General features: G+C 43.1%; 4 protein-coding genes across 4 annotated transcripts; 1 reads left to right on the forward strand and 3 right to left on the reverse strand.

The window, feature by feature from the left end:
- Positions 1–22,138: 22,138 nt before the first annotated feature.
- Positions 22,139–26,522, reverse strand: ankrd49 (ankyrin repeat domain 49). The gene is made up of 3 exons (XM_084045923.1): positions 26,457–26,522; positions 25,011–25,240; positions 22,139–24,422 (listed from the first exon to the last, which is right to left on the reverse strand). The coding sequence occupies exons 2-3, from the start codon at positions 25,224–25,226 to the stop codon at positions 23,946–23,948; spliced, it is 693 nt and encodes a 230-aa protein (XP_083902049.1). The 5' UTR covers positions 25,227–25,240; positions 26,457–26,522; the 3' UTR covers positions 22,139–23,945.
- A 3,330-nt stretch (positions 26,523–29,852) lies between these two features.
- Positions 29,853–31,672, reverse strand: LOC311054573 (free fatty acid receptor 4-like; the record flags this gene model as incomplete). Its single annotated transcript, XM_084070581.1, has 3 exons — positions 29,853–30,197; positions 30,794–30,925; positions 31,133–31,672. The coding sequence occupies 3 exons, from the start codon at positions 31,670–31,672 to the stop codon at positions 29,853–29,855; spliced, it is 1,017 nt and encodes a 338-aa protein (XP_083926707.1).
- A 16,426-nt stretch (positions 31,673–48,098) lies between these two features.
- On the forward strand, positions 48,099–62,964 carry LOC311054584 (G-protein coupled receptor 83-like; the record flags this gene model as incomplete). The annotated part of the gene is made up of 4 exons (XM_084070591.1): positions 48,099–48,479; positions 49,345–49,470; positions 60,610–60,743; positions 62,250–62,964. The coding sequence occupies 4 exons, from the start codon at positions 48,099–48,101 to the stop codon at positions 62,962–62,964; spliced, it is 1,356 nt and encodes a 451-aa protein (XP_083926717.1).
- Positions 62,965–68,956: 5,992 nt separating this feature from the next.
- Positions 68,957–71,089, reverse strand: LOC311054595 (tetratricopeptide repeat protein 12-like; the record flags this gene model as incomplete). The annotated part of the gene is made up of 1 exon (XM_084070602.1): positions 68,957–71,089. The coding sequence occupies one exon, from the start codon at positions 71,087–71,089 to the stop codon at positions 68,957–68,959; it is 2,133 nt and encodes a 710-aa protein (XP_083926728.1).
- Between the last annotated feature and the right edge of the window lie 1,000 nt (positions 71,090–72,089).

Here is a 72,089-nt window from a genome sequence, read left to right on the forward strand (position 1 = left end):
GAGGGTGAACTCCCGGCCCCATAGGTAGTACCTCAGGTGGTGTATGGCCCACTTTACCGCCAGGCACTCCTTTTCCACAGTCGAGTAGTTCTTCTCGTGTTTCAGCAGCTTCCGGCTGATGAATGTTATGGGATGTTCTTCTCCCTCAATGACCTGTGCCAAGACCGCCCCTATGCCAGTGCCTGATGCATCCGTGAGTAGAACAAAGGGTTTAGTGAAGTCGGGGGCCACCAAGACCGGCTCCTCACACAGAGCCCGTCTCAGTGTCTGGAAGACAGCCTCCGTCTCTTCCGTCCATTTAACATGGTGGGGCAGGCAGTTTTGGGTTAAGTCATAGAGGGGTGCTGCCACAGTAGCAAAATTTGCAATGAATTTCTGATAGTAGGACACTAGTCCGAGAAAAGATTTTACCTGTTTTTTTGTAACTGGCCGTGGCCAATTCCGGATTCTCTCAACTTTCTGCATCTGTGGCTTTACACACCCCCTCCCAATGGTGTAGCCAAGGTAGTCGGTCTCATTCAGCCCTAGGCGACATTTCCTGGCGTTTGCCGTCAGCCCCGCCTGCCGTAGCGCCCCCAGAACGGCCTCCAGATGCTGCAGGTGGTCGGTCCAGGTGGAGCTGTGGATCACAATATCATCCAGGTAGGCCGCCGCATACCGTTGGTGGGGCCGGAGGATACGGTCCATCAGACGTTGAAAGGTGGCGGGGGCGCCATGGACGCCGAAGGGGAGGACAGTGTACTGGAAAAGCCCATCAGGGGTTGCGAAGGCGGTCTTTGGCTTGGCTCTCTCCGTCAAGGGGACCTGCCAGTACCCTTTTGTCAGATCTAGTGTGCTGACAAAGCGAGCGGGCCCCAGTCGTTCGATGAGTTCGTCGACGCGTGGCATCGGATAGGCATCGAAAAGAGAGACGTCATTGACCTTCCTAAAATCATTACAGAAGCGTAATGTCCCATCCGGCTTCGGGACAATTACAATAGGGCTGGACCAGGGGCTGTACGACTCCTCAATCACTCCCAGCTCCAACATCTTTTTCACCTCTTCTCGTATTGCCTCTCGTCTGGCCTCAGGTATCCGATATGGACGCTGTCGGACCACTGTCCCCCGGGGGCTTTGTATGTCATGCTTGATGACGGTCGTTCGTCCCGGCAGTTCCGAGAACACATCTTGGCTTCGGCTTATGAGTTCTCTCAGGTCCTGCTGCTGAGGGGGCGAGAGGTCAGTGCCTGTGACAGGAGGAGGTGGGGTCTGAGGGGACACAGTAGTTAACAAGGCCGGGCTGGGTGGAACTTCTGCAGCATGCCACTTTTTTAGAATATTAATATGGTATATTTGATGGCCCTTTCGCCGGCCCGGCTGGCTTACCCGGTAGTTCACTGGCCCCACCTTTCCGACCACCTCATAAGGGCCCTGCCACTTGGCAAGGAATTTACATTCGTGACTCGGCACGAGCACCAGAACCTTCTCGCCCACCTGGAACTCACGAAGGCGGGCACCTCTGTTGTAGGTTCGGCATTGGGCCGCTTGAGCCTTCTCCATATGCTCCCGGACCACCGGCCAGACGTTCTTCATCCTGGTCTGCATCTGGTCCACGTGCTCAATAATGCTTCGGTGGGGAGACGGTTGGCTTGCCCAGGCTTCCTTAGCTAGGTCCAGAAGACCCCTGGGGTTTCGACCATACAACAGTTCAAAGGGTGAAAACCCTGTGGAGGCCTGGGGTACCTCTCGGATCGCAAAGAGAACATACGGCAATAACTGGTCCCAGTTCTTTCCGTCTACGTCTGTCAGCTTTGTGAGCATCTGCTTTAACGTCTTGTTGAACCGCTCCACTAATCCGTCCGTCTGGGGATGGTAGACGGAGGTACGCACCTGTCTCACTTTTAACCACTTACACAGGGCGGCCATGATTCGTGACATGAAGCAGCTTCCCTGGTCTGTTAAAACTTCCTCTGCTATCCCAACCCGGCTAAACAGTAGGAACATCTCTCTGGCCACGTTATTGGCCGTGGCAGTGCGAAGGGGGATGGCCTCAGGGTATCGTGTGGCGTAATCCAATATGACTAGAATGAACCTGTGGCCCCGGGCAGACTTCGGGAGGGGTCCGACGATGTCCATAGCCAGTCGGGTGAATGGGGTCCCAATGTTGGGCAGTGGTATGAGTGGATTACGCTGGTTCGGTCGTGGTGCGGACTTCTGGCATTCCGCACAGCCCCTGCAGCAATCCTCCACCGCTCTTTTCACACCTGGCCAATAGAAACGGCCCAGGATGCGGTCATACGTCTTTTGGACTCCCAGGTGGGCCCCCAGCTGGTGAGTGTGGGCTAGGTAGAGGACTCGAGAGACATAAGAGTTTGGTACCAACAGCTGTTCAATTATGTCCCCCCCCTTAGCTTTCACTCCCCGATATAAAAGGCCATTTTTCACAACAAAATAAGGAGAGGCAAGTTCACTCACCCCCTCGCCGAGTCGGCCATCCACTGCCGACACATTCTGTCTCGCGGTCTCCAAGTTGGGGTCGCCCCATTGGGCGCTGGCGAAGCCCCCGGCATGGGTTGGGCCCGCCGTCTCCAGGCGGGGAAACTCAGAGAAGGGTTCAGTCTCTGTGTTCTCGGAGGGGTCCCCTGCCTCGTTCGCTGCGGCCGTCACCCCTTCCTCCTCGCTGGCAGCACCATCTCCCTCTGAACTTTCAGTACGTGGAGCCTCCGAATCCGGCTGGAACACGGGGCAGGCAGGTATGGCTGTGACTCGGGACGCCCGTCTGGCCCGTCGTCTCTGGGGCCTTGGAGTCTCCCGACGCACTCCAGCCGACCAATACCGGTCAAAGAGGATACAATCGGAGCCGATGAGGAGTGGCACTGGTAGGTTTGGCACAACACCAGCCGGCACGGTGGCATCTCCTCGGGGCGTCTGGATGCGAACCTGAGTGACCGGATACTGCCGCATGTCCCCGTGCACACACGTCACCGGGACGGTGGTGGTCCCAGCCGGGCCCGCCAGGTCCGCCCGGACCAGCGTGACCGCACTGCCCGAATCCAACAGTGCAAGGGCGTCGGTGCCATCCACCTTCACCGGGAGCAAGGCGTGTCGGTGGCCCACCGGAGTGTAGGAGGAGGAGGTGTGTAGGCTGCGTCGCGGTGTATCGGAGCTCGCTGCTGAGGCCATGGTGACATCTCGCTCGGGGCAGGCCCACGATATATGGTCCTCCTGACCACACACATAGCACTTCCTCGGCGATGACCGGGCCGGTCGGTCGGTCGGTGGCGTAGGTCTAAAGGGGGGCGGTGGCTGTGCAGGCGGCGTCCCCCGCCTACGTTCTCGGCTGGTCCTCTCCTCAGCGGCCCCCCGAGGGGCCTCCACTTTCATCGTCTTCATCATTTCCAGGCTGACCTGGTAGTTCTCCAGCAGGGCAACTAGGTCTTCTACGGACCCAGGGCTGACTTGGGCAGCATATTTTCGTGCATCGGGCGGCAACGCTCTTATACATCTGTCAATAATCAACCTCTCTATCCACGGAGGCTCCCCCGGATGCGTGAGCCAACTCTGGGCGTGCCGCACCAGGGCGGCTACCTGGGCCCGTGGGGCCTGAGCGGGGTCGTAGGTCCAGCTATGGTAGCGTTGGGCCCGGGCCGGCAGACTATACCCGTGTCGGGCAAGGATGGCCGCTTTCAGCTTGGGGTAGTCCCTTGCGTCGGCCACTGGTAGGTCACGGGAAACGCGCTGGGTGTCCCCGGTCAGGAACGGGGCAATTATCCCGGCCCAGTCGGCCGCTGGCCATCGCTCTCGTGCAGCTGTGCGTTCAAAGACCTCTAAGTAGGCCTCGACATCGTCCTCAGGGGATAACTTGGTGAGTACATCACCAGGGGCTTGTGGGTTTCTATTGTCTCTGTCAATTTTCTTTAACAATTCCTGCACCGCATTTTGTAGTTCAGTCTGACTTTTTAGCAGAGCAGTGAGGGCTTGTGCGTGTTCCATGCTTTCTGGGGTTGGCGGCGATCAGTCTTTACCCGTATTCTCCACCATAATGTAAAGACTGAACGAACCAAGACAGAGGCAGAGGGTTTTGAGTGCACAAATAATAGGTTTATTGGGGGGGATTCCTTACAACAGCAGGGTGGGGGGGGAATTAATCAAACAATTCCAACAAAACTTCTTCCCGGATCGGGGTATCGTTCCATTTAGGTATGAGCGTCCTATGTTGCCTACAAACAAACAAACAAACATCAAATTAGTTTCATGTCTTAACTACACAACTAATATTGAGGCAGTGGAGTATGTCGCTTACCGCCCGAGCAGAGTCCTTCCACCAAGGAGAGCCAGCCAGAACTGAGGGAGTGTGAGCACCTTTATAGCTAGAGCTTGATCAGACCCAAATCAGTGCAGCTGTCTCCAGCCTGTTAGTTGGAGGGCAGGTGTCATCACATCAAACTGATTAAGAACAGACCTAGGTACATACCTCCCCTCAATGAGCTGGCCTAGGGGCCGGACCTGGCCTTGGTGCTGAACTCCTCCCTCAGAGCTCTGGCTAACCTGGTGGAAGCGCTTACCTGGCGTTCTAGACAGCGACACTCCACAATATATGTGTATGAGGTCATCCTATGATGAATGATAACTAATGTTTATCATTCATGATAAATAAAGTGTACTAACTATGTGTAACAGCAGCTGCTGTGGACCTCAGCATTTAATTATTTAAGCTATACTAAAAGAATGCAAGCATGCATCTTAAAACGAGGTCATACTACAATTAATGAGATACATACTATGTGTGTGTTCAACATCCATGTTGATCCTGTACTTCAGGAGTGTACTAAGCAGAATGTGTACTATAGGGTTGAGATTACTTGGTTGCCCCTAGCAACGGAACGCCCCTGTAATCACCACTGATTAATAACATATGTGTGTAACAGCAGCGTGCTGTAACTTCCTATCCGCTCAGATAAGAGGGATGCAAGCATGCATCCGTAAAAGGTCAACTATCTTCATCAGAATTAACCCATGCCATTGCCAACCACTTTTGAATGCAGACTCCATTTAACCGTCTCCTCATACAGTACATGCCACTCATTGCTTTTTGAGCAACTTCAAGTTTAAGCCTAGAGCTAGACCAATGTAGCTGCACCAATGCAATGCGGAAATGAGTGAGAGGTATACAGCTGCGCAGCAGTCCACATCTTTTGTAGAGGAGACAGAGCCGGGCCGTGAACCATGACCTTGGCTTTCCCTTGTCGGTCAGGAAGAACATTAGTCTTGCCTCGCCAGAGGACGTCTTTGCAGATACTGGATCATGGAGAACAGAGACAAAACATGGTTTTAGTTAGGGTTAGGGTTAGAAATTATGACGTTTGCACCTTCCCCCCCCCTGTCTGATTTACAGTGTTTAAGAGTTTAAGATGTTAAGTTCATCCTACAAAAGTGTGAAACTATGTGTAGCAGCAGCATGCTGCAGACCTCAGAAATTAATTTATTAAACTAAACTAAATTAATGAGTAAAATGTAATAACTATATGCAGCAGTAAGCATACTGCGGACCTTACCCATCACGCACAGATAAAGAAATGCAAAACAAACAGAATCATACTACCTAAATCAGTGCAGTGGAACCCTTAAGTTCATCCTACAAAAGTGTGAAACTATGTGTAGCAGCAGCATGCTGCAGACCTCAGAAATTAATTAATCAAGCTAAACTAAATTAAAGAGTGTAAAATGTAATAACTATATGCAGCAGTAAGCATACTGCGGACCTTACCCATCACGCACAGATAAAGAAATGCAATACAAAACAGAATCATACTACCCAAATCAGTGCAGTGGAACCCAGCCAACACTTTCAGCAGCATACTTATGCCTGATGTCAATCTCAGATACGTAGATAGCGATCCACAAAAGCTTCAAGTTCCACAAGCATGCAGAACACCACCTAGATGAACTTTTGGAAAGACACACACAAGAGCAAGCATGCAAGCCTTCTCGTCTGGACGCTGTGGAGATCTGCAAGCAAACAGCTGGATTATCTCATTCACTCATGGTGAACGTAGTAGCGTTCATGGCTGCAGACCGGCAACCTGCTGCTCCATTGTGAATGCTGGAACCAATAAGGGCAGACCGCAAGCATCTTTAAGACTTTGTTTGCGATAAGCAATTATTTTAAATTGCAATTATCATAAGTTTTTTCTTCTTTCTGCAACCATCCAAAGAACTTAACGCAGCAGCACCTGTATGAGTCAGAGACAAGTAAACCCCCTTTATCCTTGCAATGAATAATGACTATTATATGATTTCCGCCTTTCACCTGCTGTGTTTTTTGTCCAACTCGAGATGTGGCCAGACGGTGCGTAACTTCCTTTAGTACTTAAACAGACAAAGTATGCATCTGAAATATTTGAGTGAGAAATAAGCAATGCACTAGATAACGTGCCTCAGTCAGCAGGGCTCCCTCTGTCTGCCCACTGCTGACACGATGTTACTATGTAGCAGTAACCTTTTTCCTGTAGCATGATGAACATTAGTATCCTCATCATAGTAGTAGTAGTAGCAGCTCAACTGCAGTAGAATGAGTAGCACGATAAAATAGTAGCAGCATTTAGCCAAAGCATGATTTATAGCTGTAATGTTAGCAGCAAGTATAAGTAGCTTTTTAGTAGTAGAATCAGTATCTCACACTTTTAGAACTAACATCAACCCAACCTGAACCTTCCCGGCATCCGTGATGGAAAGAAGGTCATGCCATCAAAAGCCTTGGATCGCCATAATAGCAGTCGCTCATAAACAAACAGAAGCAGTGTGAATTCAAGCAATGAATATCCCTTTACAATGACATGGTTAGCTAAAAGTGAAGTAACATGCAAATTAATTCAATGCACTATGAATCCGCTCCCTGCATCTAAGTCATAAGCTGATAGAATTGAAGCAGCAGAGAATCAGATTAACCTTTGCTTGCCCTCTAAATGGCACCCCCTGGAGGGCAACCCACTACAATTGAAGCAATCGCCCCATTTCACAAGACTTTAAATCCACCATGAAGTAATTATCTATTTAAGTATCTGCAAACTAATCCACCCACATAATAGTTACCTGAACTTGAGCGATAAATTAAGTGAATAGAACAGGAATGCAGAAATAACAGCTTCACTGAGTGGATTATATTAACTTGAATATCCCATGATAGTTGTGTACCTTATTTAACATGACAGTTACACTGCCATAATGCCTGCACATGACCAGTTAATTAAGAAAACACCCTTGCCTTCACCTTATTCTCACACGGTAGCATTGAACTGAATTGACCATGATATGACTGTGTCAGTTGCATAGACTACAATACCCAAGATGCATGCTGTATTGTATGAGACTTCCTGATTACTCCCAAGGAGTAGTCACGTGACACCACCACGGCATGTTGCCAGATTGTAAGAGAAACAAGCGCCAAGTCTATAAAAACAAGTCACAAAACAAGTGTTTAGAATATTAAACATTTTTTGTACCATGATTACATATGAATCTGGGGTTCCTCACATGAACCCTGTTTAGTAATCATATTTGCTAGTGACTTAACAGAACACAATCCCAAAGTCGCTTATAATAAGCAGACATGGCAACACTGATTTGATACACATGCTGTGATTTCCTTTCCTGGCTTGAATACATGTCTGAATTTGACTTCTTGTCTTATATTATGCCCCGTTGCACACAGATTGTCTACAACAGCTTTGATAAGTATAAACATATTATAAAAGCATTTGTGCTAGCAGAGCACTACAACTGTTGGAAGCTCAGCTTGAAGCTTCAGAGCCAACTAGATGGTACTGCACCATGTATTGTGGGTATTCCCAGAGTCAAGAGTGCCTCAGCAGAACAGCATTAGAACTTAGAAGCAGTACTTATTTTGGAAAGAAAAAAAAACTTTCGGCCCAAAAATGTAGCTCCATATATTCCTATACCTGAAGCCATAAAAATGCTAAAATAGCCATGTTTCATTACCTGATGAAAGCTCTTTAAAACCACTGGAATGTCTTCTGCTGGGAATAAAAGGAAGTAGCCTACATGGGGAGCAAGGCTGCTGTGTTAACTTTGCAGCGCTGTACAAACAAATCAAAGCTTTTACATGGCAGCAAGCATGCAGTTAGCTTTAAGCTACAAACAATTCGAGCTTTCCACATGCTATGTTACCTTTAAGCTATAAACAATTCAAGCTTTCCACATGTTATGTTAGCTTTAAGCTACAAACAATTCAAGCTTCCACATGGGAAGGAAGCATGCTATGTTAACTGTGCAGTTCTGTATAACAAAGATTCTACATGCAGCAGCATGCTATGTTAGCTTTAAGCTACAAATAATTGAAGCTTTCCACATGGGAAGCATTGATTGATTGATGTACTTTATTTAGTAAGACATGAGAACAACAGTACATGGAAGTACAAATTCACAATACAAGGTCTACTAAACTGGAAGACTCATAAAAGCACTGAGCTTGTTTCAAATGAGTTCCCCATGCACACAAATCATGATACATATAAGAGACAGACAGATATACACAACTACTATAGAATGTCATACAATCAGTTTACAGGTTACTGGTATGAAGAGTGAGAAAAATGTACAAAAGGAGAAGGAGAGAGGGGGGGGGGGGTAGGGGGGGTAGGTTAGGTTAGGACTTAGACAGGGGCCATTTTCCAATTGCAGCCTCCTGAAGGTGTATCTTTAGGGCTGTTTTGAAAGAGAGTAGGGTTTTACACTCCTTTACTCCTTTTGGTAGGGCGTTCCACATTTTTGATGAATAGCATGAGAACGAGTTACTTCCCTTTGTTGAGCCAAAAAAGGGTTGGACAAGGTTTGTGGAGCTTCCTCTGGTATTGTGATCATGGACATAGCAAGCATGCTATGTTAACTGTGCATTGCTGTATAACAACACAGCTTCTAAACACATGGCAGCACGCATGCTATGTTAGCTGTAAGCTACAAACAATTGAAGCTTTCCACATGGGAAGCAAGCATGCCATGTTAACTGTGCAGTGCTGTATACCAAACCAAGCTTCTAAATGCAGCAGCATGCTATGTTAGCTTTAAGCTACAAACAACTGAAGCTTTCCACATGGGAAGCAAGCATGCCATGTTAACTGTGCAGTGCTGTATAACAAACAAACTTCTAAAAGCAGCAGCATGCTATGTTAGCTTTAAGCTACAAACAATTCAACTTACCACATGGTGAAGAGAGTAGCCTACAAACAAATCAAGCTTCTATTGTCTGGGCAGCAAGCATGCTGTATTAGCTTTGTGCTACAAACAATTCCTAATTTCTACATGGCAGCAAGCATGCTATTAGCTTAAGCTATGAGCACATTAGTGTTTGGCAGCAATAATAGAAGAAGCATTGGCTGCTGTAGCTGTGGTAAAAGTCAGCATCATAAGCAGACTCATCTCATATAGCACCAAAATATCATAGAGCAGCGCACAAAGCAGTAGATGAGCAGTAGATGAGCAGCAGATGAGCAGCAGATGAAGCTCGCAGCAGCTAGCAAAATGCATTGGTTCAGCAACCAAGAAAGACCTAGAGAATATGAAGCCGTATTTATAGGAACCTCTTTGCTCAAGCGTGAGCTGTGATTGGATAATGAGTGTGTGATGTAATGACCAGCTGGGCTGTGAATGGGGAATAGAAAGCTGATGTTCACATCAGCTTACTGACTGCTGGTTACAGCTTTGGCGTGCACGACTTCCGTGTCCTGCATGAACTAACGCTATGCTTCATTTGCGGGTCCGGAGCGTGATAGACGCAAAAATTATGGCAACTTTGTGAAACCATGTGTCTGTGGGTGTACAAAAGCCCTTACTGCACACCTGAATCCAATTATGATTGGCACACCTGAATGCAATCAAGGCTGAGTCAGAAACCAGCAGAGCTTCATTTAGTATATGAGCCAGAGCCCCAAAATTTAGCAATGATTATCGAAAGAGTGGGCAAAACCAAACCTATGTTAAATTGTTCATAGGGTCAATACGAGTAAATAAATATATGATAACCTTTCCACAGGAGTAGCTTTTTCATGGTTATCACACATTTTGTTAATTTCCCCATACGTACATGAGAGGTGAAAAAATGACAAAATTGAAAAAATTGTTATCATAATGAAACTTCCTGAGTTGATTACTTACATGAAGACAATGATTTATCGTATTACAAGTCTTCTGAAATTGTGTATTTAAATATGCAAATTAGGCATTAGGAAAATATTCCCAAATTTGCATAACTTTCCAGAATCAACATTGGAACATTGGACAAAGCCAGAGTCAACATACTTATTTCATTTTGTTAAGATGTTGGAGTCAAAGGTTTTTAACGAGGGAATATTCAATATCTGGCTCAATTTTGGGGCTCTGGCTCATGGACTGAATGCCTAATTTGCATATTTAAATATACAATTTCAGAAAACTTGTAATACGATAAATCATTGTCTTCATGTAAGTAATCAACTCAGGAAGTTTCATTATGATAACTCTTTTTTCAATTTTGTCATTTTTTCACCTGTCATGTACGTATGGGGAAAATAACAAAATGTGTGATAACCATGAAAAAGCTACTCCTGTGGAGAGGTTATCATATATTTATTTACTCGTATTGACCCTATGAACAATTTAATATAGGTATGGTTTTGCCCACTCTTTTGATAATGAAATCTTGTCTGGCTCATGGACTAATTAGTGAGCAGACCTTCCCCGAGCAACACACAACAGGACCAGAGCTCTGCCCTTTTATATGTTTTTTGTTTGTGTGCGTGCATGACGCAGGTGAGGAACTATATGTTTGTTGATTATGTTTATTTTTGTAATGTGCCAAAGTTTGTTTCCTTTACAATTAACACTGCGTCATGATGTTTGGTTAAATTAGTCTGTTATACTGTATCAGTGAGTTGAAGTGCAGCTTAAATACATAATGTGCCTGTTTACTCATGCTTGTGATGTATGAATCTATGTTAACTGTAGGATATATTGTGTAAGATGCGATTTGGTGTCTATTTCATTTGTGTTCAGCTAATGAGGTACAGTAACTATGCCAGGTGTTGCCGATATAGTAATGGACCCTTCGCTAAGCCCCACCCACTCCACTCTGGCAAGCTTTGCTTCTCACCCATTGACTTGCATGTTAAATGAAGGCTTTTCCCCTTATAAATAATTGATCATTTCAGTTGCAATAGCTTCAAAATCTCTTCTAAATCTAGTCAACAAGGCCTGCAGTAGGTTATGCACTGGCAAAATGTGCATGACATTATTTCAATAAACTAAACACAGGAACCTTCACCAGGTTCCTTATCAATTTGTCCGGTTGTCTTTTAGGAGTTTGACCTTGGAACTTTCCTGTTGTCTTACTCTTTTACATTTTGCACAGTGCCTTTTTGCTACCCCTTTAAAACTGTCTTGCTCATTTTCAGAGTTGTCCTTGAACATTTTATTTAATATTTATATAAAATATATTTTTTTGGAATATTCATTCAATTTTTTTGGTAGATATTTGTACAAAAATATTTTAACTTATTATTAATTATTATTATTATGACTCAAAAAGTTTAAAAAAAATATTATTATACATCATGTACTTGCTACAATTTCTTATAGGGGAAGACCACTCATTTTCGACATTGAACTGTCTTTAATACACCTTAGAGCTGTTGTGTGGAAATAAGAAAAAAAAAAACCTTCTGTGTTGCCTAGAAAAGGATAATTGATTGAGGTCATGTTGATCAGTGACATATGCAGGGTGTACTTTTGGCTCCGCCCCCTCAGCCAAAAGTACACCCTGTGTATGTCACTGATCACATGACCTCAATCAATTATCCAGTTCTAGGCAACATAGAGGGGGGGGGGCTTTTTTCTTATTTCCACACAACAGCTCTAAGGTGTATTAAAGACATAGTTCAATGTTGAAAATGAGTGTGGTCTTCCCCTTACGTATTCTGTACATTTAGAAGCATTGCCTCGATGTATCTCGATGTACCTCGACCACGTAAGGCAGTGATATTCAACTGGCGGCCCGCGGGCCAAATCCGGCCCCAGCGGAGCTTTCTTGTGGCCCCTGGAACATGTTCTTTTTACATGTTCCAATGTTAAATTAAATGTACATATTTTTTATTATATGGTTGGTTGTACAGGATGACCATTTTGAATGTTTTTTTTTAACTGTTAACTGAAGCTTGTTAATGGTTAATCAACCATTAACAGATAAGAAGAAAATGCAGGCTACTATTTAGAATGGAGGAATATTAGTAACTCACTCAGGGTCCCAAATTAACACCTACCAGTACTGCATTTGCAGTCAAGACGCAAGGAACCCAAATGCGGATAAATGTAATCTTTGGTGTGTAAGTCAACCATAAGAAAATCACTTGGGTCAAATTGTTAAAGTAGCTCACTTCATATGTACATAAGCATCTGGTGTTAAAAAAAAAGTATTAAGTATCAAAGGTATCGGGGTGCCTGCTGGCCTACCGGTCCAGGCACATACCACATAAGCTGGTAATCCAGTCTTACAGTGAGTCGCGGGTTCGATCCCGATCCCGACGGCGTTAGCTGTGTGTCACCCCCCCCCCCCCATCTCTCTCCCTTTCTCTCTTTCCTGTCTGCCACAAAAATATCTTTAAAAGTATAAAGACCTTTTCATAGTACAAAGAAACAAAACAGCCGGAAATGTTGTCTGCTTCCATACTTCTAACTACTTTCAGAATAATTTAGCTTTCAAGTAGTTCGGCAATTATTATGGCTATTTCTTTGTGGATTTTGTCCATCTTCCATCATAAGACCTTGTGCTCTTATCACCCGAGTGCTCAAAACAAACAAAATGAAAATCCTTTCATTCATACGAACATGTAAATGTGAACAGGGCCGAAATTGTATCACATTTGACTTGCAATTTGTTTGTACTATTGCACTCTTCTCCTTTAATAAATAATCCAGAATAAAACTCACAACAATAAAATATAAATGCACAATAAAGTGCTGGGTGCGTAATTACTGTGAGTCCTATCTGAACTAATTGTTTGTCGACTACGCCACTTTTGTTATAGAGGGAAGTCCCCTTTGAATACACTTTAACTTCTTCTTCAGGCTTTCACAGGTTCGAGGTTAACTGGTAAGTTTCAATACTTTTGGTTTTGAGAATACAACACTGGCATGAGAATATCCCTTTAAGAAACTGGACACGAATACAGTGTATCAAAAAAGGTAAGTCATATTTATTGGGTCCCTAATACATTGGCTTCTGTGCCTTAAAAACAATCAAATAAACACTATACTAATAAAACCTATATAAACATACAAAACACAATTAATCTACACAACAACTATAAAATAAATTATAAAGTTGTGCAAATTACGCGGGGCTTAATCACAAGGGTTCCTTAGCATGGGGGGTTTCTGTGCAACAAATACTTTTCAAGTAAAGTGCTGTGCCAATAAAGTGCTTCAAGATACTCAACACGGTTTGTTCAGGGGTAATGCTGCATGTCCATATATGGGGGTAAGATGGGAAAGGGTTTGAGGCCAGTCGTCTTCGTCTTCTCTCTTCTTTCTCTCCGCCTGCAATTATAGAGATCTAGACCAGTTCACTGTGCATTTACACGATACATTTGCGTTGTCTCAGGCAGTGGTTATACAGGGATTCAACGTTGCTTGTTCGAATACTCACTCGCCAGCCAGGTTTTTACACCTGGCGCTGAGTTGGTTGCGTATGCAACGTTATCGCCACTTTCCAGTCTCAGCGCTCCTTATATGGTCTGGTCTCACTCGTCTCTCATATGGTCTGGTCTCACTCGCCTCTTCCTCCCCTTCGGTTCGATCGCTTTCTCCTCTTGGTTTCTCCTTTGAATGTAGGCACACCTCGGCTTCCAAACTCCTAGGTGGCTGGTATGTCTACTTCATCTATGCACTCCTCTACTCCGTGTCTCGGCACAACCTTCCCCTCTGCTGTCCTTCTCCTCACTGACGCCTCTGTCACTTGGGTGCTCTGTTCTCTCTTTCAAACGGTCCCGCCTCCGCTTTTGTACCTGCCAAACCACACCTCCCTCTTCTTTCATTTGTCCGTGGTGACAGTCTGTCTGGGGACATTGGCCATGACCGTGGCCTTGGGCGTGACCGCGTGACTGCCGCTCTGCCACTCAATGTCTCTCAATACATGTGACCAGGGGATCATGGGGAAAACAATTATAAACAATACAGTGCGTAATAATAATTGGTACAAAAATAATAAGATGGTGGGGTTAAATGAGGCAATTATACACATTAAGCACCAATAAAAACAAATTACAAAAGTTTTAAGAACCCCTCATTTCACCCTTGTCACATTCCCCCCTACTTTTTCGTTGGCAGTCCCTGGCAACTGGTTCTAAACGTCATGCCCGTACCTCTCAGGTGGCTGTCCTTGGTTCGCTCTTCCAGAGCGCCGCGGACCTTCAGGTTCCCTAGGACCGGGGAAAAACCCTACATAAGGCGGCCATATTGGTCCCACCGGTTCGGCTACTGGGGCAGGTTCGGGGCTCTCCATCGGTGACCTGGGGGCTATACACACTTTTAATGCATTCCTATGGATCGTTCTATCTCGCCCTCCTTTTTCAGGTCGGATCCTGTATACTAGGCCCGCATCCCCCACCCTCTCCAATACCACAAAAGGTTCTGGGTCCCACCATGGGCCCAGTTTACCTTGTCCCTGTCGGTTCCGGTTTCGTACCCACACCCTCTCTCCAGGTAACAATGGTGGCATACCGGCTCGGCGGTCATAGACCTGTTTACGCTGTCCTGCTATATGCACCATTTTTTTCTCGGCTGTCCTATACGCTGTGGCCATTCGTTTCTGGTGATCTTGCACCCAATCTCCCACTCCCATTCGATTTTGTGACAACGGTACTCCTAATGCTACATCTACCGGACGCCTCAGGTGGCGACCAACCATTAAGTACGCAGGCGCATAACCTGTCGCACCATGTTCAGTATTGTTATAAGCGTGTACTAACTCAGGTAAGTGTTCATTCCATCTGCCTTGGCGATCAGTATCTAGAGAGCGCAACATGTTTAACAGTGTTTGATTAAACCTCTCCACCCCCCCATTACCAGCTGGGTGGTAAGGGGTGGTGCGACTCTTAGTAATACCGTATGTATGACACAATTGCTGCATTAATTCGGATTCAAAATTCGGGCCTCGGTCCGAATGGAAACGAGCCGGGCAACCGAATGGCTGAATAATATGTGTCCAAAGCGCACGGACAGTCGTGGGCGCAGTTTGGTCACGCGTTGGAATAGCCCAACTGTACCTGGTGAATAAATCGGTTGCTACAAGAATATTCTGCCATGCGTCATTCGGCCTACCTAATGTGAGAAAATCAATAGCCACTACCTCCATAGGATACGATACTTCGAATGGCTGTAAGGGGGCCCTGGGCTCTATCCTGTCTTTCAGTAGGCTGCAGGCAACACAACCTCGCTGGAACTGTCGCACCGCCCCCTCCATGCCCGGCCAGTAGAACCGGCGCCGAAGCTGCGCCAAAGTCCGGTCCACTCCGGCGTGTGCCGAGGCCTCATGGAGTCCTTTCCACACCTCCTCTCGTCGCGCCCCTGGACAAACAAGCTGTAAGTAACATTCTTGTGTATGCTGATCAATCACTTGCCTATACAACACATTGTCTCTGATGCGCAACCGGTCCCACTGTCGTAACATTTGCCTGGCTTCCCGTGACCAACTCCTCTTCTCCATAAGGGTAGGCAGTTTCCTCCGCTCTACGCAACTCTTCACCATCTGGATGTCCGGATCTCGATCCTGTGTTCCCCGCCACTCAGCTCCAGCCCACCCGTCCTCTCTCTCCACCGGTGCCAACTCCACTACGGCCACTCCTACAGGTTGAACAGGGAACCTAGACAGGGCATCTGCGTTCGCATTGCTTTTTCCAGGTCGGTACTTTATATCATAGGTGAATGATGCTAGCTGGGCTGCCCAGCGCTGTTCCACCGCGCCTAGTCGAGCTGTTTGAAGATGCGCAACAGGATTGTTATCTGTATAAATCGTAAAATGAGCGCCAGTTAAGTAATCTTTAAATTTTTCGGTCACTGCCCATTTAAGTGCCAAGAGTTCTAATTTAAAGGAGCTATAATTTGCATCATTTTGTTCGGTAGGGTGTAGACTTCGGCTGGCGTAGGCGATTACTCGCTCCTGGCCATCTTGGACCTGTGCCAGAACGGCGCCGAGCCCGCGGCCACTCGCATCAGTATACACTACAAACGGTCGGTCATAATCTGCATAAGCCAGTATTGGAGCCTGCGTAAGGGCAGTTTTAAGAGCATCAAACGAGTTTTGGCATTCAGGGGACCACTCTATTTTACACTGATGGGACTTCACATCATTCGGGACTCCGATCAACAAACTATTTAACGGCCTAGCTATGGCAGCAAATGAGGACACGAAGCGGCGATAATAACCAGCCAGACCTAGAAAAGCGCGGACCTCGCGGACAGTCGAGGGTGGGTTCCAGTCTCTTACCGCAGCCAACTTTTCAGGGTCCGGGCGCACTCCCTCTTTGTCTACAACGTGGCCCAAGAACTTTACCTCCGGTTGGAGAAGCTTGCATTTATCGAGGCGCAGTTTCAATCCGTGTCTCCACAGCCGCTCGAAAACCTGGTCAAGGTGCTGCATGTGAGAGGAAAAGTCAGGTGAATATACAATAATGTCATCGAGGTACACTAATAATGACTCTGTCACCTGGCCACTCAAGCATCGCTGCATTAATCTTTGGAAGGTCGCGGGGGCGTTACATAAACCGAACGGCATACGTTGGAACTCGAACAGTCCTAAAGGGGTGGTAAACGCTGTCTTTTCTCGATCCCGAGGGTCCATACCCACCTGCCAATAACCGCTGGCCAGGTCGAGTGTGGAGAACCACTGAGCCTTGGTCAGGCTTGTTAAAGTCTCTTCAATCCGAGGTAAAGGGAAGGCATCTTTGTGCGTCACGGCATTCAGTTTACGGTAGTCGACACAGAAACGCCAGCTGCCATCTTTCTTCTTCACCAGGACAATGGGCGCTGCCCAGGGACTGCAACTCTCTTTTATCACTCCCTTGTCCAGCATGTCACTCAATAAGGTCTTCATTTCTCTATACATGGAGGGCGGCAGCGGTCGGTGCCTCTCGCGGATGGGTGCCGCGTCTCCAGTTGGTATTTGGTGTTGCACCACGTCCGTCTGCCCAAAATCTTCATTATGGACTGCAAACACCTTCTTCCATTTACACATCATCGCATGCAGCTCTTCTCTCTGCTGGTCAGGTAGGTCATCTCGCCGGGTCAACGCCTCCATCTCCTCAGGTAAGGTCTTCACGGGTCCCTCGTCTTCGATGCTCACCAGGGACACTTCCACGGCTCCGTCGGTTCCTAGGGACAGGTTCAGGTCTCGTCGTCCACGGACGTCGGCCTCCTCCACTGGATATAGCTTCCCTAACTTTTGATGTCTGCCCACGGTCACGCTATACGCGTGGGGGTTGCAGATGCGCACGGGGACTCGGCCATTACGCACGGTGACCAACGCTCGGGCCACTCCCAGATCAGTTCCTTCCGGCATGGCCTCCATCAGGGCCTCGTATTCGGCTCCATTTGGACCTTTCCAGGCACGGCCCCATACTACCAACTCACTGCGGGCGGGGACTCGGATTCTCCGTCGGCCGACAGGCCACACATAGCCCAATGCTCCGTCTTCGTGGGTCACTGCCTCCACTCTCCTACAGGCGGCGAATGCTTTTTTCCATGGTGTCCTCTCCTGTTGGCATGGAAACACAGACCTCCCAGAGAGTTTAAATAATGCATGCCACACTGCGTGGACTACGTTCATCCCAATGATCAGCGGCTCAATACAATGTTCATCTTTTACAATTACGATTCCTCTTCCCGGTATTTTCAGTCCTTCTAATTCTAAATCGAATATGGCATAGCCAGAATAGGGTAGATCAAGGCCGTTTGCTGCCCGTAGGCTAAACACCAGAGGCCCATTTTCCATTTTATCTTGCGAGAACTTTTCGTTAAACAAACTCTGCTGCATCAATGTGACTTGAGACCCCGTATCTAATAAACCCCTCATTTGGACTCCCCCCATTGTTATCCCAATTGTCGGACATTCCCCCACAAACACTTCATTGGCCCTTAACTTTTTTTGTGAACGTTGCACCTCTGCCCCCCGGACCTCGGCAACAGGGCGTACTAGTTTAACTGACTTCGGTCGGATCTACAGAATCTCGCTATATGACCCGCCTGTCTACACTGGCTACATATCGGCCTACCTCCTTCATCCCATTCGTAGCGCTGAGAGGCCGTATACCGTCGCTCAGGTGGCGGTGGAGTGCGCGCTCGTGCGTCATTGGTGCCAGTGCGGAGGAGCGGTCTGATTTCTTTCATGAGTTCCTGCGTGAATCCTTGCATTTGAGTTTTTACGTCGTCCATGATTTCCTGTTTTAATTTTTCTCTCCAAGCAGGGTCCTGAGAAGGGTAGGGGACAGAAATAGGATTAACAGCGTGGCACGTTATTTCAGTAGTTCCATGTTCAGCAGCTAACAGGTAGGCTTCTTCGCGTAAAGCAGCAAAATCTTCATCTGGGTGTCGTCGAGCATATATTTTTAAGGCTTGGCCCAGGGGGCCCTCAGCTAAACCCATAACAAACTGATCACGAAGAATGGCTTCGGAGGGAGCGGTGCTTGGGTCGTGCTGCCGCAGCCCACAAAACAGCTCTCTAAGTCTCAGGGTGTAAGTTTGTACATTCTCTCCTGCGCGCTGTGCGCACCGATAGAATAGTGAGCGCATTTCTGCGACAGAGACAGTTTCTTTATATAAAGCATCTAAGTATTTAAAAACTTTTGCCACTGTGTCGCGTTCGCCCTCCTCAACCACACTAATCTGCCGTTTAGCTTCGTTGGTTAGCGTTTTAATTATAATAGCAACTTTCCTGATTTCTGGTAGTTCCTGGGTACTTAATAATCCTCTAATCTGGTCTTTCCATTCCCTATATTTACTCTCGCCTTCTGTTCCACCAAAGGTGGGTAACCATGGGGCACCGGGATACACCGCCATCATCATCATTCTGGATCCGTAAAGCAAAAAACAAAAAGCAACAAAAACAACAAAACAGTACAGTTTCTCTTAAGGGTATTCTCATGTGTTTGTTCTCAACCAGTCCTGCCGCCAACGCCAAATATGTGAACAGGGCCGAAATTGTATCACATTTGACTTGCAATTTGTTTGTACTATTGCACTCTTCTCCTTTAATAAATAATCCAGAATAAAACTCACAACAATAAAATATAAATGCACAATAAAGTGCTGGGTGCGTAATTACTGTGAGTCCTATCTGAACTAATTGTTTGTCGACTACGCCACTTTTGTTATAGAGGGAAGTCCCCTTTGAATACACTTTAACTTCTTCTTCAGGCTTTCACAGGTTCGAGGTTAACTGGTAAGTTTCAATACTTTTGGTTTTGAGAATACAACACTGGCATGAGAATATCCCTTTAAGAAACTGGACACGAATACAGTGTATCAAAAAAGGTAAGTCATATTTATTGGGTCCCTAATACATTGGCTTCTGTGCCTTAAAAACAATCAAATAAACACTATACTAATAAAACCTATATAAACATACAAAACACAATTAATCTACACAACAACTATAAAATAAATTATAAAGTTGTGCAAATTACGCGGGGCTTAATCACAAGGGTTCCTTAGCATGGGGGGTTTCTGTGCAACAAATACTTTTCAAGTAAAGTGCTGTGCCAATAAAGTGCTTCAAGATACTCAACACGGTTTGTTCAGGGGTAATGCTGCATGTCCATATATGGGGGTAAGATGGGAAAGGGTTTGAGGCCAGTCGTCTTCGTCTTCTCTCTTCTTTCTCTCCGCCTGCAATTATAGAGATCTAGACCAGTTCACTGTGCATTTACACGATACATTTGCGTTGTCTCAGGCAGTGGTTATACAGGGATTCAACGTTGCTTGTTCGAATACTCACTCGCCAGCCAGGTTTTTACACCTGGCGCTGAGTTGGTTGCGTATGCAACGTTATCGCCACTTTCCAGTCTCAGCGCTCCTTATATGGTCTGGTCTCACTCGTCTCTCATATGGTCTGGTCTCACTCGCCTCTTCCTCCCCTTCGGTTCGATCGCTTTCTCCTCTTGGTTTCTCCTTTGAATGTAGGCACACCTCGGCTTCCAAACTCCTAGGTGGCTGGTATGTCTACTTCATCTATGCACTCCTCTACTCCGTGTCTCGGCACAACCTTCCCCTCTGCTGTCCTTCTCCTCACTGACGCCTCTGTCACTTGGGTGCTCTGTTCTCTCTTTCAAACGGTCCCGCCTCCGCTTTTGTACCTGCCAAACCACACCTCCCTCTTCTTTCATTTGTCCGTGGTGACAGTCTGTCTGGGGACATTGGCCATGACCGTGGCCTTGGGCGTGACCGCGTGACTGCCGCTCTGCCACTCAATGTCTCTCAATACATGTGACCAGGGGATCATGGGGAAAACAATTATAAACAATACAGTGCGTAATAATAATTGGTACAAAAATAATAAGATGGTGGGGTTAAATGAGGCAATTATACACATTAAGCACCAATAAAAACAAATTACAAAAGTTTTAAGAACCCCTCATTTCACCCTTGTCACATAAACACTTCACCTGGTCCCCAATACTCTTTTAACAAAGATGCTTCCATCCCAGGGACAAGTGCACAGAACATACTGAAATATCTATCTATCTATCCTATTTTCTTAAAGGTAGGGTAAGTGATTTGCGTTGGTTAAAATAATTGTTAAATAGCTCTATATTCTGATAGTACTCATTGCTATAGAGTGTTTGTTCAGTATTAAGAGTCTCCTTGTCTCTCTCTTTATTAAACAGAAAATGCATTTTCGTTTCAGTTTCAGTTTCATTTTCAATTTTATCCAACCAGGACAGAGAACTCAATCAGGATACAGATTAAACAAGTGAAATTGGAAGTGATGACACTAAGAAATGAGCATGCAAAATTGGAACTGGAACGCTATACAAATTAAGCTTAAAAATGGGTACTTTCTCCTGATTGGCTGAGATTTTGACACCTACCGAAACATTTATTTTCTGTTTATTAAAGAGCTGTAGAGACGGGGAGACTCCTGTTACTGAAGAAACACTCTATAGCAATGATTACTATCAGAATATAGTATTTTAACCTTTTAACAAAATACTTTTTGTTTTAACCAAAAAATATCACTTACCCTACCTTTAATATCAAAATCTAAGCCAGTGCACTATAAAGGACTGACACAGAAATGTTCCTATCAAACATCAGAATGCAGTATGAAGCAGGCCCTAATAAGTTACCATAATGGACATAGTGTCCATTATTGTGTCCTATCGCACCTATAGCACACAACAAGCGGTTAAACGGTTTTGTTGTCACGGTCTTGTGGCCCCTGACTTCAAGTAGTTTTATGATTGTGGCCCCCTGCCTAATCTAGTTGAATAGCCCTGACGTAAGGTCTTCTTGGGAATGGCCCTAAATGCCCATTTAGGGCTTTTCCTGTTTCAATCATGATTGCAAACACACCCCCAATGGAGATCACCTGTCCTCCCCTATAAATGTTTTCCATGCTGTACCATTCCCAAGAAGACCTTACGTGGTCGAAACGTTGGTTTCCAAATAAATCCTGCTACGAGCGTGCGGCCTCTTTCTTTTCATATTTACTTACCTGTAAAATGCAACTTGTTGTTCAGCATTTTAGATAATACTACTATAAAATGTACCTGGCCTCTTCTAGCTGGATAGGATTTATACTTTGTCTTACTTAAAGAGATGGCTTCGAGTAGTTAAGGATGGCGAGGTCTTGCCATTTCACCATAAAATCATCTTACACAAAAAAAGTAGTCTGACTCCTACACAAACACATGAGAGTTCAACAAGCTGAAATGTCAAAAATGTTGCATGTCTGCTCTGAAAGGAGAAAATTGAGGATAATTTCTCAAAAGGTCACAAATAAGAAACCTGCTTCAGCAAACCACTTAAATATTCATGTTACTGTGGCAACAATGAACAATTCAAGATTCAATATACAGTATGACACACTATCACACCAGATATAATTACATTTCTGACTTTTTATTGCTTCAATACATAAAAGCACACATTTAATAATGAACTTAGTAACTATTGACTGTACCTTCCATTTTCTAGATTCTGACAAATAAAGTCTGTTCTTTTTTGCCTTTCTAACAGCGGGGCTCTAAAGATGGTCACAAAATAATAATGGCATTCATTTAAGTCTATAATGGTGGGTCGGTTCACTAGTTTGGTCCCAAACATATCAACTGATTGGATTGTCATGGAATTTGCTGTGACACGTCACGATGAATCAAACATTGTATAGATTCATTTTTTAAGAAGCATTTAAGTAGTTGCAGCTCAACTACATTTTGTATTGTTTAGAAGACAGTGATTGTACAACATCTCTGAAAGGAAGTCCCTTTTAGCTGCTGAATTGACTCATTTTTCAGTCATCTTGATCATAGATATAGAAACCTAGATACCTCATTGGCCTCTGCAGTTCATTGGAGCGACCTGTATCGAATACAAGGCTCTTCCGCAGGGGAAGCTGCCACTCAAAAGTAACTACTGCCCAATCACAGCGCGTCTTTTCCAGGACTTGTAAGAATCTAGTTGTCCCGCCCCCCAACTGCCTCTGATTGGCCTACCGAACGCCCCCTTCTGTGATGCACGTGGAAGTTTCCCGCTAGCCCTGCGGAAGCACGCCCGAGATACAGACGCTTCAGAGCCGGAGGAGGCGTCTACCTTTATATGTCTATGATCTTGATGACCAAATTAGACTTAATTCAATTTTCAGTAAGGTCACATTACAGGTTTCAAGAGCATGTTTGTGTCTTCAAAAAAAGATTTTCAAAGTGACTGCAATGTACATAAATCATACCCCTAACCTAATTGATTCCTACCTATACATTTTCCAGAACATTTTAGTTATTTTGTCATTTTCCATGACTTAAACTTCGGAAGAAAAATACCCAGTGTTTCAGGACTTGGGAACCCTGGTGACCTAATTGTTCAATATGGGGTCAACCTCTTGACAGAGCACAGCTTCAACAACAAATCAGGCAAATTCCTTATTCATAGATAAAAGGCTTTATGAGTGATTCATTTCTGTCACTATTGATTTTAAGAGTCACATGAGGAGGTCATGTCTGTAGCAAGAATGTGTTAGTGAACACCATTCAAAATAATAGGGCGACAGAAAAGAACATGGCGGGTAGAGCCATATGAAATCCGTGTTAACGGAATCGCGGACGGAATCGCGGAAATGACCAATAAAAATGGAATTGGAATAAAACACGGAATATTGCAGAATTTGGAAAATTAAAAAAAATCGCGGTAAAATATTTTTTTTTACCGCAAATTTTTACAAATCCACGGGACACCACCATTTTGCATGGCCACATCCTACTTTATAAACAGTAAAATCCACGTAGAAATAGTCTTAGAAAGACGATAGAAACAATAATACATGGGCGACGCCATTTTGCGCATGCTCAGACCGAATTAGACCGAATTATTTTGGGAACATTTTTGCGTATAACACAACAAGGGCCATGTATGGACTGTTATATCTTGAACATTTATTCATTTCCACTTACCAGACACTTTTTTTATGGTAAAAATTAGCATAAAAAGCAAAATACAGAATTCAGAAATATTAAAATGGAAAAAACTGAATTTGGGAAAAAATAAAACGGAATTGGGAAAAAAATAAAACGGATTTCATATGGCTCTAATGGCGGGCACGTCCATCGAGTTTAATAGAGAAGTGGTGGCATTTTATATTCGGTTCCTCGAGCCCGATCTTTCCAATATAAGTGACTTCTGAGTGTGTGTGTGTAACATTTTTGTTTTTTAAGTCAGCACGTGGGTAGCACACAGCAATAGTCTTCCACCATCTCAAACAGGAAGTGATGAGGGCCACTTCGGCGGGCCACCTCGCTGGCTGTTTCCCCACTGCTGCTACAAAGTCCGGCCTTCAGGTGCCGCTGAGAAAGGAGAAGCTCTAATGTGCTTGCGGAGTCTGTAGGCGGAGAGCTGGTGTGGGAGGCAGCCAGGTGGAGTGCCGTAAGCCCCCCGTTTGTCTGGGCATTGAGCTCGGCACCATGTCGCAGTAGAAGGGCTGCCATGGAGACACGGCCCCAGCGACAGGCGCTATGGAGAGGCGTCCAGCCATCGACCGTGCGGGAGTTAACGACCGAACCAGCAGCAAGCAATGCTGAGGCTGCAGCGACATGCCCGTTGTATGCTGCACGGTGCAGAGGTGTGTATCGGTCCTCGTCATGGCAACATGTCAGAGAGGGTTCAGCAGACAACAACCTGTGGATTGTTGACACCTGAAAGACAGGATCGGAGGATAAAGTTTAACAGTGAAAAGTTGGTGGCTATTGATCAAAACAAGAATGCAAAAGAATGCGCTCAATGATATTGACCATTTAGCAAATCATTTTGAGGGTGGTGAAGAATGCACTAAATCAATTTAATTACTTTGAGGTCGGTGAGTGCAGTCCACCTCTGCATTCTACATGGTACATTGCTAACATTACAAGACCAAAAGGAAAAGTTTGCACAATAGCTTGCTGCTCCGCCAAATTTACTGTGCAAAATACAGACATGTTTTGACCACAAGTTTGGTCTTCACTGGAAGCCAAACTTGTAGTATTGTTATTTTTGTATTCCATCTAATTGTATATTGTCTTAACTATTCTGCCAGTGACATGTTACAACTCCTGAATGACAACCATGTTGGATTTGACCTGGATGGTTAATACTGTTGCGAAGCATGTGTTTATTTGTTTGTTACAATGATTAATGTACAGCCTGTTGTCGACTTTGTTTTTGTCTAGTCAAGAACAAAAATCTGATTTCCAAACCAGCCTGGTTGAAGCCAGTTTGGAACAAGCAATTCAAGCTCCAACACTTACACGGTTGTACTCTGCTGCCCACAACATGAGCTCCTCTGGTCTCTCTTTGAGCAAGTCTTCCTTTTGTAGATACCATTCCTCACTGTGCTCTCCCTCCTCTTCATCATCATCCTCGTCAACCTCCTCCGCATTCCATGAGCTACTTGCTCCACGGGGGATTAGATGTCCATGTGTGTTTAGAAGCTCAAGTTGATTAAAATCTTCTGGGAACTCCATCAAGCTTTAAGTATCTACCATAGGTCAGAGCAAGAGAGAGAGAGAGAGAGAGAGAGAGAGAGAGAGAGAGAGAGAGAGAGAGAGAGAGAGAGAGAGAGAGAGAGAGAGAGAGAGAGAGAGAGAGGAGAACAATATAATAATGGCCATCATATAAGGCTGATTTATTGAAGAGAGCAATCCCTGCATAATTTCAGGCTGTTCTGAGTTTAAGGTTGTTTAACTTTTCGGTTTCAATGAATGGGCTGTCAATGGTTGGTAATGCAATTCGAGATGCCAGATAGCATTATAGCACCTAAGTGGCTATGTCACTAACTATGGTGTCTGTCAAAAAGATGAAGTAAAAAACTAAACAAAAAAAAGGACTACAGTGGAAAATGACACTCAATAACTTAATGTGCAAACGTGTTTCCTTGGGTTGAGTCCAAAAGGTTATTTTTAATTATTGCATTTATTTCATTTTTTTTTTAAACATTCAGTTCTCAGTTGTTTCATTGGCAACAGAATAGGTGGGCACCTAGCCCTAGAATGTCTGTGATCTTACATACATTTCATGTATTCCAAATACACAGCTTCCAATACTAAACCCGAACCCTAACCCTAACCGCACGTGGATGCCACATAGTCGGAGAAAAGGTCTGTCGGATTAACGCATGCCTCCCATAGATCGGTCATATCCGCGTGGGCACCAAGCCAAGGAAGAGTGGGCTTCTCTGTGTTAAATTGGCTATTTCCCCCCAAAATGTAAAAAAAAAAATTAGAACATATTTCTACAATTGCTACAAAACCTATCCAGTCTTTTGGGGCATCAACAATAAGTTGAAGGATAAAAGTTGGATGATGAAGTACCGTGCATGTTCACATCTTGGTTCCCAGATGTTCCTAGTGCCCACCTATCCTGTATATCCGTCTCATTTAAGTGGTACCCGCCATTACGCCATAGCCCCTAGAATGGCTGACAATGGCTGATTTTCCACACACTATTGTGAAGAATATCAGCCATTTGAGGTCTATGTCTAACCTAGTCTATGTCTACAGTTTTTACAGCTTCAGTTCAGATGAACAATTTATTCGAACGTGACACCATTCCCTAGCTATTCACAGCTAACGTAACAAACACATGTTTGCGCATCTGCAACGTGCTGCAAATGTCGCAGGGAACAACATTAGAGTTATGTTTCACAGTACAATAAGTGATGTTAATATTTATTTATGAATCAGAAGGTTACCTACCAGCAGCTTTGTTTGATAAATCTAACCACAGCTAGCCTCAGTGGTCTAGAGTCATAAGCAGCGCCGTCACACTGACTGGTAAGTTCCCTTAAAGACGTGACTTGGGATATGTAGTTTTTATCCAGCACACCCCTGTATATTACACAGTCGTAAGAACTACATGTACCATCTCTCTTTCTTCACTAATACATTGAACGCAAGAATGGCGCACGCACGCACGCACGCACAGAGACACACACACACACACACACACACACACACACACACACACACACACACACACACACACACACACACACACACACACACACACACACACACACACACACACACACAGGCAATAAGTTATATCTAAACATATTGAGGATGCTTTCTGAAAAAATGAGTAGGCTATGTATCTATGACAAACGACAAAGGGCCATAAAAATATGACTTCTTAAAAAAAGAAAAGACAAAAAAATGTCCTGTGGCTCAACTTGCCCCAGGTTAGGGGTTGATTCAAGTAGTTAGGTTAGGTAAGTTGACCCCTCTAATATTTACAATTGTGTAGCTATAATGTAGCCTACTCATTTAATCAAGCAAAGGTAACTTTAAACAATATAAAGCCAATCAAATATAAATAATTGATATTCAGAACGTTTTCCAAGTGGTCTCTTAGGGTATTAATCAAAATTAAAGGTCAGTCAGCATAATTTGAGTAGCAAAAACATAGCAGTTGCGGCCACTTCCGGGTTCCACTGCAAAATACTCCATGCATTTTTCCCATTGACTTTTCCAAAAATATTTATATCAATTCATTTAAGCCTAGAATCAAGCTATCCAGGCTACCAGTGAATCATGACCATTAAACGTTTTTTTTCTGTGATTTATTTTATTTTATATTTAATTATATGATATACTATATTTAATAAATACCCTTTGTTTTGCCGTTTTCAAAAAAGTTTTTTCACAGAATCAACGTTTTATGGTCATGATTCACTGGGAGCCTGGATAGCTTGATTCTAGGCTTAAATTAATTGATATAAATATTTTCTACCAAACAGATTTACTTAGTGACCTGCGCATCACTAAGTATTTGGGTACCACCTTTACAATCCTGTGGACCAAACACATTTTAATAATTATGTGACACTCTCTTCTCCACTCTGAGCCACTTGAGGCTAATGAAATGAGTAGAGAGAAGATGTGTTCTTGGATGGAGTTTAAGGATCAACCTAACTAATTGGGATGTTAGTGTACTCGGATGTGCAGTGCAGGCATAATCAACAATGATTGAACAAGTACCCCAGCCAATATTTCAAGAACACTTCTATATCTATAAAAGTGGACATTCTGGCTAGGCAGAATGATTGACCTTTGAGATAACTTTTAGTGCCATACTCTCTCCACATAGTTTGTTGTCCAATACACAGCCTAAGTAAGTGACTTCTTCCTTGGCTGTAACTTCAAAGTCACCTACCACTACTCTGAACCCATGGGGACTTCTTTAGTTTTGCATTAGACCCAAAGAGTATCGACTGTTTTGCCAAAATGAAGAGACAACTTATTGTCCGATATTAAAGCAGAGTTCTGCAATCAGTACGTTTTCTACCTCTGATCTATCATCATGAGGACCTAGGACAGCTGAATCATCAGCAATAAGAAACAGGTTACAATCACAAGCCAACTTCATGTCATATACTATTATAATTGCCGTAATGATAAGTATACAAATATAAATAGAAAGGGTAGAACTATTAACATTTTCTCTTGAGCCTTACAACCTCGACCTCCAGAAAGAAGAATACGAGCAAGAAAGATACTTCTATCTTGCATCACCGGGGCTATCTACTCAAGATAAGACTCAAGCGTGACGACGCTCGCCCTCTATAAACCAATCCTACTGCTATAATATAAATTAAGATAATAACATCTTCACTACAATAACAGTATTTACATTTCTGAAAAGTCACAGATGGCGACGATATGCAACACAGCAGGGAATACTATTATATTTATTTTATTTTGTTTCATTTGATTCTACAGAACCACAGTTGTACAGTACAGTCATCTTTATCTTCACTGTTTTAACCAGGGTAATGATGGAATGTTATTCTATAAATCAGGTATCAGGAAACCTAGAATATTTAAATCTTCATGGGCATGCATTGGACTCAGTGGTGGAAAAAGTATTCTTTACTTAAAAAGTATTTAAGTAATCCTATCGATCACTTCCTCTTTTTTTGACCCGATGACCGCTATATCAATATTATATCAGTGCTGTGTAAATTCACGTCTTTTGTTTGGAAAATGTTCCCCCAGTATTGGGATGCTAGGGTTAAAGTGTAAAAAAAATTGTTTCTAATCGAATCCTATGACACAGTTCCTATCAGCAAATCCCAAGGTGTTAGTCCTGTGTGACCTCCAGGTTTGTGGATCTCACCACTCACCAGACACCAACATCCAGGAGGACGAGTTTAACTGGTCAAACAGTTGCAGGGTACCAACGTGATGGAGAAAGGGCTGCACAGATTACGGAGTCCTCCAGACAGAGCACAGGTCTTCAACAAGGGGTCAGAGGTTAATAGAGGTATGGTTAGTCCAGTAGTAGAGGAGTGAATAGTCCAGTAGACACATACACAGTCCAGTTTTAAACATACACCACACAGACTGGTACACTTTGAATATCAAGACTGCACACACAACTGTATGTACACAATGTACATAAATGCACATAAACATGGAGATACATGTAAATAGATGTTATATACACATTAATTGATTGATTGAATACTTTAGTTATTAGTCAGAAATGTTAACAGCACGAGGTACAGTCAGACATTTAGACAAAAAGGATAACACGAAAATGTCTTCGGGACTTGTTTCCATTGTGGTCCTATGTAGTCAATTCATCAACATAGCATAAAATACACAATAACACATGTCATCAACAAATACAAAACACGATGTACAAAGGAGAAAAGGTTAAAAAATATGGTGGTGAAGGTAACCTCCTTTCTATGGGGAAATTGCGTTTACCTCCCCTTGTGGTCTCCTGATAGATGGATTTTCAGGCCTGTTTTGAAGCCCACTGGCTTCTTCCAAATGTTTTAAGGGATGGTGTCATGGCATTCCACATTTTGGTGGCAGAGCAGTAGAATGAGAATTCTTTCTCCCATGTTTATTCTATAGATGGGTGGTAAGATCGTTGTTGCTCCCTCTAGTATGGTGGCTGTGTATCACTCACTTTGGAGAAGTACTGTAGTTACTCAGGTATGAGGGTTTTGAGGTCATTGCCCATTTCACTATCTTAAAAACCAATGCGCGGATAGATGAAACAAATGGTTAATTGGAGGATGGCTGATAATATATATCGGTACCTGACTGTCTTTTTCTTTTGTGCATGGCTTTAGGCACTTACATCACTGGTGCTACTACAGAGCCACAACAGAGCCTGCGCCAGGCATTCTTGAACTGGAAGACCGAGTAGAGGATGGGGTTGAGGGCTGAGTTGGTCATGGTGAATGTCACCACCCAGAAGAACAGGGTGGAGGAGACATACAGCTGCCCTAGGAAGTTCCTTGCCAGGATGAGGAAGGTGATGATGAAAATGGGACTCCACATGATTAGGAAAGAGAGCATGAGGACCATTAGTGTACGCAAGAGCTTTATGTCCTGGCGGGAGACGGAGTACTCACGAGACTCTCCCAGAGAGGATGGGTTGACTCTGGACCAGAGCCGCCGCCTGGAACATTTAGTAATCTGCAATATCGGACAAAAGAGATGGTGTCAATCATTAGCTTAAGACTCAAATTAAATGTTAGCAGTTTCAATGCTATCTTGTTCTTTAGGTGATAACAAAAATGCATCACACAACAGAGGCAGTCGACATAGTGACATTATTTGATGAAAACAAAAGACACAATGACATATCTAGTCAACTGACTTGCCCAATGTAGCCTCACACAAAGGTCTTTTATGACTCACTATGTCTTAAACATTTCTAAAGGGTTGCTTAAAATAGACATGGTGTTTTTGTACTGGTACAGTAAATCGATTCCCATTATCTTGAATGCTTTAATGTTCAAGTCCAGTGCGCTGAGACTTTCAATGTAATATTGGCAGATGATAGTGCAAAGCCTTGCGTACATACAGCTACCATTTCCAGCTTCCGTAATCAATAGTGTAAACACTAATGTTCTGCAGCTTTTCTGTTCCCACAACTAAAATGCATTGTCATTGTCCAAGGGTACTCAGACATAATGTGTCAGGTGCACCTAAGAGTTACATTAACGATCCACACAAGATGTATACTAGGCAAGTGACTCAGAAATGTACAAGTGACACCGTAATCCTACCTGCAGAATTTTGCTGTAACTGACCACAATGATGAGGCCTGGAAGCAGGAAGCACAGGGCAGTAAAGGATACATTCCACACAATCTCTGTTGTCATGTCTGGCCACTTGAGAGTACAAATGTGGAAATCTCCCTGTTTAAAAGTCATGAAACGCAGATAAGAGAAAGGCAATTTGGTGGGAACATCCGTCCGTCCGTCCGTCCGTCCATCCATACATACACACACACACGCACGCACGCACGCACACGCGCGCACACGCACACACATACATACACATACATACATACATACATACATACATACATACATACATACATACATACATACATATATACATACCTGTTTTGGGAATTCCTCCTCCATTACAGTGAAGAACAAGCTAAGGGGTATGGATGCAAGGGCAGAAAAGGCCCAGATGAAAGTGAGGACAGCAGACACCATCCAAGTGTTGAGGGTGGGGACCGTTTGCAGCCGAAGAATAGCTTGGAGCCTTTCCATGCTAATGGAGGCCAGGGTAGAGATCGTGACACAGGCACTAACACAAATGACATACAGCACGATGTGACAAGCTGTGTATCCCAGGCTCCAGGACACAGTCCAACGCACTGCGATAATCAGCGGGATCATGCTGACAAAAAGCAGGTCGGCCACGAACAGGTTGAGGGTGAGTACTGTCTTATTAGCCATGAGTCGGCGTTCTCGGATGACCAGGACCACAGCTCCCATGTTAGCTGCCACAGAGACCAGTAGGACAGCCGAGATAGCTAGGGTCTCCATAACAGTCTTGCCGATGGGATCTGAGGGTTGTATCTCTGAGAAGAAGGAGAAGTAAGAGAAGTTTCTGGAGTGTAGAAAATGGCTGTGAGGAGAAACATCCATAGCCTGAGGGTCTTCTGTTCCAAGCTATGGAGTGAATTGACTCCTGAGTACTGCCAACTCAGAGGATGCCTCATGGGAAGAAAGTGCTGAGGGAATCATGATGATTTAAAGGCATGGATGAAAGGGGTGGCAATGAGTGTCGCCAGCCTTTGTGATACTGTTTGCTCCAGCTGCTGCGTCACAGGATGAAAGCTTATGTGGAAGCAAACAGCCTTTACACCTTTATAGCAAGCTAAATAGCCATAATGAATAGACCGATTTTTCCTTTCTCTGTTCTTTGCTACTGACATCAAGTCACATTTTCATGTGCCTTCTGGTGTGAAGTACATTACGTTTTCCAAAATGTTTTATCTTTAATGCCACATTTATGACGGCGCGGTCATTAAAACATTTTTTTTTTAAGGTTGATGACCCTGCTTTCGAGGCCCAATACTGGTATGCATCTATATTAAGGCTGATCTATATTATGGTCTCTCGTTTCTGCTATGGAGAATGTGCAACTTCAAACCATAATATATGGCTTCAGTGTTTCAACACTAGATTGCACTGCAATCTGGGATACATGCTTACTTACTTGAACACTGCTCCTGTTGGCTTATGAGTACTGTTCAACCAACAATATTCATTAAGAACCCCAAAAAGAATTGATGCATTGAAACTGCATTGAAACAATTGATACACCACACACAAAATATCAAACCCGCTACAGTATGTTCTTCGATCTCTTCTCTCCAGATCTCGACACCTGTTCTTGACTTCTACTGTCGCCTGTTGCATAATTCGGTGACCATTGCTCTGATCAGCCCAATATAGGACTGAAGGCAAAATCTAGTGGTTCAAATTTCCAGTACAATTTCCCAGTGTTTTTTATTGAAATGTGGATATGTCTATTGAAGAGTGGGAAGTAATGTAATGAGATTTATTTTTAGTTACAGCTCATAAATGCTGACATTTGAAAAATGTTTTGAATTTGACATTTGAATGGGTAGCCTACTGTACTTGTAAGCGTCCTTGGGTTTTCGAAAGGCACTATATAATATATAATTATTGTAGTATTACTGAATGTTGAGAAATACGAGTCAGAGCTAAAACAAGAATAGAAGGCATTTAGCTGAGGCTGGCTGGTACAACAGAGTTCTAGGCAACAGCAGAGAAAGCTGCACTCCTTCAGTAACAGTTACTCCAAAGAGAGGATGCCAGGTTAATTTATGGTCCAACTGTCTCAAGAGTTTTATCAGTGAAAAGGGTAGAGGCCGCAGCATGACTGGCCTCAAAATTCACTGAAATTAATAGGGAAGAGGAAATTTCAGTCCAGAGAGGGAATTTGAGAAAACTGGAGAAACAGAGGGGACTTGGAAGGCAAGGCAAGGCAGTTTTATTTGATTAGCACATTTGAACACCAAGGCAATTCAATGTGCCTTACACAGAACATCAAGTAAAGTAAACACAATGATGAAATGCCATTAGGAATCTGCATAAAACGAAGTAAAAATGAACAGCAGACCTGCAGTTTTCTGGGAGTTTGTTCCAGATTATGTAGTGCATAAAAACTGCTTGCCCATGTTTATTTTTGAGGGGTCTAGATGGTTCATGATGTACAAGATCAGATTTTTTGGGGGGCCGTAAACCATTTAAAGCTTTATAGACCAACAGTAGTATTTTGAAATCAATTATTTGATGGGAGTCATAAAAGCTGAATATGAATCTATTGTTGAAGAGGAATTAAAGTTGAATACATAAAGAAAGGACATGGAGGCAGTGACTTATCCAGCTCTTAAGTCAGCCTGTAATTAAGTAACACTCCATGTGATCAAACCTCCCAGAGCCCTCCACTCCTTCCTTGCACTGGGAACAAACAAGTGCCCACAATGCATGAAGCCACATTGGTTCAAGCATTAAGTGTCCCTGCTGACTAATACCAGGACCAGAGCTGTTCATATTGACTGGAAATCCTTTTAAAGGTTAAGTGTTTGTTTAGTAACAGGGATCTCATGCAGTGAAGTGTTCGAGTTTGGAAGCGTTTGTTGGAAATCCCTCAACGGTCCTGCGTACCACCTGTTTCTAAATGGTACTAATAATGTAGGAGGCAGCAGGACGTTGCTTGCGTTATTGAAAACGAGCGCTTCCAAACTCTGACACATAGAAAAATAAGTGGAGCTTAAATATAGAATTCTACAAGGATGCATACACATTGGTATGATGTTATTATTTATGACTGACATTCCTCAGTAACTGAAAATGTAAGGTCTCTTCGATCTGAAATGAATGAAATGTGCTCAAGGAGTCTCTGACCGCCTATGTGAAAATGTGTTCCATAAAGCGAATGACAATGCAAGGCCTATTCTGGTCTAGACCAAGGCCGATGCTTTAGTCAGAATACAGACGCCTGATACACATTCTCCATGTGTTTATTAAACCTTGGAACATCCTGCTGTCTGTGCCGGCCGCGTGCTTACAGACGAATAAGTGCCGTCAACACTTTCAAAGTAGTATTGCAGGGATGAAGATATCCCTAGCCAAGGGTTTTTTGGGGGTCCCGCATGCCTTTTTGGGAGGATTTTGGGAGGCCCTTTACAGTTATGTTATTGTAATTTCAGACCAGAAATGTAGTACATTGCATGTCTCACATTAATGGAGGCAAGATGTGTCATATGTCTCCTCTATCTCCTCTGCCTGCTGCATCTGCCACCGCCATTATTGCCAGCATTGCCTGGCAGTGGCAATACTACTTTTTTTCCAGACCAAATGGCATTTACATTTATTTTTGAACAAGTGTCATTGGCTGGTCATTGTTATATGTCATATTTGGAATCATTTTTCAATACTCTTAATATAGCATTTCAAGCAGACAGTGATGAAGCAATCTAGCTACTAGTCTGTATTCTATTGACCAACAATATATGTATGTGTTTACTCAAATACATACACACAATGTACAATACTGTATGTATCTTGAATTCCCTAACATGCCTTAACCACTAGGCCATCGATGCCCCCGCCCACATTTCTGCCTGCTCGCCTCCTCCATCCTAAAGGTGTCACGTATTGGACACTGTATTTCTCTCTTATATGCTTATGCATGGAGTTGTTTGACATGCATTCTCCCATGCACAACAAACAGCATTATTGTGTCAATAAAGATCAAACCATTATTATATATATTATATATCACAGCTTTTGGATCCCATCTCCCAGACAGTGTCCCATAGCCCAAGGAGACGCTCCGTTGCAGTATTATCCAACAACAAAACAGATAGACAGATACACTTCCAGTGAGTTGACATGAAACTGGCTGAAGTGAGCACTTCATGTACACTCACTAATCCTCTCGGCTTGGGAAGCCTCCTCTACTCCATTGGTTGTCAAAGTGTGGTCCAGGAACCCCCAGGGGTCCTTGGGGGCATGGGGTTCCCCAGCAAAAGTAGTTAATGTATCACAATCATTTCAACCACTATCCGTTTATATGTTGGATATTAAATAATAGCAAATCTACAAGCTCACAGCGTGTCACTTTGTGCCACGCTGCAAGCTTGTACATCTGCTATGAAAATCTTATAAATCTTCTCTTCTGGGGGTCCCTGACACAAAACCTTTACAGATGGGGGTCGGCAGCCAAATACATATTAATTTGAGGGTCCTTGACATGAAAAGGTTTGAGAACCACTGCTCACTCTCAGCTCCTCCAAAAGCAAAATAAAATTTTGAGGATTTCAAGCCAAGTAGATGAGAGTCTAATCAACAGGGACAGGTGAAGGTAACCAATCACATCATGTCTAAGGAAAGGGGGCATTTACAAACTTGGAGGCACGTTTAAAAGTACACACATTTGTAAATTTAAATGTGAATTAACCCCAGATTAAAGACGATGGTGGCACACCACTGTAACCATAGTCCAATAATAACTACAGTGATGTCATCAAAACACAATTTCAGCTACAGCCCTTGTAATCAGGGCCGGCCACTGGCATAAGCAGTCTACATGCAGGCCTGCCAACATCTGACAGTGAGACACACACACACACACACACACACACACACACACACACACACACACACACACACACACACACACACACACACACACACACACACACACACACACACACACACACATAGGCTACCCTCTACAATAACTTTTAGCAAGAATCTTTGTTTTCAATGAACATCAGGCTTTATTATAGCTGGCACACAGAAAAGTAGCCAAAGTAGCCTATAAGATAAATGGGTCAGTTTGTACATCAACGTTTTTCCCCACATGACAATATCATATTCAGACGAACTCACCGAACTAGTTCTTACTTCTAACTACTACAAATTCATGAATTACTATTACCTTCAAACTAATGGCACAGCTATGGGTAGCACCATGGCCATGGGCTTGTTTGAAATGTGCTCAACACTGAGGCCAACCCCTTCTATTACAATATACTCTCCTACCAACGTTATGTTGATGATATATTTATCATTTGGAATGACACGGTTGAATCCTTAATCTTTTTCACCACTATCTAAATTCTTGTAATGATCATCTAAATGTCACACTTGAATTCAATGATTCCTGTATCAGTTTGTTGGATGTTTTGGTACTTAAAGAAGGGGTTACTCTGCAGACGGATTTATTCTGTAAACCCACAGATAGGAACACTTTACTTCGTGGTGACAGCTTCCACCCCAGACATCTTATTAAGAGTTTTCCAATCAGTCAGTTCCATCGGGCCAGAGGGGTGTGTAGCTCTGATGAGCATTATCAAGTACAAGCAGATGACCTTACCAATAGGTTTTTGACGCAGGGGTATAAACCAGAGTCGATTGACACCTCTTCTCAATGTTTTGAGTCTGTTCCCACATGCTCTACCACCTTTGTGGTTTATCTCATCAAATGCCCGTATGGACTAGCTTACATAGGTCAGGCTAGTAGAGTCTACTGGGGGATAGAAAAGGTAGACAGACCTCCCTGTGGTGGTGATCACAACTGCTTACTCCTTCAACGTGAAGCCTTTTATATATACACACTCAATACTATGGCTCCTTGTCGGCTCAACGAAGAATTTTCTTCTTTATTTTTTTTTCATTGTGTATGTTTGTCATTTTGCATTATGTCATTTATTTGTCCTTTTTGTCCTCTTTATTATCATTATTATTATTATTTTCTGCTGCATTTATATTCCTTTCACTGTAATTGGTAATGTATTGCATGTGAGCTAAACTGATGGTCTTATAACCACCCTACCCTGTATTTCACTTTTCATTGACAGTTGGCATTCCAGCCATATTTTTCCCCCCAGATCTATAAGCTCTCAGCATGGCACCATCCTTCTCAGCCTGAGCCTGTAGATCTGGTGGGTGTGACGGTGGTTAATCACTACTACAGCTGCCACTGATTATGACGTTCTTTGTTTGTTGTATAACACGCCTACTTCATATAATGTATCAGACCTGATGAAGACCCTCAGTGGTCAGAACTTTGAACTAATACATTTTCTACTGGGAGCTATAGTGTGCAAACTTCCCTTCATTTCCTCCAATATCATATAACAAGTTATGAAGAAGGTATGGATCTTTTTTGTGGTAAATATGAACCCAAGAGAGGGTGTGTTCAGAACAGGTAGCCATCATAGTCGTAGTGTTACACCAAAATACATATTTAAACATAATTCACCATGACAACATAAAGTCCCACAACATAATCCCCCAATGCATTCCCATAATTAAATAACAACATAAACAACTCAACTCCTGCCACCCAAGTGCATCATAGGAAATCAACATAGAGAGCTTCAGTGATACTGCAACACTGATAACAAAGCTGTTAAAACTAATAAGACAAGAATAGAAAATTCAGTCAGATTGATTATGCTTGTAGGCTTATACTGTAAAATCATTTGAAGCCTATACTGTATTTGTTTCAAACAGTAGTAAAACTATTTTATTATGATCCAGTAGCACAAGTTACCTAATTTAAATTCCATTCATGTCATACTGTATGCTGCTGAACTGAATCCAAACCATTGTTTAATTGCAAGAAGTGTTGCAGCAACATTTCAAGATCAATAGCATCCTCTGAAGTATTATTATTGGGGCATACCTCCTGGCAGAGGCACCGTCTGTTTTTACATTAATTTAGCGCCTGCTCCTGCTTGTTCCTACCTTTTCGCGTTCACATTATGGATCAGAATTAAGTTTATAAATAAGAATGAACAGAATGAACAGGATTAATGTGCAGAAGCCTCATATCCCACCCGGTTAATGCTAATTTGAGAAACTGGGTGGTGCTCACTGTAACCAATATGATGCAGTGCTTAAGACCTTGGGAGCTACAGTAAATGATAAACCTACAAAATGTGAGTGCTGTTTCTCTAATTCTAAGTCTTAACTTGCCAAGAAGCCAGCCATCACACAGCTCCCTATGCTGCTGTGTCCCCAATTAAGTATAGTCATGGTTTGAGCCAGCCCAGACAGGCCATCGAGTTTGTCAGAAGACAGAATCATATTCACATGATCAAAATAATAATAAAAAGGCTTTTTAATTTTGATTAACTAAGGTAGTCATTCTGACTTGGTGTCATTTTAGCAATTTGAGTGCAGAATGGGTGTTGATTATATTTTGTAAACCACCAGACATCGCTGCACACATTTTTTGTCAGCCGTTGTTGTGAATTTGGTAGATTCTCAATATGGTATGTTTTCCTCTAATTAAGGGTGACCCAAATTAAGGCTGATTAAGGGTGTATATATATATATATACACACACATATATACTCACATATACATATATACTCTGTCTATTGTGTCTAATCAAAGGCTCAGAGCACCTGCTGCGCTGCTTGATTTTGTGCCGGATCCAACTTGGCAGCCATTTAAATAAATGCACAATGTCAATTACAGCTAAACATTGCTCTCAAGAATGTTTTTGAAAATATTTTAAGCGAGAAATAGACAATGCAGTAACCGAAACTTTCTATTTTCTATCTCTATATTTATTCTACTTGATCAACACTTCCTGTTGTTTTCTGAGGCGACCGTTTTGCCTACTAGACACGTCTCTCGCCTCTATGGCTACTATACACACCTGCCGTCGGTTCAAATCACAGAGTAATATATAGGACAACATTTAAGTAAAGTTCTTGAGTAAATGTACTTAGTTACTTTACACCTCTGCATACGAGCTGCGTAGCGTCCGTTCTGGCCTAGCAGTGTTGCCAGATTCTGCGAGAGAAATAAGCAACATGTCTAAGCCAATGGGGAGCCACTATAACCTGACACCATCAAATGCAAGAAGCTTGCGACACAACTTTGTTTCACAGGCTACTTCCATCTGAGACTCCGTAAGCAGAATCGATGACAGACGGTTTTTCTTTTTTTCAAGCTACTAGGCAGGTGATTGGATGATCCCGCCCCTAGCCTCCGCTGATTGGTTCGAATTCGCAGCGACCGGGCAACCTAACTCCCTGAGAGATTCCAGATCAGGGTGTGTATTGAATTGATGACTCAATACCGCCCTCATCTGGCCAGTCAGGTTAGAGCCACTAGCAGTGTTGCCAGATTCTGCGAGACAAATCAGGAACCAGGTCTATGAAAACAAGCCGCGCATACACGGCGCATACAAGGCAAACACACACACACACACACACACACACACACACACACACACACACCGACAGCAAGCTGGTATACATGACTGTGTGTCATGTCTTGTTTTTTATGTTTTTTACTTGGACGACATAGTGTAGCATGCAATTTTTTGTTGATTTTTACATTGGACGACATAGTGGAGCATGGCATTTGTTATGTTTTTTACATTGGACGACATAGTGTAGCAACGCATTCTTTTAATGTTTTTTACATGCGACGGGGACGGCCGCAGGGCCGCTGGTGCAGGCTATGCGGTTGCTTAGGGCCACAACCACTAGGGGGGCTGGGGGGCACCCCACCCTCACACACATGCACGCATGCATGCACTGTATTATCAAAAACACCTCTGGGGCCTGTCATAGTCACAGAAATTGTTATTGTTGAAAACCTGTGAACATTCCCACCTCGTAAGATCACACTTCTTGAGAAAGCTTGAGAAGGCCTTTCTTCCTGTGACAAGTCTGCTCTCACACCTTCTTGGCCCTAGACAGGTGCGGAACTAGCCCAACCAGGTTTGAGAAGATGACTCATAGGGAAGTGAATTTAATTGGAACTATGTGATGATGTGGTCAAGAAGAGGAGCAGCCATGTTTCATCTGCTGTACTGCTGATCAGAGAGTGTGATCCTATGTTCTACCCGAATGTTCACAAGATTCTCAATTAGCCTGAACCCTTACTGTGACTGGTGGGACAGACTGTGACCGGTATATCAAATGACAGGTGAGAATTATCAGCCTGGTCAAATTATTCAAACTTGCAGTGGTGGACAGTTACAGTACACTTGAGTACTGTAGCCTACTTAAGTACATTTTTGGAGTATCAACAGCTGATACTATGCTTAAAAAAACAATACTCAAGTAAAGTACAAATATGTTCAAAAGAAAATGCACAGTATTGAAGTAAATGTACATTGCTACTGTCCACCACTGGGCTTCATGGTATATTTACAGCACATTTATGGACAATGAATCGAATAGCCACTGATAATTTGTGGATAATAATTTCAAGAAAACAGCCAGGTTCAGATGAGAGAGTAAGGTCAAAATGATGTTACCCGAGTGCATTTCCCACAACAACCCAATATTAAATAAATTAGTATAATGTTATCAACAAATTCGCATGAATTAGGCATTAGGGCAGGGGTATTCAACTAGATTAGGCAGGGGGCCACAACTGTAAAATAATTTGGAGTCGGGGGCCACACAGCGCAAATGCACGCGCGCGCAGCGCGCGTGCATGTGCGCACACAATTTGCGTGCGTGCGCAAAGCGCACGCGCGCAATTTTTTTCGGGTCTAATTCGGGTCTAATTCGTCTAATTCGGGTCTAATTTGGTTCTAATTCGGTTCTATTTGACCAATATAAATCAACCTTTTTTCGGGTCTAATTCGGTTCTATTTAAGGTTCTAAGTTAAGTTCCAATGAAAGATGGCCTTTCAAGAACTAATGAAGGATAAATAATTTGTACTGTTTTAACTTTGATAACATAAATCAAAGTTAAAATAAATAATAATTATGAAAAAAAAAAAAAAAAAAAAAAAAAAATATTTTTTTTTATTTTTTTTTTTGGAATATGGCCAGGGGCCACAAGGAAGCTCCTCGCGGGCCGCACGTGGCCCGCGGGCCGCCAGTTGAATATCTATGCATTAGGGGCTAAGCACCCCTAAAGGTCTGGCCCTAAAAACGGCTCTGATATTTACATGAACAAAAATGCGAGCTTTAACTATTCTTTTTTGCCATCCTTTTTATTCTATGCCTGTGTGTTTGTGCGTGTGCGTGTGTGCGCGTGCGCGTGCACGTGTGATTTGGTGGTTGTGCTGGGAGTGTTTTGAGGCCACTCAATCTTGCTTAGGGCCACCGCAATCCTAGGTCCGGCGCTGTGGGACTATACATTCTTTTGACATACATTGGACGACATAGTGTAGCATGGCATTTGTTAATGATTTTTACATTGGACGATATAGTGTAGCATATGGCATTCTTTTGAACGTTTTTTTTACATTGGACGACATAGTGTTGCATGGCATTTTTTAATGTTTTTTACACTGAACGACATAGTGCATCATCCATCATGTAATGTTTTTAGTGTTTTTTACATTGGATGACATAGTATAGCATGGCATGTTTTGAAATGTTTTTACATTGAATGACATAGTGTAGCATGCTTATTATTATTATTATTTCTTTTTTTTTTTACAGTGGATGACATAGTGTAGCATGGCATTTTTTAAATGTTTTTTACATTGGACAACATAGTGTAGCATGGCATTTATTTAAAGGACATTCTCAACTTGTACAAAAGGGTCTTCAACAATGCAGTATACCTCTGAAACAGTTATATAAGATAATGACATGCATTGAGCTTAATCCCACTCAGGTCCAGTGCAAGGAGGATGAAATTACTGACCTTTGTGAAATACAATGAATTGATTTAATAGCCGGCTCAGTCTGATAGCACATCACTGAACTGGATGAAATCCTATCTGGAAGGGAGAGAGCAGGTGGTGGAGATGAACGGAACGCTGCCCCCCCCCCCCCCTCCCAGTGAGCTGTGGTGTTCCACAAGGAAGCATACTAGGGCCTTTACTGTTCTTAATGTATGTAAATGACATGACATCAGCTTGTGACTGCAATTTGTTCTTGTTCGCAGATGACTCGGCTCTGCTGGTCTCGGACAAGGACAAATTGCAGGTTGAAAAAGCCCTTAGCCCTGAACTCGGTAAAAGCTGCACCTGGCTCGCTGATAACAAACAATTATTACACCTGGATAAAACTGAATTCCACTTTTGGGTCCAAAATCAACCTCTGCAAGGCCGACAGCTTCACAGTAAAAGTGGGTGACAATGTGATCATAACAAAAGAGGAAATTACATACCTGGCTTGCAGTTTAGAGGAAAATCTTTCCAGAGAAGAAATTGCTACAAAAGTAATCAAAAAAGTCAACCAAAGAACAAGATTTTTGTACAGGATCTTCTCTCTGGTCAGTAAGAATACATTGAGGTCTCTAACAGAAGCACTCATCCAAAGTCACTTCGACTATGCATGCACCTCATACCATAGTACCACAAAGGCCTTAACAAGGCTCCAGACATCCCAAAATAAACTGGTCAGGCTGCTTGGCCTTACATCTACAACTTAAAAAATGTCAATGACGTCCACAATCACAACACCAGACGGAGCTCCTCAAATCACGTTGAAGCCAGATTTGGCTCTAACAAGGGATTCAATTTGTTCTACTGCTATGCCACAAAAAAGGGAATGCCCTACCAACAGTTATAAAAACATGTGAATCCTTACTCTCTCAAAGCCTACCCCCCATGATTTAACCATGTAATAGCCTCTGCCTCAAACCTGTTTGCATAAAAAAACAAATAATGAACAGATACAATTTCCTATATACACACTTGCACTCTCTCTCTCTCTCTCACACACACACACACACACACACACACACACACACACACACACACACACACACACACACACACACACACACACACACACACACACACACACACACACACACACGCACACACACCAGAAGAAACAAAGGAGTTCTGTGTAGTGATGGAAACAAGGTCAAATGCAAGCCGAGTAATGTTGCCACTGTGCACACAGTATGTGTCAGTCGTGTCGTGTGGTAGGCCCACTGTCGTCACGACACGAGGAAGCTGTGGGGGGAAATAATCATTATGAGCTTTTGATGGTCCAGAGGGACAGTTGCACAACAAAACAAAAAAAATACAACACACACAGATAATACGTAGAACCCCCAGAGAACACAAAGAACATCACCTGGCAGTTTATTTAAAGCTGCAATGGCGGAGTGGACAAAACTCTAAAAGCAAACTTTTTCCCATCCCAAAGTTCTGAATCTCTGTCCAGATGGAATGATTGTAAAGTGTCGAGAGAAACAAGCAACCAAGTCTATGAAAACAAGCCCCAAAGAAGCGACTGTCATGATTTATGACTTCATCTGCTTGACCCAGCACACACATGTGCATCTATGTAAGCATGCTTTATCAGAGAGACTGACGTCATGTGCACAATGATACAAGATGTTCCTATCCTTTATGTTCTTGTCCTTAATTGTTCCATATCTTCTGGTCACGTCATGTGTCCACTGTACACTACTGTATATATTCTCTATGTGTGTATTAAACTTTAGAGCTTGTGTAATGGACAAATTAGAATGACAACCTATATATATATTGTGTATTTGGTGGTCATCTCATTGAAGCAAGTTTTAACATAAATGAGCTAATTCCAACTCAGCTACAGCTGTTAGATCTAACAGCTGAGCTCTTTCCCCCATGCTACTCTCACTGTGTCAGCTATGTGTATTTGTGTAACTATGTTTGCGTCTCTCTTATCTTTAGTCCAGACCTTCTATGACCATTTAGCAGAGCATTTAACTGTGTATGTGTCTCTCTTATAATTAGTACATACCTTATATGACTATTTAGGATAGTATCTTTGGTACAATGTGGACTATAAAGACTGTGTAAGATGGGTGTTTAGGAAGCTGGTGCCCGGATGGGCACCAGCTTCCTAAACACTGCTCCTCATTGTGCTGTATGCTGTCTCTCTGCTGAAATCTTCCGAATAAATGCTCTAAAACTTCATCCGAACGGAATATTATTTTTCCATAACACTTGTCGTGTGATACTGCCTGGTGTCAACTGTTGGCGTTGTGGGCAGGATTCATATTTCATCATCATAAACATAATTATGATTATGGATACTGGATCAAAAGAACTTAAGGGTGAAGGACTTTTTGGGAAGAAGATTTTTTCAAAGCAGATCCGGACCACATCCAGACGATAGAGGACAAAGAGGAGACCGCCACAGAAGCAAGCTATGCAGAATCAACTTCTGATGATCTTCTTCAACAAACTACACGATTGGAACCTCGCAGATAAATCTATTCTGTGATGACATCAAGGGAACAGCTTCAAGCCGCAGAGGGAAGTAGCAGAGCTTCAGCCATGAGAGCAGCACCAACAACATCAACAATGACACCATGTAACAGCGGAGGTGACGAAATCGACACCTGGTCAAACACCAAGAGACTTTGCCACAGCAGGAGGACCAAGGCTCAGAGAGCCACAGAGAGCGATTCGTAGCCACTGAACAGTGGAACCACTAGCCAAGTGGAGCTCGCTGTCAGAGCCATAACCAAATGGACCCGTACGCCAAGTGAAGATGGAGGAAAGAGCCATGAAGACTGGAAAACTATATTCGATAACTAATGTGTAAAATATTTGTTCGTACTGCCTAATCTCTGGTATATCAACGTCTAGAAGGGTGAGAATCAATTAAGGTGTGAGTCCTTCCATTTATGGAAAATAACTGTACAGGAACTGTACATAGTCCGTGGAAGATGGAGAATCAATTATGGTGTAAGTCCATCCAGACAAACTGGAACATAACTGTACTTAATAGTGCATAGAATTGGTAAATGCCCTCAGCCTTGAGAAACAGAGATTTAAGGTACAAACAGAGATATATTTGACATTATACTAAATTTTATACAAAATTGAGTGAGAAGCTCTCAAAACTCTCAAACCCAAACAAGTAGATCTATTTTGGATATTATTATTAGGTTAATGGCAGAGTCAGTGATGCCTTCTGTGTCAGACAATTATGCATCAGTTATAAGTCGCACGTCCTGTCTCCTGATATTTTTGTCTGATTGATCATACAGTAAATGGTTGAGTCAATATATAGCAATATCAACATATAGTTGTTTTCTTAAGTCTTTCATAAGTGTCTATTGATTGTCATTCTATAATTCTCCTGTCGTATGTACATGAATATGATCATTCATGCACAAAAACAAAAAACTCTGGAATGTAATGGACAAATTAGAATGACAACCTATATATATATTGTGTATTTGGTGGTCATCTCATTGAAGCAAGTTTTAACATAAATGAGCTAATTCCAACTCAGCTACAGCTGTTAGATCTAACAGCTGAGCTCTTTCCCCCATGCTACTCTCACTGTGTCAGCTATGTGTATTTGTGTAACTATGTTTGCGTCTCTCTTATCTTTAGTCCAGACCTTCTATGACCATTTAGGAGAGCATTTAACTGTGTATGTGTCTCTCTTATAATTAGTACATACCTTATATGACTATTTAGGATAGTATCTTTGGTACAATGTGGACTATAAAGACTGTGTAAGATGGGTGTTTAGGAAGCTGGTGCCCGGATGGGCTGTGGGAGCAGGGCGAAAGCCCTGCTCCTCATTGTTGCTGTATGCTGTCTCTCTGCTGAAATCTTCCGAATAAATGCTCTAAAACTTCATCCGAACGGAATATTATTTTTCCATAACACTTGTCGTGTGATACTGCCTGGTGTCAACTGGTTCTCCGTTCGTGCGTCTCAACTCTCAACAGAAACCTTCACTCACCACCACCCTTATAGATGGAGACTCTTAGGGACCATTATGTATGGTCAACCGAAATCACATAAGCGACTATAGGCAACATGAGCACTTCAAACCTATATACATCGGCTATTGAAAATAGACGATCTACAAGCTCCCATCCTGACGCGTTGTGATTTTGTAGATCTGCTATTTTTTCAAACAAATCTTGAATGGGAGGGGGGCGAATACATAACATTAGGAGGTCCTTGACATGAAAATGTTTGAGAACCACTGGTTCAGACAACGTTTAGGGAACATTTACTTTATAAACAAGACCTAAATTACGCAATCCGCAACTACCAACAATGACTTATTCATAGAATAAGTCATACACTAAAAAGGTATTTGCAAAATAATATCGAAAAGACTAATTCAAAAAGATCATAATCAGTGCATATTAACTACAGAACATCAACATGAGCAGTCCTCTCTCTGTGTGTGTGTGTGTGTGTGTGTGTGTGTGTGTGTGTGTGTGTGTGTGTGTGTGTGTGTGTGTGTGTGTGTGTGTGTGTGTGTGTGTGTGTGTTATGATATATTTTTGAATCTTTTGCTCGCTCCTTCAGTACATATCGGGTCTTGTGCTACAGCATGAACAAGCCAGCTTCACTTGCCATGACGTCAAGCTCTGCAATTATAGAACACTACTTTAAAAAAATACTAAATATAGTGTTTTTCATCTGATTGCTGCAAGACCGATTACAGCATGAGAAAAAAAGCAGCTGCGCTTCCTCTGGATGCTGTTTTGTTTAGGCAGTGGGTGCTCGGCTATAAATATAAATAGGTTCAAATACACCGAAGTGGAAAAAGCGGCACTCCAAAATAAAGGATACAAGACTGGCTCAGATACACATTATTATTTGAAATAAATATAAGAATGTGTATCTGAGCCAGTCTTGCATAATTTACTTTGGAGTGCCACTTTTTCCACTTCGGTGGTATTTGAACCGATTACAGTGTGTTTACCTCCAATAGGCTTTATACAGAAAAAAGAGAGGAAGGAGCGCATCTGTTTGGCTAGAGTAAAAACAAGGTGCTCTTTGGTACAACTGGGTAACAGAATTGATGCAAAAAAAGGGATGAGACCAAGGCACTCTTGTGGAAAAATTAAAAAGCCTTTAATAGTTTGGCTAATGCATAGCAAGAATAAAAAGTGCAGGCTTTTGATATGACGCGTACAATTTCTTCTGATCAATACTCGCCTCCACAGCTTGCAAAGTGCCTCTGGAGTGGCTTTAATTGGACAATTTGACCTGCTCTAGAAGCATGAATCAAAGTAGAACAGCCAGAAAGCTGAAATACCATGTTGGCTTCAGAGAGAGTCCAGGTAGACCTGGAACAGCTCTATGGTGAGGGTAAATGAAGAATTCTCAAAAAGCTCTGTGAGTGACGCCTGATGGACATCATGTTGGAAGCTGTCAAATGTTCTTCAGGGCTTCTTCCAGGAGGTGAACCTCTGTTGTATGTTTGCCCTTTAGCCATAGATGTTTGTTTGTTGGACCCTAAAAGCAATTTAATATAAGGTTTTGCCCATTCAAATGGTGCCAATATTTGGTCTGGTCCATGGACTAAAATACTACACACAACAAACTGTGCTGTCCATGGTTCTGAATTCCATACATTCAACATCCATGGTGAATGTTGGCTATATTTAATTTATATGTATTCAAATAATTTTCAATCCAAAACATAATGCTGTAACATGTTGTTAGGCCACATTGTTAAATACACCTGCTTGTCATTCATGAATACAAAAATGTGTCAGGGTTCTTTTTAATACCAGATGTCTCTTCCTTCAGAGCAGAATTCACCATCAATACAAGATAACACAATCTCTCTCTCTCTCTCTCTCTCTCTCTCTCTCTCTCTCTCTCTCTCTCTCTCTCTCTCTCTCTCTCTCGCTATCTATTTTTATCGTTGTGTTTTTGTCATTCTGTTTGAGACATGGACCTTGAGTCTGAAAAGATTGAATTTATCCATGTATCTCTCTCTCTTTCTCTCTCTCTCTCTCTCTCTCTCTCTCACTCACACACACACACACACACACACACACACACACACACACACACACACACACACACACACACACACACACACACACACACACACACACACACACACACACACACACACACACACACACACACAGGCTACACGCACGCGCCCACGCACTATAGACGCCGTGGTTTAAAAGCAGCCGCACAGTTGATGCGCCGTTCCTTTTACAAAACTTGTTGAGGCGCAGCTCTGTCTTCACATCACCTTGAAAGAGTGAATTGATGGGAACATTAATTTAGCTTGGCTGGATCATAACGCAATACCTACTGTAGAAAAAACATAGTTCTTTCCTTGGCATTTAGGACATGTCAGCCACACACCACGGACACAACAATGACTCACTTTTGGCTGAGATGTTGGCTGAGCGGCTCAACGTTTCCCAGCTGGGAAGCAACAGGTCCAACAGACTCTTCAGCCTGGACTTTGATGAAGGAATGCTGGCAGACTGGTACTCCATGGCCGTTAAGAAGCGCTACGGCGGGGACTCACAGAACGGGACGATCATCAAAGCTCTCCTGGTCGCCGCTTACTCCATCATCATCATCATCTCGTTGTTTGGGAACACTCTGGTGTGCCACGTGGTCCTCAAAAACAAGCGCGTCCAGCAGTCCGTTACCAGCCTGTTCATAGTCAACCTGGCCGTGGCTGATATATTCATCACCGTCCTGAACACGCCGTTCACTTTGGTGAGACCACTTTAAGAGTGATGTGCCTTCAACACTTCATGATGAATAAACAAGGTTTTCTATTTATAATAACGGCAGGGTAATAGGCCTAAAGTAATATTTTTTTATTAAAAGGAAGGTTTTTGTTTAAAAGTTAAAGCTCTATATTCCAATAGGCTAATCACTGTTCAGTTGCAGCCAGGGGTCTCCCCATCTCTCCAGCTCCTTGATATTTGGTTGGCAATGTAATCAGGAGAGAGTACTATATAGAGTAGGGCCTACCCATTAATCAGCTTGAATGCTAGTGTCCAGTAGCCTATATTTTGTCTGCTATAATTTCTTTGTGTCATCACTCAATATTCCACTTGCTTATCCTGTATCCTCAGGTGGGTCTCTGTCCTGATTGGATAACATTGGTATCCCGACCATAAAATGCATTTTCTCTGACTCTAGGAGACCATGTACTGTACTGAACAAGCACTCTAATGCTTAGGCTACTATCAGAATATAGCTATTTAACAGTTAGTTTGTTAGTTAGTTAGTTAGTGAGTTAGTTTATATGGAAAATTCACCTTTATGTAAATAATGGTCTATGTTTAAAAATATATATTTTCCTATAGGCCTATACAGCTTATACGTTTTCTCAGAACTCAGATGGATAAACACTCGGTAGAATTTTACATTAACCAATTGGTTTAAACCAATAAATCAATTTATCTGCAAGTATTTTAGCAATTTGAGTAGGCCTATTGCTGCAAATATTAAATATTTATTGTACATTTCAAGACAAGTAGGCATAGAATGCCTAATTAGAGTTTTCCTCTTTTTTTTCTCGATCTCCATTTCTAGAATGTTATAATGTTTGCGCCGGCGCGTGTGTGTCCAGGTCCGCTTTGTGCACAGTACCTGGGTGTTTGGAAGAGGCATGTGTCACATCAGTCGCTTCGTGCAGTATTGCTCCCTGCACGTCTCGACTCTGACGCTCACCGCCATAGCACTCGACCGGCGGCAGGTATGGCTATTTATAGTTTCCATATGAATAAAACAAACCAGTGGTTCTCAAACTTTTTAATGTCAAGAAACCACAAATGAATAGCCTATACGTATTTGGCCGTGCGTGGACCTCCATCAGAAAATATTTTCTGGACCCCCCCCCCCCCCCCCCCCTCCCATACATGATTTGTGTTGCAAAACCCCCTGAAGGACCCCTGGGGGACCCCACTTTGAGAACCACTGAAATAAACAAAGGACATAATCTCTCAGAGATATGTCCTTTGTTTATAACCCAGAGATAATCTCTGTAAACTAAAATAAACCACTTGTCAGTCCACAGATAAACGGTGAAAACGTGGTGTTAAGAACCATGGACAGCGCCAGAGTTGGAAAACGTGTGGGGTAATAAACCCTCCATGTGTCAAAGACGTGCAGCAGCACACAACACTGCAGATGTTCTTGAAACTTGATTAGTGATGAATGATTAATTAGTGCACCATGTGAGCTCATCTGCATTCTGCTCTCTTTCTCTTTTTCTTTCTTGCTCGCTCACCCTCGCCCCCCCTCTCTCTCTCTCTCTCTCTCTGACATTTAGCTGTTTTTTACAGCACCTGCATTAACTTTGTATGTGCCTGTTCTATTTTTCCCCACAGACTCTCCCTGTTGCCTAAAACAAACGTGTTTTGCTCCTTAACTCAGTAGACCAAATGCTTTTCGAGGGTGATACTGTGCACTTCCTTGCAATTTAGTGTGATTTACATGAAACATTAAGCAAAAGATAACAGTATATTTGGTACCTACTGTAAAAGACAGTTTGTCTTTCTGCTCCTAAAACAAACCTTTAGCACTTTTATTAATCTTTCATTCTTTTAATTTGATTTAATACAATTTTATTTATGACCTATACTACAAACAAGAACTCAGGTTATTGTCTCAGCTAGGCCGAAAGGCGTGGCCGAGACTATGTTTTGCCTTCTGTCAGTCCGTGTCCGTCCGTCCGTCTGCGGACAGCTAATCTCCGGCACCATTGGTCCGATCGACGTGAAACTGTGCACACACACTCCCTGGAAGCCAGAGCAGAACCTCTGCCCCAGATTTTTCACCCAGATCACCCAGATCGGTACACAGTATCTCTACAGTCATCGTGATCAGGAAAAATCTGTCAGATTGTACACATTCCATCCTGATTGGCTAAAATTGGCTTCCAAAGTTTGCCTGAGTGGTCTGTTTTGAACAAAATGCCTCAAATCATGACGGCGTGAAACTATGCAGCACATTCCCACTATAGGCCAAGGTAGCCTACATATTTCTAGCCAACCTCATGGTGGGGGAAAGGAGATCAAACAAGAGAACAAAAAAAACTAAACAGGTTATCTACATATTTACACATGGTACCTGAGATAAGATATAAAGGTGCGCGAGCATAGCAGCAGATGTATACTGTGCATGATATATTTATGGACGTTAGTTAAGGTGTTAGAAAAACACATAATAAAAAAGACAAAAATCTGTGCGTTGTACATGTGATTAAGGTGCAAAATGTCAGTGCGTGTCGACAGCATAATTCACATAAGGCAAGCTGACACTGGTATAGCCAGTACAGTCGCTGCTGAGCCTTTTTCCTCAAGTTTGTGGTGTGTGTCTCCCATTTGACCTCCTCCTCGATGTGTACTCCGTCTCCGAGGAACTTGAACTTGCTGACCCTTTCCACTGCAGCGCCATCGATGAGGATGGGCGCATGATCTCTCCACGGCCACCTGAAGTCCACGATCAGCTCCTTGGTCTTGTCGACGTTAATGGGGAGGTTGTACTCCCGGCACCAGAGTGTCAGTGAGTTCATCTCGTCTCTATAGTCAGACTCGTCATTGTTGACGATTCGACCTATCACTGTCATGTTGTCCGTGTACTTTATGATGGTGTTGGAGTCATGTGTGGCAGTCATATGTGTACAGGGAGTAGAGGAGAGGGCTCAGCAAGCATCCCTGGGGTGCTCCAGTGTTGAGGGTCAGGGGGTCAGATGTTATGCTGCCCATTCTAACCACCTGATGTCGGTTGGACAGGAAGGCAATAGCGTCATCGATGGATCTGTTTTTGCGGCATGCAAACTGCCACGGGTCCAGCGAGGCAGTGTGGATCTGTCCAATTTTTCATATTCCATCCTGATGTCAATCGACATCTAAAGTTTGCAGGAGTGGTTGTGGTGATTGCCGTGAAACTTTACACGCACATTTCCCACTAGGACTAGGCCAAGGAAGAAATGCCACCCTTTTCACATTGGCCTATTATAGCGCCACCAGCAGGCCGATTTTTGCTTAACACATTTTTGTCTCCGCCAGGCCGAAAGGCATGGCGAGAGAGTATGTTTTACCCCGTGTCCGTCCGTCCGTCCGTCCGTCCGTCCGTCCGTCCGTGTGTCCTGTCCTATCCGTGTGTTACCAGCTAATCTCTTGCACCGTTGGCCCAGTCGCAGCAAAACTGTGCACACACACTCCCTGGATGCCAATTCAGAACCTCTGCCCCAAATTTTTCACATGGGCCTGTTATAGCGCCACCAGGAGGCCGATTTGTGCAAAACCCATTTACTACAGATTTTACCCAAACATCACGCGAATCGGTACACAGTATCTCTATAGTCATGTGATCATGACAGATCTGTCCGATATTTCATATTCCATCCAGATTGGCTAAGGTTGGCTTCCAAAGTTTGCAGGATTGGTCTGTTTTGAACAAAATGTCTCAAATCATGAACACAGCGTGCGATTTCCGTGAAAACGTGCACTCACATTTCCACTAGGCCGAGGAAGAAATGCCACCCTTTTCACACTGGCCTGTTATAGCGCCACCAGCAGGTCTAATTTACCAAAACCCATTTTTGCCTCAAATCATGAATGCACGCACATTCCCACTAGCCCAAGGAAGAAATGCCACCCCTTTCACATTGGCCTATTATAGCGCCACCAGGTGGCCACAATAACCTACCTGACCTTGCGGAGACCTGTGCTCCGAGGAGCACTTTTTCTAGTTTTATATTGCTCCTACAGATTTGGTCCAAACATCACCAAATCGGTAGCCTACACATTATCTCTGTAGTCATGTGATCAAGACGGATCTGTCCGATCTGAACTTTCTAGTTGTGTTTTGTTTCACTTTTAGAAGATATCTTAGACTAATCAAGTTAAGGCTTGTCATCTGTGTATGGCTGCTGACAATTTTCTCTAAAATGTGAAATTAGTTTTCATTAGAGAGCTTTTGCTTTGCAGTCCAAATCAAAGATTGAAGTGGAAAATTATTTAATTGCATTTATCTGATATGGCCAACTCTATCCCTCATGTCTGCAATCTCTATTTTACTTCTGCGTACATAATTAACTGTTCAAAGTCCCTTTTAATGCCTTTAAATCCTGCTGCTAAATTCTTCCGAATTCTTCCTTCTCTGCCAATCACTTTGGAAAATAATGGTTTTAACTAGAAAATGTGCTCCTTGGAGCACAAGTCTCCGCCAGCAGACTTGTGTTGGGAATGTTGGGAATGTTCTAATTCTTATGTTCTAATTCTTACAAAAAATAGAACATGTTACTGTGTCATAGTACATGTGTCATAACACATGTATAAGTGTCCTATCCGTCCTGTCTGTATAAGTGTCCTTTCCGTCCTGTCTGTGTACAGTAAGTGTCCTATCCGTCCTGTCTGTATAAGTGTCCTATCCGTCCTGTCTGTGTAAGTGTCCTATCCGTCCTGTCTGTGTAAGTGTCCTATCCGTCCTGTCTGTGTAAGTGTCCTATCCGTCCTGTCTGTGTAAGTGTCCTATCCGTCCTGTCTGTGTAAGTGTCTTATCCGTCCTGTCTGTGTAAGTGTCCTATCCGTCCTGTCTGTGTAAGTGTCCTATCCGTGTAAGTGTCCTATCCGTCTGTCGGAAAGGCGACATGTAACCACTAAATGTTAGCTTGGCTGATGGCACTGATGTCACTTCGGAACGCGCACCGCAGCGCTCCGAAGGTACACATCTATTTATAGGCCGCTATACGTCATGCGTCTCACTAGCCAATCAGAGCACACTCTTTCAACGTATTTTCAACGACAATTATCATCTCAAAAGCTGGTATGATCTGGGTATTGTTTTGAACAGAGTATGCGCTGCAATGTTTTATGATATTTGTTGTAACCAGGGCACTTAGACCCGGAACAGAATACCAGACTACGCCACCCTGGGAGTATCACCCAGAGAATACAATAGAATCCACAATGTACATTGAATACCCAACCACAGGTTGATAATAAGGAGGAGCAGAGACGTGTGTTTCCAGTTAAAAAAAGATAATTATTTTATTTATAAGTCAAGGCAGAATAAAATATAACTAGAAAAGGTGCTCCTCAGAGCACAGGTCTCCGCCAGGTCAGGTACGTTATTGTGGCGTCCTGGTGGCGCTATAATAGGCCAATGTGAAAAGGGTGCCATTTATTCTTAGGTCGTTCACGGCAATCGGACACTGCATTCATGATTTGAGGCATTTTGTTCCAAAAATGTGTTTTGCTATATTAGACCTGCCGGTGGCGCGATAACAGGCCAATGTGAAAAAGGGTGGCATTTCTTCCTTGGCCTAGTGGGAATGTGTTTGTGAAATTTCACGGAAATCGCAAGCTGCGTTCATGATTTGAGGCATTTTGTTCAAAACGGACCAATCCCGCAAATTTTGGAAGCAAACCTTAGCCAATGAGGATGGAATATGGGAAATCGCACAGATCCGTGTTGATCACATGACTATAGAGATACTGTGTACCGATTTGCATGACGTTTGGATAAAATCTGTAGGAGTAATGTAAAAAATGGGTTTTGCACAAATCAGCCTCCAGGTGGCGCTATAACAGGCCCATGTGAAAAATGTGAGGCAGAGGTTCTGAATTGGCATCCAGGGAGTGTGTGTGCACAGTTTCACAGCGACTGGGCCAACGGTGCCAGAGATTAGCTGGTAACACACGGACAGGACGGACGGACACACACACACACACACACGGACACACACACGGACGGACGGAGGGTAAAACATACTCTCTCGCCATGCCTTTCGGCCTGGCGGAGACAATAATGACTTCAGGTGGAGCAGTGAGCACCTTAAACAAGACGTTCAATCCACGACCAGGCAGACAGAACACGGCAGTTAAATTGGCCGGCCGTGTACGGCTCCCTATTAAATAGCCTGGTGATTAGGGTGGCGTTGTAGCTAAGGGCAACCAGCAAAAGCTTAGAGGTGGTGCCATAGTTTTGCACTTTTTCTGTTTTTCATGTGTCTATGAGGTTGATAGAACTTCATTAAGCCCCCTGGTGGTGTTTTTATGGTGTTTTATGTCTTCTCTGACTATTTTGAGTTTCTTCCTGGAGGCTGAAACCTTGAGGGTCAAACGTGCCAATAGAAAAACAGCACTTTAATGACACAGTAAAATTATACCCTCCCCCTCATTATCATGACACAACAGGTGTGGGCATGAGGAGGAGGAGGGACTAGGACAGGTGGGTGGTGCTAAGGTGGTGGAGGAGGTGCTAAGGTGAGAACCAGGTATACTTAATGAACTGGAGGCGTGTCCTCATAAAAACATAATTTTAACATTTTCTGTACACTTTTTTGAAAAAATTCTTCCTCCTAGTATAACCATAATACCTGATGATTATGATTTAGGCGGGGGGATCACTGAAAATCACGGCACCCCGTCTTTAACAAGGTCAATGGCGCTATGTATATATATATACTCTGTATAGATGGATGCATGGATGCATGGATGGATGGATGGATTGTTGAGTGCACTATATACAGTAGCGTTGCGGGTATTTTCCAAATTTCTGCTGTTCTGCTTAACTGTTAATGGTTTTGACCCCTGGTGGGAAGATATTTCAGTCTGTTTTGATGTGAGCTACTGGTGGATAATTTATTTGTATTTTATTTTGTTGAGTTTCTTTTTGTTACCCAGCACCACACTTTTTCTCTTTTCCTTTTGTGCTTTTTTGCTGGTTGTGAACCCCTTATGTACTGCTGTATATTTCTATGCATAAAATCAATCAATAATTGTAAAATAATAATAATACATTTCGACCATGATTAGATTACTAACTGATTCATTAATGACTCATTAGACAATTAGTCATTTTATTTTGTTGACATCCATCGACATTACATAACATGACACATGATTACCTCCACTTGTTTGTCAGCAACAGCAACAGCAAGATATCTTGAGCAGTTATTAATACATTTGTACAAACCTTGATGTTACCAAAGGGGGTCTTGTAGTGTGTCATCGCATACACCTTAATAGAATACGCACACCACTTGATTTAAGTGCTGGGTTGGAAATCATCATGAAGAAAAGAAACCCACACACTCATCTGCTCCAATGTCATTTAATGACAAAGTTTCGAGCCAAGGGTATTTTCCAAATTTCTGCTGTTCTGCTTAACTGTTAATGGTTTTGACCCCTGGTGGGAAGATATTTCAGTCTGTTTTGATGTGAGCTACTGGTGGATAATTTATTTGTATTTTATTTTATTGAGTTTCTTTTTGTTACCCAGCACCACACTTTTTCTCTTTTCCTTTTGTGCTTTTGTGCTGGTTGTGAACCCCTTATGTACTGCTGTATATTTCTATGCATAAAATCAATCAATAATTGTAAAATAATAATAATAATAATACATTTCGACCATGATTAGATTACTAACTGATTCATTAATGACTCATTAGACAATTAGTCATTTTATTTTGTTGACATCCATCGACATTACATAACATGACACATGATTACCTCCACTGGTTGAATGCTCGATTCTGATTGGTCAGTCATCGGTCATTATTTCTGGATAATGACCGCTGAGCTCAATAACGGACCGCTGTGTAATCAGAGACTCAGAACACCTGCTCATGTCAACCTGCACTGCTTGGTTATATGCTTTATCCAACATGACAGCCATGTAAACAAACAAACAATGTCATTTACAACTAAACGTTGCTCTCAAGAATGTTTTTGAAAACATTTGAAGTGAGAAATAGACGATGCAATAACCGAGAAGTCATTCTATTTGATCCACTGCGCTTCCTTGTTTATCGTGGCACAACAACAGGGGAATACCAAAACGCTCGCCCCAAAACACAGTCGCCCCGGGGCAAATCCGGCGGTATTACAGGCAAATCGGCAGTAAATAGAATGGGGGGCGAGTGTGTTTTGGGGCGAGTTTTTTTTCCATTTCGTCATTTGTTTTTGCGAGGCGAACTTGTCGCCCAGCCCAATACTTATGGAATACTTTCATTGCCGTAAGCAAGGAAATACTTAGTTTTGTTGTTACTTTTGGGTAAATGTATTTATGTATTTATTAAGTAGCCGTGTAATAAGCGGGATAATGCATGGGGAGGTAGTCATTATTGAAATTTAAAGCCCTTCAGGGCGATTAACCACCGATTGATTGATTGATTGATTGATTGATGTACTTTATTTAGTAAGACATGAGAACAGTACATGGCAGTACATAACAGTACATGGAAGTACAAATTCGCAATACAAGGTCTACTAAACTGGATAGCTCAGTTAAGCACGTAGCTTGTTTAAGATGAGATCCCCATGCACACAAATCATGTTGACATATAAGAGACAGACAGATATACACACTACTATACAGAATGTCATACAATCAGTTTACAGGTTACTGGTATGAAGTATGAAGGGTGAAAAATATGTACAAAAAAGAAAGAGAGGGGGGGGGGTAGGTTAGGTTAGGACATGGGGTAGGTTAGGACTTGGACAGGGGCCATTTTTGAATTGCAGCCTCCTGAAGGTGTATCTTTAGGGCATTTTTGAAAGTAAGTAGGGTTTTACACTCCTTTACTCCTTTTGGTAGGGCATTCCACATTTTAGATGAATAGCATGAGAAAGAGTTCATTCCCTTTGTTGTGCCAAATCTGGGTTGAACATGGTTTGTGGAGCTGCCTCTGGTGTTATGATCATGGACTTGATTAACATTTTGGAAGTATTTTGACAAATACAGGGGGATCCCAATGTTGTGGTGTATCTTAAAGACCAGGCCCATAGCAAGTTGCTGTACTCTGTCCTCAACCCTAAGCCATCCAAGCCTAGCAAAATGGGCATGGGTTAGATGGGCTTTGTAATTGAGGCCAAGAAGTAGCCTTACAAGTTTGTTTTGGGATGTTTGGAGCCTTGTTTTTAGGGCCTTGGAGGTGTTGTGATACCATGAAGTGCATGCATAATCATAATGACCTTGTATGAGGGCCCCTACAAGAATCTTCAGAGTATTCTTACTGACTTTACGAACAAGCCTCCACATCCTCCGTGTTATTTTGTGGACCTTTTTGATCGTCTTTTCAGCGTTTTTGTCACCTGAGAGGTTTGCCTCCAAGATGGAACCCAGGTAGGTAATTTCCTCCTTTCTTGTGATAACATTTTCACTCACTTTGATCGTGAAACTCTCAGCCTTTCTAAGGTTAGGGTTGGACCCAAAGAGGATGGATTCAGTTTTACCCAGGTGTAATGAGAGTTTGTTGTCGGAGAGCCAGATGCAGATCTTGTTGAGTTCAGTGCTGAGAGTTTTCTCAACCTGCAGCCTGTCCCTGTCCGAGACCAGCAGAGCCGAGTCATCTGCGAACAGGAACAGTTTGCAGTCGCAAGCTGAGGACATATCATTCACATATATCAGGAACAGTAGTGGTCCTAGTATGCTTCCTTGAGGAACACCACAAGTCACTGGGAGGGGAGGGGACTGGGTGCCGTTTACTTCCACCACTTGCTCCCTCCCTTCCAGGTAGGATCTCATCCAGTTCACCGACGTGTCATCAAAGCCTATTGCTTTGAGCTTATTGATCATAATTGGGTGATTAACGGTGTCAAAAGCCTTCTGGAGGTCCAGCATGACCATGCCGCAATATTTGCCCTTGTCGACATCTTGTTTGATAGAGTCGTTCAAATAGAGAAGGCATGTGTCAGTGGAGTGGTTTGTTCTGAAACCAGATTGGAATTCGTAAATTAGATTTTTTTCGGCAAGGTACTTATCAACCTGTTCATAGACTATTTTTTCCATGACTTTCGAGATGGAGCTAAGAATAGAAATAGGGCGGTAGTTGCCAGGGTCTAATTGGTTTCCTTTTTTGTACAGAGGGGTCACTCTTGCTTTTTTGAAGTCGTTAGGGACCCGTCCCTGTATGATGGAGAGGTTTATTATGTGGGTAATGATTGGGGCAATGGAGGCGGTCTGGTTCTTGTTGGTAAGCAACCAGCTGTGGGGCTTGGGGGATGGGGGGATGGGGGGTTGAGGGGGGCCTTCGTCTGTGTCCACGGGGGTCCATCCTGGTCCGTGTGCCGCCTGGAAACGCCAGATGTGTCCGTGGATAGGTTTCTTCCGTTGCGCAGCGTCTCTCCGTCGCGCGTCGTGGTGCGTCGAGTACGGCTGCGGTGTCGTAGTGGTCCGAGGGTGCGTTGGCTTGTTGGGACCGAGAGCTAGCGGCGTGGAGTTGATGTTGTTGTGCGACGTTGTCGCTGGCAACGATAGCAACGTTAGCAGCGCTAGCTTCGTTGGCCAAGTTTGCCTCTCTCGCCAGACGGGCAGAAGTTTGCCTGGTGGTAACTGGGCCTGGATTAACGTGGATATCACCCGACAGGAGAAGAAAAAGGATGATTAAAAATCTTCGGTCCATGCGTCCTGTCGGGGGCGCGTACTTTCTAGTCGAGTCCATGCCTAGGAGCATATGGAGAGCTCCAGCCGCAAACCCCAGATGTTTTGATTCTGTAGTGTCGTCGAGTAGGTAGAAGTCCGAGTGTTTTTCGTTTTTCATTTCCCGTGGATTACCCTTTTCTGTCTCCATCAGGTGTAGATTTTGTGGATATTCAAGGAATGAATCCGTCGTCCACGAAAGGATGAAAATGAAGAGTATATCCAGTGAAAAACTGGCAAATATGTTGCCATGAGAGCGCGTCTCCAAGCGGGAGCGCGGAGAGCGCGTCTTCATGCGACTTCTCATCTCGGCGACTAGACTAGACTTCGAGAGAGGTGGTTAATCGCCCTGAAGGGCTTTAAATTTCAATAATGACTACCTCCCCATGCATTATCCCTTGCTTGTTTGTCAGCAACAGCATCTGCAACAGCAAGATATCTTGAGCAGTTATTAATACATTTGTACAAACCTTGAATGTTACCAAAGGGGGTCTTGTAGTGTGTCATCGCATACACCTTATACAAAAACTAATAGAATACGCACGCCACTTGAATTAAGTGCTGGGTTGGAAAGCATCATGAAGAAAAGAATAAACCCACACACTCATCTGCTCCAATGTAATTTAATGACAAAGTTTCGAGCCAAGGCCAATGCTCTATATGATGAAGAGCCTTGGCTCGAAACTTTGTCATTAAATTACATTGGAGCAGATGAGTGTGTGAGTTTATTCTTTTCTTCATCGCATACGCCTCAGCCTGCTGATACAAATGCTGTCTATCTATGAATACTTCTATAAATGCAGAATGGCCAAAAGCAGGCGAAGGTGAAGCACCACAACAGCACCTTATACAAATCTGTGCTCTAGGTCAGTGGTTCTCAACCTTTTCAGGCCACGACTCCCCAAAATAATCAAATTTGAACTGGGGACCCCCCACCCTGTCAAGCACTTGGAATTGTAGGAGTTGAGGCTTCACATTTAGTTTGACTCAGTTCCACAGATAAATATTGTGAAAATAGCCTCGCAACGTGAGGCTTTGTGCAACTTGTACTGTAGATCGGCTATTTTCTAAATTGTTTCTTCTTCTTATTTGACAAATTGGCCAATGTTTGACCAGTTTTGTGTTTGTTGTTGATTACTTTTGATGCAGTAATGGTCTTTTTTTTGCATTAAAAAGGTCTTAAAAGTCCTTAAATTGTCACTTCAATGTCATCTGGGGGACCCCTCCAAATCTCGTGGCGACCCACAGGTTCAGAACCACTGCTCTAGGTGATGTTCTATATTTCTCTTCCTGTTTGTAGAATCGTTTGAAAACTTAAGGGGAGATGATGGAAGATTAATAGAGGTCCTTGAAGGATAACACAATGACCCAATGTGTGTGTGTGTGTGTGTGTGTGTGTGTGTGTGTGTGTGTGTGTGCGTGCGTGCGTGCGTGCGTGCGTGCGTGCGTGCGTTTGTAGGTGATTTTACATCCATTAAGACCACGCATGTCTCCAGCTCAAGGTGCTGTTTGGGTAGCTGTCATCTGGATCATGGCCAGCTGCTTTTCTCTCCCACATGGCATCTTCCAAAAACTCCTCACCTTCACATACAGGTGTGACATACATACTGTATACTAATACTATGCATGCATGCACGCACGCACACACGCACGTTATTAATTGGTTAATTAATCACTTGAGTCTAGTGGGAAGAAGGTTGTATCATGCACCCCCCGGAAATATACTATTAATCAGTGTTTCTAGATTGGAAAAGAAGTGTAGAAAAGGATGAGCTATGTTAATGCCCCATGTAGCATTTATATGCAAATTAGTGCTGGGGCGTCAATTGGGTATGGCAGGCTATTGCAGCTGCCATACCCTGGCTCCAGGGAAGAAAAAAAAAAGAAGTACTTTTTTGATAATAAATCGGGAAAATCAGGCAAAAATAAGAATTAAATAACATAACCCTAACCTAACCCGAATCCTAACCCTAAAACCGAAATAAAGTAACCAAAAACTGGAAAAAAACGAACCCAACCCGCCCAGAACCAGTGGTGTGTTCTACCGTCAGATGCTGTGTACGGCGTATACCTTGAGATTTTTTTTCGTCGCTACCGTATACCTTCAAAAACTGTTTCATCCATTGAAAACGCGAGAGCGTATACCCACGACCACGCGCATCGTATCGTAGCGTATACCTTCAGAAAAAAACTAGAACACAACACTGCCCAGAACCGCACAAAAATTTCGCGCGCGCGCGTGCATAAGGTCGCGTGCATGCTGCCATACCTTAGCTTTTGCTGAACTGACGCCACTGAGTGCTGCCATTATCGAATAATCTATTTTCAATACAAATCAGCCAATATTGCAGTTAACTGAACAAGTGTCTAGACCTATGTTTTGAGGGTCTAGGATCACAATTAAACTATTCTTAAAGTGATCACATGTACCTGTGGCATTCTGGTGTGCAAATGAGTGCTGCCATGTAATTAATACTACTTGTATACTGTATTAGGGGCCGTGTACAGCGTCCACAGAAACCGTTTTTTTTTTGTTTTGTTTTTTTAAGATTTTTTGGGGGGCTTTTATGCCTTTATAGGACACTAGACTGACAGGAAATGGGGAGAGAGATGGGGAGTGACATGCGGCAAAGGTCATCGGGAATGGGATTCAAACCCGCGACACGCTGTCAGGCTGGCATTGCAGCCTAGGGTGCCTGGACCGCCATGCTGCGGCCCAGGCCAGAAACCGTTTTTTTTAGCTGCCAGGGCTTTTATACCCTGTGTATATGCTATGGAAAAGATGCGCCGGAGCCCTCCTCTTCCCAGAGCTGAGCATCACATGTCAGCTCTCTCAGCATCCAGCATTTTTTGGCAGAGCGACCTGGGTGCCTCAACCTCACCTTCCTGAGGGTTGGAGTGAACAAGTGGCAAGCATTTACCGGAGGCGTCGTGCTCAATGCATCTGTAGAGCTCTGGACATGATATCCAAAGCGCTCAGCTGCTCAAAAAAAGCTTTCTGTGGACACGGCCCCTTAGGCATCCTCTTTTTCAGAATACATTTACATTAATAGTTTTATTATGCAATACTATGATTATGCAATACTCTCTCTTGACCAGCAAGGAGAAGGAGCGCAGTCTGTGCGTTCCAGACTTTCCCGAACCATCAGATGTCTACTGGCAGTACATCGACCTCCTGACCTTCATCCTGCTCTACCTTCTGCCACTCATCATCATCAGCGCAGCCTACACTACAGTAGCCCGACGCCTGTGGCGGACCAACGCCATTGGCGACATCACCACGGCCCAGTATGCCAACCAGAGACGAAAGCGCAGGCGGACCTTGACCATGCTGCTCCTGGTGGTGGCGGTGTTTGCCGTTTGTTGGTTCCCCCTCAATTGTTACGTGGTGCTACTGTCTAGTCAGGCGATTCGCTCCTCCAATGCCCTCTACTTCTGCTTTCACTGGCTGGCTATGAGCTCCACGTGCTATAACCCATTCATCTACTGCTATCTTAACCCCGCCTTCCTCCAGGAGCTCAGGCTGCTGCTCGGCGTGTGCAGGAGGAAGCGCCAGGTCAGGGCAGCGGTAGAACCGGAGCATTGCGCTGCGCCTGCTCCCTGCCAGCGAGCGGCCTGGCCCGACAGCCACGACACAGCCAGGCAGAGTCATGTGTCCTCCTCTCACCCCAGCCAGGCCTCCTCACATCCTAGCCATGCTTCGTCCAATCAGTCCCACAACCTGAAAGATGCACATGTTTTATTCACTGCCAGGCAGGCGTTGTCAGGCAGAAGTGACATTCTTGCAGTGGAGCCCATTGTGGCTGTGAGGTGACTGGAAAAAAAATCTCCCCTAAAGAGAAAAATCTTGAGTGTTAATTTTACTCTGAGCGTGTACAAAGGTACACCTTTCAGGTCCATTTGGTTACATTAGATTACAGGGTCAGAGTTTACAGTATTATACAGTGATAATACAAAGACATCTTTTATTTGACTAAAAGGTGGCTTTTTGACTGGGTTTTATTGTCTCCGCCAGGAGACTTTGTTTTCACTTTCCGCCAGCCAAGCTAACATTGGTCAAGCCTCACGTGACACGTGACAATACGGTGAAATAGTGTGATCTGATTGGCTAGTGACGTATAACGGCCTATAAATACATGTGTCACTTTGAAAGAGGCTAAGCCTCTTTCAAAGTGAGGTAAGACAGGAATAATCACGAAATGGCTGAGAAATGGCGGAGCAATACATTATGTAGACACACTGGTGTCATGTACTGTATGTGGATGCCAATGTCATCATAAGAATTAGAACATTCCCAACAAAAGTCTGCTGGCGGAGACTTGTGCTCCGAGGAGCACTTTTTCTAGTTACTCTCCGCCAGGAGAGTATTGTTATCACTGCGTTTTCACTTTCTAAACATGACACACCGATTGGTCAAGCCTCACGTGACACGTGAAATACTGTGATCTGATTGGCTAGTGACGCCACCGGGCCTATATATACATGGCATCACTCTGACAGTGTCTCCGCCACTGTCAGAGTGAGGTAAGACGGGAACCATGAAATGGCTGCATGGCTGATACATAATTGGCAGATAGGACAGATAGGACATTTATATAGACAGGAGGGATATGACATAGGACACTTATACAGACAGGAGGGATAGGACACTCACACAGACAGAACGGAAGAGGACACTTACCCAGACAGGTTGGATAGGACACTTACATATACAAGAGGGATAGCGACCTATAAATACATGTGTCACTGTGATAAGCCAGATTCCAATACCGAAAATCCGGCCACTAGCTAACTAAGTAGTCAAGTAGTCGCGGTCCAATTGTTCCTATCTGTCTTATTGGACAGATAGGACAGATAGGACACTTATATAGACAGGAGGGATATGACACTTACATAGACAGGACGGATAGGACAGGAGGGATAGGACACTTACACAGAATGAACGGAAGAGGACACTTACCCAGACAGGATGGATAGGACACTTACATATACAAGAGGGATAGCGACCTTCGCGACCTTCGAACCAACACAAGTCTTCTGGCGGAGAGTTGTGCTCCGAGGAGCACTTTTTCTAGTTAGAATTTGTTTTCATCTCCCATACACAATACACATTAGAAGGACAATTTCAGTCCCCAAAACCAAGGACTTGTTTTCAATGAGACTAAGTGGTTAAAATGGGTACTAAAGAAGAAGGAAATTCTAGACAAAAAAAAACAATCAATCAATCAAAGAAAGCCCTGGAGCAACTCGGATGATTGGAGCCTTACAGGGTGCAAGGCAAGAACGTAGTTCTTCTTTTCTTCTTTAAAAAAAAACAACCTTGAAGTTACAATGGGTTTATATAAGTATTATTTATATAAAAAGCACTTTGTAACTTGTTTTTGAAAGGTGCTATATAAATAAAGTTATTATTATTATTATTATATATAATTATGTAGGAAGAGGCGTGGCTGATAAAATGAATAATAAATATTCAATCAAGCAACTTAAAAACAGTTTGGGGTGCCCAAATAGACCCCAGAAGTGTTTAAAAGTGAAATTCCCCTTTAAGCATTTAGAAATGTACATTGAATAACTGCACCACATGTCTGTGACAGCCTCTCTTTACAAGTTGTTTGCCTCTAAAATCACAGCACACGTTTACTACCTGTGAGGCTAGACCTATAGTGCACAATGCGATCTCAATCAGCCGCAGAGTTTGGACTGGACTGAATTGTTCATGTAATAACCTGCAGGGCAATCCTCCCATTCACCAATCCTTTTCCTTCTTTGTATGACATACATATTCCGTACATTCAACTCCTTTGAACTTTTGCTCCACAGAGTTGCATAAGTGTACAAAAAGGGGGAGATTCAAAAGGAAAGAAAATCTTGTGTGTACTTTTGTACGTTTGTGGGTACTATTTGACATAAAAGTTGGCCTTGTACGCTGTTCTTGCACATGCACTTAGATCAATATCTATGTCTCTAGATCAATAACTTAGACCAAAGGTATATGTCTGAATTCCTCAGTATAGCGTTGCTCTGTATTGTTGATGCTTCTTCTTGTTTTTCTTTTTGCCTTGTATTGATGTACACAACAGCACTTTTTCTTTGCTTTACTCTTTACCTGTAACCCTGTAACCATTAACTGCTGTGCCGCCTCTGGGCGACTGAATTTCCCCCGCGGGATAAATAAAGGTATCTATCTATCTATCTAGAAGTATTATTTTGCTTCATAATACTTTATGACATGCAAAGCACAAATAGAACACTGATTGTAGCTAAAATGTTTGTGATATGCATGCAGGGTTTCGATGTGCAAAACAAAAATAGAGGGGCGCATTTTTTTAATCACTTTTTTTAATCACTTATTTATACTTCTTCATATGACAAATAGAAAAAATAGCAGATCGACAAGCTAACAATTGTGCGCAAGTAGATCTCCTATTTTAGATATCCTATATTTTCACACAAATTTGCTTAAAATAGGGATATCTGCGTTGATGTGATTAACATACATTTGTAATTGTTAAATTGAGAAATGATCAGAATAAATCAGATGAATGACCAGCAGGTCAGTGTGAAAAGGCGATGAAGACAGGCGCTGCCGAGCCTTCACCACGTGCATGGTGGAGCTGTGCAGGTGTGTGTATACAGGGAGTAAAGAGGACTCAGCACGCAGCCCTGAGGTGCTCCTTTGTTTGGGAATATCAAAAACAAAAGCATGGATTTCCCCTGCCAACCCCCAGCAAATCGAACCCTGTACTTGTTGAATAACATTGTGAAGGCAAACTGACTGGCCACACCCTCCACTGCAGCTACAACAGTTATTTGCCTGAAAGGGTGATGTGTTCTGCATTCATGCAACCTATTCATATTATTGTGTTTCTCGTAAAATAATATATATTGTCTATTTTGGTGTAATTCAAATATATTTAAGCTTGTGTTAGTGTATAAGCAAAAGATGTGTGTGAACTGTGCATGTCTGTGCATAAACTGTTGAAAGATAGGCCTACTGAATATTTTGCTATGCTATTATGTTTGCTGTATATGTTGCCTCACTGGAATGGTACATATAGGTGTGCCGATTAAAAGTCTATCAAATAATGTTTGCTGGTGCCATTACCAGTATGGAACCACTAAAAAGATTTGATCATTTTCACAATTCACCCCAATCTCCTTGTGTATGTTTGAAATGTTTTGCTTGTCAAATTGTTAAATTCCTTGTTTGAATTTTATATGCAAAAAAAGTCAGAACATCAAATAAAAGTCACTGCAGGATTGGCAGGGTTTGAGCAGCTGTTACTTCACAGCCCACTAAGCATTCAGAAATGTCAATTGAATAACTATACCACAAGACAGAGTCTTCACATTTCACAAGTTGTTCGTCACCACAAACAAAACACATGTTTACTACCCCTGTGAGGCTGCTCCTTCAGCGCTCAATGTTACAGTATGTTTATCAGCTGCACAGTTTGGACTGAATTATTCCAGTACTTATCTGCTGTCAATTACTCCCTCTAACCAATCCCTTTCTTTCTTCTTTGTATGACTAGCTAAATGACAGTGAGACACTTAACTTCAACTTTACTGTCACATCAAAGGTTACAGGTGTAAAACAAAGTGGGTGAAATTCTTTGTCATACAAGCTCCCATGATAGTCCTGTCATTTGCAGTCTTCAGGAAAGGGGAAAATAATAGAGACATAGCGACAAATATTCCCAATTGAGTGAATATATAAGGTGCATGTTTTTAAGAAAAAAATGGCAGTGGCACGAGACAGTTAAAGTAGCAGCAGATAGTAACTGATATAGGGTGCAAATAGCAACAGGTACAGAAACATAGACCATTGTGCGAACAGGCGACAGAGACACAGGCGCTGCTGAGCCTTCTTCACCACGTGCGTGGTGGAGCTGTGCATGGCCACACAGTCGTTCGTGTGTACAGGGAGTAAAGAGGACTCAGCACGCAGCCCTGAGGGGCTCCCGTGTTCAGGGTCAGGGGGTCTGATGTGATGTTGCCCATTTTCATCACTTGGCAGCGGTTCGTCAGGAAGTCCAGTATCCAGTTACAGTAAGAATGCCCGGGTGCAGGCATAGGTCTCTGAGCTTTGTGTCGTGCTGCAGGAACTAATGCTGAGCTGTAGTTCACAAACAGCATATTTGTTCTTCCTTCCTTGGTGTGAAGAGCCATGGAAATTTCAGTGGCTCTAAAAGTAAAACGTAGCTTCTACTGGCTGCTTCTGTGCAAAGCTAACCTCATATCATATTAAAGGTGGTGTGATCTGTATGGTAAAAAAACAAAAACGTTTTTACAGTGTGGCTGAGGGTGCTGTTTCACAAACCGATCATTTGCTAGTGCCACAACCATCAAACCCGTAGAACAACTGTTTAAGAGAGCCATTAAGGTCTCATACCATCACTGTAGCATTCTGGAAAAACATCACTGTTTGAGTTTTAACATTTTATTTGTAAATTAAACAGGCACTTTTGAAAGTTCTAAAATGTAGAACTTTCAAAAGTGCCTGTTTAATTTACAAATGCCTACATGGACTGGCTCCCTCTCCCCTGAGGGAATGTATTCGTAGGAAGAGGGACACGGGCCGTGGCACTATAGGTCAGACTCTATAGGGGGGCAGCGAGGTCCACCATAGGCGGGACCACCTTTGGACAAAATGTCCTCTCCATCAAAGGTTGTTCGGACTGGAACCGTCTATTAGTTACCCAAAGGGAAAGCCACACATTTTCAGCCTTCAAAGGACAATTAAAACAGTGGTTGAGAGATAACCAGACATGATATCACTTATAATATCTTTATAGACTAGGCCTACTCTAAATTAAATTCTAATATATGCTTATTGTTGATGTACCTTGAGTGTTGTTGTTAACTTATGTTGTATTGTTGTTATAATGTAATGTCTGTATTGTTTCTTGTTCTTTTGGGGACAACGGATGGAAAGTAGCGTTTGCTAAATCCGGCATATTTACACTTGCTCATGTGTATGTATTACACCTGTCTTGTGTTCATCAATGTGCACTGTCATGATCAAATAAATAAATAAAGTTAAGTAGCTGACATTTACCATGTACTGTATGTAAGTGACTCTTAACAGAAAACAAAGCTGTCAAAGGTTTAGAAATGATGTCCTTGAGCAGATCACAATAGTAGAAGGAATGCCATATTGACAGAAGTCTTTTCACACTTGTATAGGGCATCGCAGTTCCCGCCCACTTCCTGGTTCCACTGCAAAATACTCAATGCATTTTTCCCATTGACATTTCCAAAAATATTTATATATAAATTAATTTAAGCCTAGAATCAGCTATCCAGGGTCCTGGTGAATCATGACCATAAAACGTTTGATTCTGTGAAAAAACTTTTTTGAAAACAGCAAAACAAAGGGTATTTATTAAATATAGTTTATCATATAATTAAATATAAAATACAAAAAATCACAGAAAAAAATGTTTAATGGTCATGATTCACCAGGACCCTGGATGGCTTGATTCTAGGCTTAAATTAATTGATATAAATATTTTTGGAAATGTCAATGGGAAAAATGCATTGAGTATTTTGCAGTGGAACCCGGAAGTGGCCGCAACTGCGATGCCCTATACTCGAGATAGGCTGAAAATAGACGCTTACTGATATCACTGTCAGCCCAGATCAGTAAGTTATATCAGTAAGCGTAGACAGTGATATCAGTGAGCGTCTTTGATTTTCAGCCTATCTCGAGTATACAAGTGTGAAAAGACAATGAACTGATGTATGACAGAGGATGTCATATGATAGCTGATAATTAGCAGAGATTATGACCCACTTAGTTACGTGATTAACTTCAGGCACGAGTGGAGGATCTCAAAGCCGTGGAGCTCTCGAAGTCTGTTTACGTGTCTGGGCTCGGCTCGACACAACTTCCCCAGAGCAATGGAAGCGTTCTTTTGTACAGCTGTCCTTTTGGCATCCCCTGCGGCATGGCGCAGCAATGACAACACAATGTCGGTGCCAAGGAGGTCAGCGGCACTTCCCTCCACCTCCAGGCAGTGGCTCAGGCAAAGGGCAGTATTTCCGCACACCACCTCATCACAACTAGAAACCAGCAAGTTACGCAGGATGGAGAGTCTTTTATCAGACTTCACCAGCTCTTCCCGCGCCAAGTCACTGATGCTGGTGCACACTGTGAGGGTCTTAATGGCGTACTTTGTGGTGGTCACTCCGTCTCTCTTTAGCAGTTTGTGCATGGTCCTCACCACACCTCGCTCGACAGCATGGTGGACAGCAGCAGGGGATTGTGGGAGGATATTGCTCAGCACACCTGTGGCTCTAGAGATGATTTCTCCATCGCTGTTATTCAACAGGGCCATACACTGACTGCATAGGGAAATGGCATGTTCCTGAATAGCTGGAGAGGTGATAGTTGACACGGTGATCATTAGGCCAAGTAGGGGATAAAGGACGTTGTTGTATTCATAGCCACTGCAGTGGTTCATAGCAACTAGAAAGGCTTCCCAACTGTCTGTACAGTGAGCCAAATTATGTCGGATTACATCGTCACTTGCCAGACAGCTTATTGTCGATATCATTGCTGGAAGGAGATGCTTATTGGCATTGCTTATATTTCTCAGTATTCTGACAAAAGGGAGACCAACAGTTTGTGAAAACATGTCTCTGATCTGTATGCAAAATCTTTTTTCTGTGGCAAAGTTCTCCAGAATAGTCAGTGCTGTGGTCTGCTTGCACTTGTTTGGATTTGAGACGCATACCTTTAGATTTCTGATCAACACGTGCAAATTCAAGTTGTCAATGGCCAGACCTCTTCCATGTGGTGTGTGCGAGTATAAACACAGCAATGCCAGGCATTCAATCTGCACGGCAATGTCCTCTGAGGTTAATAAGTCAACAACAGACTGGCTGGAAACCGAGCATGTCAATAACATCTTCTGGTTTTCATCATTTCCATTGCAAACCACCTTCCATAATCTCAGCACCAACACACACAACTCATTGGCATATGGGTCCTTTGATCTCTGTAACAGACAACTCCTCACCGTGTCATTGTTGCTGATGATACTGAAGCCTTTATTCAGTCTGAACAGGGTTTGGCCAGTGCAGTCAGTAATGGCTTGTGACAGAAGTTCCACCCCTCCACAGTAGTAAAGAGGGATCTGCTCAGACCTCGACAGCTTCTCCAGCAACAGGGGCACTGTTAGGGTATTCTCTTCTCTTTTAGCAAACTCTACTCTCGCATCCCTCTCCTGCTTCTCTCTCTCCTCATCCATAGCCGCCTGGGTTAGGTATTCTCTCATCATCTTCTCCCTTGCAGGTTCAATTTCCACAATCTTTTCATAACAGTTTCTGCACTCTGCATAGTTTTTCAGTGCCAGATATGCTTTGCCCATGTGTAGATAAGCTTTGATGCACCTCTCATTACACTTCAGTGCCCATTCACAGTCACTGATGGCCTCCTTATACCTGCCCAGCTTGATTAAGGCCTGTGCTCGGTTAGTGTACAGTGGCTGCATATCCCGTAGCTCTGCCAATCCTTCGCTGTAATACTTCACAGCAGTTTCATAGTCGTCTCTTGCATAAGCTTCATTACCCTTGTCCTTAAGTACATTTGCTTTGTCCCGCTGTGCTTTTCTCCTCTTCTTCCTGTCTTCTGCATTTCTCTCTATGATCTTCATGAATTGTTCTGGACTCTCACTTTGAGCCTCATGGAAAGTCTCTGAAGCATGGTTTGTGTTGATCTTTGTCCTGTTGATTTTTGTCCTGCATGGTTCATCTGCTTCCAAAGTAGCAATATAATGATCTGCTTTCTGCGGAGCCTGGGGGTCAGAAGAGTTCAGATCTTTCACCAGTTCACTTACTTTATCAACTTTCTTCAAAAAACTCTCGAAATCTTCATCAGTCTCACTTATTTTATCAACCTTCTTCAAAAAACTCTCGAAATAATCCATTACGTTTCTTCCTCGAAAAACCTTCTTAATGACTTTCTTAAACAATCTATTTTATCCTAAACAATCTATTTAATACTAAAAAACTATTAAATGAAGAAATAAAGCTTTTTTAGTATTCTCTCTATTGTAATCCTTTAAGACTCCTCTGTATTTCAACAGCACAATTTATAACCATGGCAATGAATGCCAAAGATTGATGACGTCAGCTGGCTGTAAACATTATGGGTTATGTGACCTACTGCAGACCATTACTGTATACAAAATGTATTTTTTTAAACTTTGTTTCATTTGTGGATGACAAATAAATCAAAGGCACTACTTAGGACGGGTTTAGTGCACCGAGCTGGGCGGCTGGGAGGAGAGATTTGGTTACAACTGTGCTCTGTACATTAACCACTTAAGCCTTTATTTTATTCTTTCAAAATGTTTCAATAATAGCTGAGTCAGTCATAGCTCTCACTCCACTGGTCAATCTTCATTCCTACTCTCATCTATGGTCATGAAATGTGGGTCATGACCAAAAAAGAAAAGAAAACATCAAGGAACGGTGGCTGGCATCTCCCTATTAGGGATACGGTAAGATAGGGTGTGAAGCTCAGTCATCTAGTTGGATGGTGGTTCAGGCATCTAATACAGTAGTGTTCAGCATAATGTCCAGGGGGAAGGAGACCATGGGGAAGACCAAGGACCAGATAGGGGGATTATATCCCCTTGGAACACCTCGGGACCCCCCAGCTAGAACTACCCGCGTATGTGGCCCAGGAAAGGGAAGCCTGGGTTCTCTACTGGAACTGTTACTAATAAATACATAAATAATAGATTTAATTTGTAACGCACTTTATATTTGACACCCATCTAAAAGTACTACATGGAAAACAATTAAATTAATTAAATTCAGATCAATGGTAAACTATACATAACTAAGAAAAGGTGTAAGTTTAAAAGAGCCACAAATCCGACCACTATTCACAGATATGGTCATGTTTATATACGTATGGAA

The sequence above is a fragment of the Gymnoscopelus microlampas genome, assembly GCF_963454915.1.
Source record: "Gymnoscopelus microlampas genome assembly, chromosome: 2".
Classification (NCBI taxonomy): domain Eukaryota; kingdom Metazoa; phylum Chordata; class Actinopteri; order Myctophiformes; family Myctophidae; genus Gymnoscopelus; species Gymnoscopelus microlampas.

Coding starts and splice junctions, on each gene's coding strand:
- ankrd49 (XM_084045923.1), bottom strand. CDS start 25,226: ATGGAGTTCCCAGAAGATTTTAATCAACTTGAGCTTCTAAACACACAT. Junction 24,423..25,010: donor GGGCAGCAGAGTACAACCGT/GTAAGTGTTGGA, acceptor CCTGTCTTTCAG/GTGTCAACAATCCACAGGTT.